The sequence below is a fragment of the Carettochelys insculpta genome, chromosome 7, assembly GCF_033958435.1.
Source record: "Carettochelys insculpta isolate YL-2023 chromosome 7, ASM3395843v1, whole genome shotgun sequence".
Classification (NCBI taxonomy): Eukaryota; Metazoa; Chordata; order Testudines; family Carettochelyidae; genus Carettochelys; species Carettochelys insculpta.
Genome location: NC_134143.1, coordinates 59,353,241 through 59,425,329, shown reverse-complemented (window position 1 = coordinate 59,425,329; position 72,089 = coordinate 59,353,241). Strand labels below are relative to the sequence as shown.

General features: G+C 39.6%; 1 protein-coding gene across 2 annotated transcripts; it reads right to left on the bottom strand.

Annotated features, from left to right (window-relative positions):
• Window positions 1-19,825: 19,825 nt before the first annotated feature.
• On the bottom strand, window positions 19,826-48,306 carry FAM204A (family with sequence similarity 204 member A). 2 transcript variants are annotated; one of them, XM_074999065.1, is made up of 8 exons: window positions 48,255-48,306; window positions 45,934-46,199; window positions 44,883-44,973; window positions 43,747-43,783; window positions 43,080-43,179; window positions 39,779-39,868; window positions 22,505-22,611; window positions 19,826-22,172 (listed from the first exon to the last, which is right to left on the bottom strand). In XM_074999065.1, exons 2-8 carry the CDS (start codon window positions 46,189-46,191, stop codon window positions 22,121-22,123), a joined length of 735 nt encoding a protein of 244 aa, XP_074855166.1. In that variant the 5' UTR covers window positions 46,192-46,199; window positions 48,255-48,306; the 3' UTR covers window positions 19,826-22,120. The 2 variants fall into 2 exon arrangements, with proteins under 2 accessions (XP_074855166.1, XP_074855167.1); XM_074999066.1 differs by lacking the exon at window positions 48,255-48,306 and adding an exon at window positions 48,129-48,201.
• Between the last annotated feature and the right edge of the window lie 23,783 nt (window positions 48,307-72,089).

Sequence of the window (72,089 nt, the reverse complement as noted above, 5' to 3'; positions counted from 1 at the left end):
TCTTTCTATCCAACTTTTTTTAATTTATCCCACAAGAGTTTGGTGCAGAGAGACAATTGTAGGAACTATAATAGAGGCAGCAAATAGTAATTCTCTGACCAATTCCATCGGAAGATCCAAAATTTCAGCCTGTTTAGTTACAGGGATGTCCCCAGTCATATGTGAAATATGCATAGGGCACCCCAAAATTTCGGGCACCACATTTTGGGGTGCCCTCTCTGCAGCCAAGCGTGATTGTCTGTCTGAAGCAGACATTGATCAGCTCTTCTGGTTACTCTCCAGCTTCTCCCCACAGCTACTGAAGGGCTTCTCCCTGCGCCCTATACCACATGCTCCTTTGGGCCAGCCAAGCACATTAGTCTGGTAAGCCATGCTGGGGAGGCGAGGGAAGCAGTGTAGGGGGAGGGCAGGAGGGAAGACCTGAACCACAAGCCCCCAGAAGAAGTTGCATGTGAGGTGGGAAGCCCCAGGCCACTGGCAGAAGCTGTGCCAGGGAGGAGAAAAGAAAAGAACCAGGCCCCCAGCAGGAGCTGCACAGGGGGTAGAAGAGGAGGGGGTCCCTCAGTGACTTAGGGTCCCATAATTTGTAAAGATGGCCCTGCTTACTTATTTACCTGCCTCCCACCAAAGTTGTCATTAAGAGTCTCACAAACACTGAAGAATTTATACTCACTGCTCTTGTGAGTTGGCAAATTATTAGCTACGTTTACAAAGAAGAGAGTGATTAAGTGACTTGCCCATAGTCACAGAAGAAATTTGAGGAAGAGCTGAGAATTGAAACCCAGCTGGCCAGCTCACACACCAGAGCCTCTGCCACCAGGGACACACTTTTCTATTGTAGTCTGTGGAAACATTCCCACACAAATAAATCACATCTCATAGAAGTGGAAGGGACATTGAGAGGTCACCAACTCCAGTCCCCTGCACTCACAGCAGGATGTAGCACCATCCCTGACAAAGATTATTTTAAATCTAACCTGCCTTGGAAGGCCTCCTAAAGGATTGAACTCACAACCCAGGGTTTACAAGGCCAATGCAAGCCAGCTTTTACCATATGCCCCTGCAGATACAGTACCTATGTTACAATGATGCACTCTGCAGGACACCATGGTGACAGCATGACTTTAAAATGTATTGGCATCAGTGAACACCATATCATGACAATTTTTAAAATGCATTCTATGTATCAGGCTAGTTTTCATGGGGCATAGGTACATTTCCCTTGGGGCTGAAGATTGTTTCCTTTGGATTTAACTTAAACATTCCCATGTGGTCAGATGAAGTGGGAGGATCTAGTGAGAGAAGTGCTCTTTTCTCATTTAATTTATTGCCTAATACTTACCAGCCCAAGATTTATAAGACACTGCAGAACTGTCTACATGTTTCCCCTGGTGGCAGATAGCAGATAAGTGTTAATAGACTTGCTTATAAAGTTTATTTAAAAGGAGAAGAACTTAACTGTATTATTTTTCTTGGCAGTCTAAACATTGCTTAAGGAGCTTAAGTGTCCAGGTATAAATATTATCAGATAGGTTCCCAAGGATTCTGGTATGCATTAATAGGAAGCCCAGAAACCAGCTTTCACTGGTATATGTAGATAGGCCATTTTGTAAATAATGCCCTTTCTAACAAAGCTGAGTTCTGGGATTGCTGAACATATAATTAATTCCAAGTATAGTATTAACAAGTAATACACACCCTCCCTAGCCTCGCTCTTTGTCTCCCATCAAATCAATACCAAAGCTACTGTGGTGGAATCCAGGCTCTTCTGCAACTACACCTGACTCCTTCATGGTAAGATTTCTTCAGCCATCCTACTGTGGCACACATTGTTGGCGTACAGAGGTGAAGATGCTGGAGTGGCTTTGAAAAGCCTCATTTTTCACCAGTCAAAATGTTCCCAGACAAATTCAGATACTGAAATGCTCCAAAATGAAACAGAGGTTCCGATGCTGGCGAAGTCTATGGCAAGGATCGCACTGATTGCAAAAGGGGTACGATCAATTGCTGTAAACAATGGTACAAGTCTTTGATCCTACAGACTCTAAAAACACTGTGGGCACCTGCTGATTTCAATGGGAGTCAAAGGTACTCCGCATATCACAATTCTGCTCAGCTCCTTGCAGGACCAAGCCTGAACTGCATACACACACTGCTAGGTTGGAAATGTATTGAAAGGGGTATGTGTTACATGATGCCCAGACTAGCAGGTTTGGGACGGAGAGGTTATTTAAAAGCCCTTACACTAAGAGAACTATTTTAACAAAAATAAAGAAATTTGTGTCGATATGTTATTTTTTTTTATATGCAAGCATTCCTCTAGTGCTTTTCAAACCCAGGTATGTGAGTTCTCACTGAGGGCACCAGATTAATCTTGGAATGTCAGCTAACATCCCCTACAGACCTTCCTTCTGTTTTCATAGGTATATTACGACCCCCATCTCAGCTGGGGGTATGCTGAAGACTATATTATTTGAAAAGGAAAGTGCAACCTAAATAGCTTGCTAACCACTAACTAACATCCTAAAACTCTGCAGTACTGGGATGTCTAATAGGTACCAGAAAAGTAGACAAATGAAAACCTATTTTCATTTCACCAACCAAACTCAAAGGCAGTCAGTGGGGAACAATATATTAGATGTTAAAATTTTGTTTCAGATAATCTTAGGTGTTGTTAATAACCCTGGTATAAAAGGAAAATAGTTTCTTTAAAATACAGGTTCCAACTCCCTCGTCCAGCAACATCCCTTGTCTAGCAGGACAAGGGGTGTTGCTGGGCCACAGAGTAGTGCCCGTGGCTGGGAGCTGGGGGGGGCATGGAGCCCTGCTGGCAGCCCCAGCCATGGGATTCCTGGCAAGAGGGTGTCAGAACTCTGGGAGCCCCGCCGCTGGGAGCCGGATGGGGGCTCAGCACCCCAGCTAGCTCGTAGGTAAAGGGACTTCTGTCAGACAGGAGGTAGGGAGCCCGGCTGGGTCCCCCTCCAGAAAGTTGGCTTGACCTCCCTTCGCCCAGAAAATTCTCTCGTCGTGGACCAATCAGGTCCCAAGGGCGCTGGACAAGGGAAGTACAACCTGCATATTTAATCTGAGAGCTCCTCATTAATTAAGGAGCAATTTAAGTTTTACTGCATCTCTACCTACAAAACATTAGTAAAACATGAAAAAAGCAAAAGAAATCTGTATGTGTTTCAAGTGAGGATGCAAAAAATGACTCTCTCTTTACATTGATAGAAAGTAGTTACACAAACAACAGAGTTAATATTTATTAGAAGTATTAGTTGTTTTTTCCGTTCCCCCATCCCCACAGCATTACTTTAATAAGTACCTGAGAATGCATTATTTTCTAGCTGCCATGGTGAATATTCACTTCCAAGCAAAGAAAGACTGGAGAAATTACTTATATCTTAAACTGCTAATCTAACAGTAATTAAAAGGCCAGTGAATAAGCTTTGATGAATTCCAGTTCCTAGAAAACGACAAATTAAGTTAGGTACAATACGTGGCTGTAACAGAATTACAGTGTCTAAGCCACAGTCGAGTTAGTGAGACAGAGGGGGCCATGCCATATTTCCTGTTCTCACAGCTGCTGTTCAGAAAGAAATGCCAGGGGATGGGGCACTGAGAAAACAGCTGATACATGCTAGCACTCCAGGAGGCATAGCAATAACTTCTGTGAGTGTGGTAAACTCATATTTTCATTTCGAATTTCAGTATTGTGATTAAGGCAACTTTTGAAGCAGCATTTGGGCTTCCTATACGTCCACCCACCTTCATTAAAAGCAACTGAACAATTAATGCCACCCTCCTATGTCAGTTTTGTTCCCCTAAAAGAAAAGCTTCTAGTGATGGAGGACAAATAACGCTGACTTGTTCCTGTACCCATCCTCTCCCCAAAGGGGCAATAATCTTATAGGTCTGGATAGTGCTGTTCTGTAAAAATAAATAAATAGGTAAATAAATAAAAAAGAGAAGCTGGTACTCAGGCAGCTTCCCCCTACCCCTAGCCAATCCCGCAGCTGGGGCGGTGGAGGTTCCAGTACTCAGTATTGGCAAGTACCAGCACAAAGAAAGCACTGGATCTGAACTAGGGTTCCCTGTAAGTTTTGCACTTTTGCAGCCACTCAGGAGAGTCTGACATCCTGCCCAGATGACTAGCAAATTGCCCACAGCTACGTTTTTTGTTTCTACTGGTGATGCACATTGGTACATTCCTTGGTACATATAAAATTTATTCTGCAGCGAGATGGGGAAAAATCCACACATTAGAGGAACACTGGTCTGGACTAAACCCTTCTCCTCCTATATCCATCCTTCCAAATAGTTCTTTCCAGGTATTTTCTTACTCTCAAGCCCTATCCTAAGTGAAGATCCACATTATGGATAAGGGCACCTTGCCCCTGAGTTTGTGTGGCAGATACCAGAAACTTGGGTGGGATGAGCAATGGAAAATACTGCTTCAGTAATAAGAGATTCGTCCAAATTGCCAAAAGTGTCCAGCAGAGCTGCAAATAGAAACCAAATGTCCCGATACTGAGCTGTGTGCTTTAACACCTAGCTGAACCAGACTTGGCATTTTGCAGCATGTCTCTGAAGCCGTATTTTTGCACAAAACCTGGCTTCTTAGTTCTTCTAATTTGAATGGTGGAAAGAATGTAAACAAGGCAAAAGGATGTTTCAGAAAATACCTGGAATATGGTGCAATTTGTGTATTCCACAAGCTATAATATTGTTTAGGAATAATGGACATTTCTGGTCGGGAAGAGTCAGTATAATTCAGAGAGACCAGTTCCAGCAGGGTGGACAAAATCAGCCCAAGCTTTCCTTCATTCATCTCGGGTGAGGAATATTACCAAAGGACAGTGTAATCTCTCCTAGCAAATCAGCAGTTCTAGTTCTTCTCGCCTTTTTGTAACAGGAAGGGGTTCAGTAACATAGGCAACTGCTAAGTGGTTCTTTCTCTTTTACCTCCTTCTTAAACTGATAAAGATGAAGTATTACTTACTTTTAACTTAAGAGAAATCTTTGCCTCAGATGCTTAGTTCTTTCACGTTGAACTATTTAAAGGGGAACATAGGTTTTATTATATGCAAATATGCATCTTTATAGGCATAACATAATTTCATTTTTATGCTCACCATCCAGTGTAACTGCACATTGTCAGCAATCTTTTTTAGACAAAGTTGTCTCTCAGGCTCAGAAGAAATAGCTAGAAGAAGCTGTACTTAAAGGATTATACCTTACAACTTTCATCTACTATGTAATTATTTGCAGTTTGCACTATGCAGCATACCTAAAATAACTCTGTTATAATATGGCAAGCTGTATGTAGTAAAAATATTTGTGGGCATTTGTGTCTATTACAGCTGTGGTTTACAAATACTGTGTAATTAATATCTAAAAGCCTCATAGCTAAAGCCCACAGAAGTCAGAAGGGACCTTAACATTGGGGTCAACGGGCCTTGGTCCAGGTCCTAGATTTGTCAGTTTCTATCACTGTAAAAACAAAAAAAGTGAATAAAATGTGAGGTAAAAACAGCCTTTTCTAATGTCAGGCTATATTTCCCATATCTCCAGTGCATATCAACATAACTGAGAGCTTAGTTGCCTTAATATCAGTGCAAAACTGAAAACCAGAACACGATGTATTTTGGAAACATGACTGAAAGGTATTCTTCCATCTTTTAGTTTTACTCCAGTCCTCTTCAGTCTCCTACGTGGCTACAACTGAGGGAAAAGGTCTTTTATTCTTACCCAAATGAGAGAAGCCAATACTTTCAATTCATGGTAATTTCAAAATTTAAAAAGTTGGGAGATTTGAGATTTATTGTGCATTTGATAGCACTGTTAAATCTCTTCCAAAATACTACTACTACTACTAATAATAATAATAATAATAAATTCAATATGCTTAGGGCTATGAATACTTCCTTCATAACAAAGATGGACTTTTGCACTGTTGCCTTTAAAATATCAATTCATCTTTATTATACACTGTCCATTAAATTCATCGTATGATCCATTATAAGCTTCATCTGCCCTTTTAGCCTTATGCCCTCCTTGAATGTTTACAAAATGGTGGACTAAGACAGATAGCAAACCACTAACTGAAATAGAAAAATAGAGTTAAACCTGCTTACCAGCTGGAACAGAGATGAGGCAAACTGCAGTGAGTTGCAAAATGGCCACTTTAGGGCAGTAACAGCTCAGTTCTGCAAGATTTAAAGGGCCAGCCTGAAAAAGGCATTGTGGAAAAATATCCCGAAAAGAAGACAATTATATGGGGGAAGGACTAAAGAAAGAGCTAGGGCCAGATTTTAAAGCTTTTCAGCAAATTGAATATGCAGAGTGTCGCCTAGTAGTATTTTCGAAGTATCTAGGTACCTAACTCGCACTGAAATCAATCAGTTAGGCACCTAGGGAGAGGTTCATAGTGGCTGCTATACCTAGTGGAATTCACAACACTCAGTTAGGTGTCTAAGCTCCAAGTGCAATGTCTGAAGATAGGGGTCTGACAAAGGGATTCACAAAAACTAAGTGTGATGAACAGGGAACTATCTTAGCTAGCTCATAGGAAATGCAGAGAAGACCATTATCCCTCAAAAGCAATTAGGTGCATAAGTCTGTGACTGACAAAGGTGTTGCTCTCTACTCAAGATTCACTGCCAGGAACACTCTCCTGGAGTCAATCTGCTGCCTATACCTGGCCTATCCTTTCTAAAGAAGATCTGAGGAAGTTACATTCTACTTTCAAAATTCAGCTCAGTGGCTAGGGGGTTCCCCCAGCAGCTAAGAGCTTCAGGTTTGAATCCCCTTTTTGCCCGATGTAGAGGAGAGAATGGCATCTTCTGCCTCAGAGGGAAACACCCCAACTGCTTGTCTGGCGATATTCTAGGGTGAGAGGGTATCTCAGTCTCTGCTATTCTATATAGATATTAACTAGCACAGGGGAACAGAAGCTGAGTTCCCTGACTAGAGAGTGGTTCTCTCACTCTTTTTGCCCCAATGAATACTTAAGTAATTATATACAGGGGAACAGCTTCAGTGGGAGAGCCCTGCCCCCAAATACTCAAAGCACAGCAGTTAGGGCATTCTCCTGAGAAACGGGTGACCCAAACTCCCAACACTACAGTAGGCAGCATGGAGAATTAAACCAAAGCCTCCCAGTTGCTGGCTGAATATTCAAATCACTGAGTTGAAACCTGTATGGAGGTATAATCACTAGCATTTATATAGGGTTAGGCCTGCTCAAAGCACACGGGCCAGCAAGGTAGCCAGGGCACACCAAGCTTGTGAATTTCACAGGTGTCTTGATATGACTCAGGTGCTGAATTGCTGGGCTGCATCAGGATTGGGGAAGCTGTGTGTATGTCCAGTCACTAAAATGCATGAGCACTTCATGGTGAAAATATCAGCACCTGCAGTGTCAGGTAACCGATGGCTTTGTGAATGTCAGTGATGCCTAAATGTTGAATACGGGTATCTGAAGTGGCAAGTCAGTATTTACAGGCATTTCTTCACTACCCACTGGATTGACAGGCAGCAATTGATCCACTGCGGGTTGATTTATCATTACTAGTATATACTATATTGTGATAAATCAACCATTGAGAACTGTCCTGTCAACTCTGGTACTCCACCAAAACAAGAAGAGTAAGCAGTTGCTGGGAGACAATCAGCTGTCAACTTACCCCTGGGAAGATACTATGGTAAGCAGACCAAAGTACTTCAACTTCAGCTATGTTATTGTGTAATTTAGGCATATGGCCCACAGTAATATGGACAATGCCCAAGTCCTACTTTTGAATCTCATCTCTAGGATCTTTTGAAAATGCCACTGGACACTTACATACATCTTTGGGTGCCCAGTTACCATCACAAATCCCTATCAAAGTGCCTTTTCTGAAGTCATACTGGGAATCAGTGACAGAGGTGCATATGGAAATCTGCTCTTCTGCATCCTAATCCATACCTTAACCACGAGACTTTTATTTCTCTCAGTCCACATCAGAAATGTTTCTTTTTTTTTTCAGACTGTTCTTTTTCCTTTTGTGAAGGTGGATTTTATTGTTAACACAGCTGAATTTCTACATGAAGAAAATTCTGCTCTTCACAAGTCTTCCTTGATCTTATTATCACAAACTGTGTTTATATGTTCCTTGAGTGCCATTTGTGTGCTCTCCCACTCTTCAATCAGGGATAAATGAATCAAATGCAGCATGCTGCCTGTTATCGAAAAAGATTCAGGTAGCAGAAGTATTGTAGCACAATCCTGGCTTGAAAAATTGTATTCCCCGAAAAGGACTTTTTCGAGCCTTCTTGGCTAATATACAGAGGAAGTCCATGGTCTAGGGGGAGAAGAAACACTCAGCAGCAGAATGTTTGAACATTCAAATAGGATTAATTACTTTATTTTTCTTTAAGTGCTTGTACTGTTTTTGAAAATGAAGCACTAAGATCTCTGATCTAAGCCAGGCCCAGTAGAGGAAAGAGGTGTACAAGTTTCTCCTATCTTTAGGAATTTCATCATATACTACAAGGACAAAGTAGCCCAAATTCATTCCCTATGATAAACATATGCAACACTATTAATTAACAGATCATTCATTTCAATAGTCATACCAACTTAACCCAGGGGATATGAATTCAGTTAGTCTATTATTAGATGGGCAATATAAAAGAATCTAGATTAAGTGTCATGCAGTCAGTATAATTTGTATTTTCCTAGAATAACTCAAACTGGAATTAAATCTTAAAGGATGCATTTTACTGCAGGAGTAGTGCATTTACATTTGCAAGGCAAATATTTTAGATGCTGATGGAGTTTTCAGATGTGATGTAGCAGGTCATCACCAGAGCTTATTTTAGGAAGCTCTTAAAAGAGCTTATTTTAGGAAGCTTTTTGTCAAACATAGCACACGGAAGGTCTTTGTTTCTCAAATAGGTGTCCACCATGGCTATATGCTGCCACCTTGTAAACTGTACTTTATTTTTATTACAGCTTGAATCTCCCTAAGCTGGAACTCCTTTATCCGGCAGCATTTGTAATCCAGTATGATTTTAGTTAGCCAGATGGTTATTTATCATGGTTGTTGCCAAGTTTACCATGTTCCTATAAAATTTATTTATAGCCACCAATCCTGGCTCTCGGTGTTCTGTGCTGTTATTTAGCTGTAATTTACCCCTAAAAGTCTTCTAAGAGCCCAGTACACAGTGCAAATGTTGGTAGTGTGCTAGAAAATATTGACCCCCCCGATCCTTGGTCCAGTAAATTATCTTGTCAGACACCATTTAGGCCCTGAGGATAAGAGAGGTTCAACGTGTATCTAGTCTAAAAAAATCTCTCTCCATAAATATAGGGTGACCATTTCTCCCTGTCCAAAATACAGGATGGGGAGATATGGGGGGGAGGGGCAGCTCCTCCTGGCTCCACCAAGCCCTAGGGAGCCGGGAAGGAGGTGGCAGCCCCTGGCCTTCCCCAGGCGTGCTGAGGAAGTGGCAGCCACTAGTGCTCCCCAAGTCCCAGGGAAGCAGCAAGGAAGTGGAAGCCGCCCATGCTCCCCCAAAGGCTTGGGGAAATGACTCCCACCAGCAACTGTGCCTGTGCAGCTGCTGGTGGAAAAGGTCAGCAGGAGAGGGCCTAAATACAGGATAATTAGTCCTCTTAAAAAAATAAGCAGAGACGCCTTTTTGGCATGCCTAATATGGGATGGGAGGTCATGCTTCATAAATATTTGGACATGGACACATGCATGTTTGTTTTTCATGAAATCAGTTATGTATTTCAGGAAAAAAATTCAGAGCAGCCACCAGCAAGAGTTGGTGTCCATATTCTGAGGCCATTAGAAATGTCACAAAATTCCTTTTGCATGCACTTTTGGCCCCGCTCAGTCTGCCCATGGGAATCTACAGTGATGGCAAGAGGCATGAGCTGCATCAGCTGGGTCACAGAGGCTCTGGCTGTACCTCCGTCTGAGACACACCTTCAGTATAACAAAAACTGGTGCCAAAATATCCCCTAGAGCCTTGCCAGTGTGGTACCTGAACCTGATGCCTAAAACGGCAGTGAAAACGAGAGCAGGTCTTTGACCAGTTGCAGAGAAAATGTACATCTTTACGTGCTGGCAATCTAAGAGCACTTCCAGTAAAGTGCGACAGGATAGATAGACAACCACAACACATCATGAACCAAGCCCCAGAATGGTGACAATTAAGGAGGATGTGAAGAATCCTGGGACGCACACAGAAGTCACAGCATCTGACTTGTACCTGTGTCCCATAGCATGGGCATGCCAACACACCTGAGGCTCATGTAGCAATGCAGTGTGGATGTTTAAGCTCAGGCCTGAAAAGAAAAGGCTCGCTGGTGGGTCACATGGACCCAGGTTTACTATGCAGTGCAGACATACCCATAAGCTTTGTAGTGCTGAGTAAACCAATGTCCAAATACCTTAACAAATGCCAGGAAACAAAGGCCAAATTTTCAAAGGTCCAGATTCTGTCTTCCTTGCTAATTTCAATGGGACTACTCAGAAGCAAGGGAGTACTACTACTACTACTACTTAACCATTGTACACCGCGTGGAGCATAGGTCATCTACAAGTCTCCTCCACTTCACTCTGTCTCAAGACAAAATTTCTAGCTGGCTCCAGGAGTACCTGTTCTTGTCCTTCAATCTCAGTAGACCTTCTCCACATTGTCTGAGGTCTTCCTGTTTTGCTTTTTCCTTGCCAGTTCCATGTGAGAGCTTGATGGACTATGATGGATTTCTAAGAGTGTGGCCTAGGCATCCCCACTTTCTTCTCTTGATTTCAAATGTCAGTTGGTTATTGTCATGCTCTGTTCCAAAGATCCTCATTTGTGACGAAGTCTTGCCATTTGATGTGAAGGATGTACCTCAGGCATCCATTTCTGAATGTCTGTAGCTTGTGATTTGAAGATTTTTTAGTATGCCAGATCTCACATCCATACAACAGCACACTCTTCACATTTGTGTTGAAGATCCGCAGTTTTGTCTTTGCAGACATTATTTGTGAACTCCATATGGGACGGAAAGTCTTGAATGCAGCTGTTGCTTTCCCTATCCTGGCATTGATATCCTTATCTGTTCCTCCATCTCTGCCCATAATACTCCTCAGGTAGGTAAACTGCTCCACATCTTCCTGTCATCTCTTCCCAGTGTGATGGTGGTGTTGTTGGACTGGTTGATCCTCATTGTTTTGGTCTTTCCCTTGTTAATGCTCAGTCCAGTCATTGAGGCAGTTTTGTCTAGCGTTGTGACCTTTTCTTTCATATTGATGTGAAACGAGGGCAACACCATCAGCAAAATCAATGTCCTCTAGCTGTTTGAAAAGTGTCCCCTGAATGCCTTGTTGATGGCCATCTGTTGTCCTGTTCATAATCCAGTCCATTGTGATCAAGAACAGAAGAAAGGGAATACTCAACATGATTAAGGACAGAAAAATCTGGCACTTAATGATTTCACAAAGGCTAGATTATGGCATCATAGGCACTAGCATGCTGATGTATTCTGGCATCAGAATCCTGGATTTATAGTATCACCTATTGCATTAGACACAAAAAGGTTTTTTTAAAAAACACCAAAACATGTGAAGCATTGGAATGGTCTACCCAAGGAAGTTGTGGAATCTCCATCCCTGGAGGTGTTTAAGTCTCACCATGACAAAGCCCTGGCTGGGTTGATCTGAAGGGTTTGGTCCTGCCTAGGGCAGGGGGCTGGACTTGATGGCTTTTTTAGGTCTCTTCCAGCTCTATTGTTCTACGATTCTATGATTCTATTTTTATGTTATCCAAAGGAATGCCAGTTATTTAGGGTAGGATTTTCAGAAGCATCCAGCACTGGTTTCACTCTGCACTTCCTAAATCAGTGGAAGTTTACTTTAATAAGAGCAGAGTCAACCAACACTAAGCCTTGTTGAAAATCCCATTCATAATACAAAAAAACAGCCAAATAATGGAGTTGAGAAAAACATTTTTAGCCATGTGGTTAAATCTTTTATATAGGCTACCCTTTAAAAACCAAACAGGTAGATAGCACTTCGATTTAAAAATGAAATTTGTCAGGACAAAGTTAATATTCATAGTGAACTAGAAAGGCGGAAGCTGTGTTTTCCCCCTTAACAAACAGCACAGAGGACATTTTATGAACATATTTCCGTGAAGAAAATACGAGTATTCAGATTGGGAACTCCTGTTTTCCAGTTGTGTACTCCTCTAGCATGTAACACAGAGAACACTTGCTAACAAGCTGCTTCTTAACATTCTGCCATTGGCTCTGGGAAAAATGAAAGCTCTGTGCTAAATTATTTAATGGTAATTAAAAACTGAATAATTCAATATCCATTATTCCAATTTCCTGTGGATATTCACAGTTTTGTATGGCTACCTGAACTTATTTCAAGGTTTTCTTGGAACATGTGCCATTATAGAAATAGCAGCTTCAGGAACCAATTTCTTCTTCCTCTTTTTCTGACTAGGTTGAGTCCTTTCTACACATTAGTCCTTCTCTGGATCAGTCTTTTCTAGGCATGCTAGTACAACACTTATTCCACATTCACTCTATCCTCCTGTATGATGTCTATCCATCATTTTTGGCTGTCTTGTTCTTTGCCAGCAAACTCCCCAATAAGATCCCCTCATCAATTCTCCAAACATCAATTCTCCATACCATCTTGGCTTCCTCTTTTGAACCTTCTATCACAGACATTGTTCTCACTCCTGATGACATCATTCCACATGTGGTCCAGCAAAGTCATCCTCTCACTGCCTTGAACATTTTATTTCAACAACTTAAACTCTTTTCAGTTGCTTCTCTTTGGTCTTCCATGTATCTGACCTGTACAAAGTGGTCTTCATTTGTCTTTTATAGTTCTGTCTTAATTTGGAGATCTATTTACCATAAACCACTACATCTATCTTGTACCAGACTTCTCTGATTCAATAGCCTTGCTTTTAGTTCTCTGTTGATCTATCCATTTGCTGCTAACCAGCCCTCAAGATCCTTAAATGCAGAAACCCAATTTAGGCATGGACCCTTGATGTCGATGTTCATTTGTATTGGCTTCTTGCAAGTCATTCACATGATTTCAGTCTTCACTTGCTTTTGAGGCTATAGTTTGTTAGTTCCTTTCTGGGGTTGATAATACACTTGGAAACTCATTGTGAAAAAGGTAATTTAGTTTTGTGATGGAAATAAATATAACGTTCAAATGAATTCTTTGCCTTGGATACAATAGGAATTTTTCAATTCACAAGAGGCATCAGAATGTTGAGTTAGCAACAGACATATTGTTCTCCAAAATCTATCTAAAGTCCTGTTGGGCTCAAATAATCCAACAGGTGGCAAAAATCCTAAAACAACTATGAAAATGTGCCCAAACTCTTAAAACAAAGAACTTTGTTTGTAATGACTTAAAGCAAAAAAGGGGACAATCTGCAGAGGCAACTGTATCCTCCTTACTCAGCTAAGTAGTTCAGAAGGAATCACATGGCTGAGAGTTAGCAGCCAGTGGTTTGCCCTGGCACATCCAGTAAGATTTTGGTGCCAAACATGTCCACACCTCCTTTCTGGATCAGCAACTAGTCCCATATATGAAATGCCTCCTAAACCCTAAGTATATGTACCTTCCAGAATGAGACGTGCCTCAAGATGAGGTTGCCAGATTACTTAACATCTCAGACTGGACCTGCCCTGGGGAGAGCAGGTTTGTGTACAAAATTTGCGTCAGACTGCCAAACCAGAAACATGAAGATTCCTCTCGTTTTTACTAATACACAGAAGACAGTGTTTTTAGTTTTAAGACCTAATAAGAATCAGACAAGTAAGGTTATGTCTATGCTAGATGTAGCAGTTGACTGCTGATATGTACTTTTAGTTAAAATCAACTTATCAGTGGTCAAATGCTATGGCTCCCTACACATTTCTCCAGTTGACCTTCCTTAATCCTTGCCACTTGTGAGGCATTCTGGGGTTGAGTGAGTCTGCTTTCCTGTTAGCGTTTTTCCTCTCTTTCGGGTTATTTCAGTTACTGTCTCAGTTGCAATTGTGTGTCTGGAGACTATACGAGCCTTTGGTTCCTTGACTAACCTCAATCAGCCCTGTGATCACTCCCCCCTAGTGTGATTGATGAGAGACTAAGGCTGACCTTGGTGAGGCCTTAAAAGCCAGAGGCCAAGTGACCAGAGGGAGCTAGCAAACAGGGGAGTTTGAGAAGGAATTGTAATACAACCCATATGGTTAGGAAAGTGCATGTCACCTGCACCTACACTGCTCCTGTCTTCTGCCCCTCTACCCAGACACACCACCTGACCATGTATGCCTCTATACTGCTTCTGGTGTGGTCCTGCACCCGGCATTTCCCACTTACAGAAAACCAGGCTGGGGGGATCATCCAATATGAAATGTGCCTGGTGGCAGAATACCTGAGGAATAGGGGCCTACCAATTTCACAGCCCTGATAAGTGCATCATAGGCCAGGAAATAAGCCCTTCCCATGTAATTTGATGCCCCCTTGTTCCACAAGGAAGAGGAGAAGCTATGTACACCAAAGATTAGGAGATCTACAGCCACCACTCCCAAGGAGAAATATAGTATCGTCATGGTTGGAGACTCTCTTTGGAGGGGGTAGAACCACCCACCTGTCGTCCGGACATGGCAAGGTATGCAGGGAAGTATGCTGCCTGCCAGGGGCCCATAGCTGAGAAGTTAATAAGGGATTGTTGGGGGTCATCTAAGCCCTCTGACTACTAGCCCATGCAACTCACCCATATAGGCACTAATGATACCAGGAAATTTGACCTTGAGCAGATCAGAAGTGACTACAGGGCTCTGGGGGTACAGGTGAAAGAGTCTGGAGCACTGAAAATGAGGCCTAAAATATTAAAAACAACACAAAATGTTAATATGTACCAATTTTGACCTGAGTGCCTCCGAAAGAGACACAGCTGCCTACCTCTCCTGGAACTTGTTTTCTTCTATCATCCTAGGAACATTCCTTTTCAAATTCCAGGTTTTTAAGGCATTTTCAGCTACACAGATTTTCAAAAGCAGAGATGGCTGTTAGGCACTGAACTCCCCATGACCTAAATGCCATTTGTGTCTTTGCAAATCTATCAATGTAATTTGAAAATGAGCAGCGGTATAATCTACTGGTTAGACCACAAGTCTTGGAGCTTGAAGACTTAGGTGCTATTCACTGCTTTTTGGCTTGCTTGCTGTTTGACCTTGTGTAAATCACAATCTCAGTTTGCCTGTTTTCAGTCTCCACATCTATTAATGGAGACAACTTTCTACTTCATAGGGGTGTTTCAGGTTTAATTCTGAGTGATTTGAACATCTTGAACAGAAAGTGCTATGTAAGTACAAAGCATAGTATTAAATAGCAACAGATGCAGAGGTATCTGAAAAACAGTGTATTTATCAATGGGTTACGTATATGTGTGTCATTCCAATTGAGAATATATCCTGATTTTTCTTTGGTTATTCAGGACAGTACACTTTCCATCAAATTAATACTTTTGAATGTGAGGAATGCTTTGAGATTAAGCCATATATTAAAATTTCCTCATCAAATACCAAAAACCCCATAAGTGAATAGGAACTAGATATCAGTAATTACAGTTCATACTTCATCTATTTCAAAATGCCTTGCTTCAAAGAACAAGTATTAACTGGACAGACACTCCTTCACAAATTAGAGGCTGAAAAGGCTTATTACACACCATATTTATCTTTGAAATTTATCCAACACAATCAAACCAAAACACTAGCACTTTTAAATTTGAAAAAAAGATGTTACAGAGTATAGTTGCAGGCAATAACTATTACATCTATGACATCCCTATGGCATTTTTGATCTATCTGTCCCTGCAGCCACTAAATGAGCTTAAGAGCGTGTGAATGTATTGTTCTAAAATATTGCTACCTACATTAGTATGATTTTAAGCTGATAAAGTGCATTCTCTTTGAAGTTGCATTTTATCTCTGAAACAGGGAAACAAAATTTTGTTCCTATTTGTTAGATACCAGACATAATAGAGATGAGATGCATGGGTTTGGACTACTGCCAGGTGTATTTTGGGGGAGAAAATGGGTGGAGGAAAGGCAACGATTCCTAAGGCAATGAGAAACTTACAAGAGTGAGCTATGTGATTAAGAAGCTAATTGCAAAATCTCAATTCATTGGAAGTAAAATAGTTGAAAGGGGGTCACAGGTAGAGGGGTTACCAGATCCCACCTTTAAGGTTAAGATACCCAAAGGTATGAACAAGTGGAAGATTTCTTATCTTGCTGTATAAGCTCTTTGGAGCAGGCATGAGCTATTGTATATCTGTTTGCACGGGGACTAGCACAACAGGGCCTTGATGTATAACTGGATGCCCTGAGGCCTTACTATAGCACTAATAATTGTTCTGCCTTATCTGTGGAAGAGTATTTCCAACTTCAAATCAATCTTTGCTGTTTATGTGAGACAGCCACACTTGAAAATGTAGTTACACATTTTAAAATGACTCTCAGACTGTGTCTACACTAGCCCCCTTTTTCAAAGGGGGCATGGTAATCAGCCTGATTGGAGAATACTAATGAAGTGCTGCAATGAATATGCAGCACCTCATTGGGCTAATTCTGACCACTACAACTTCAAAGTTCCAAACTTCAAAGTGCTGGCATACCATGTAGCTGCAGGCACTTCCAAGTACCTGCACAACATCGAAGTGCACTTACTCCCCAAAATTTTGACCCCTCCATCTGTGACCCCCTTCTAACTATTTTGCTTCCAACATACTGAAATTTTGCAAAATGTTGAGGAGTAAGGGCACTTCAAAGTTGCACAGGAACTTGGAAGTGCCCGCGGCTACACGGCATACAGGCGCTTTGAAGTTGCCATGGGAAGAATTAGCCCAATGAAGTGCTGCATATTCATCACAGCATTTCTTTAGTATTCTCCTATCAGGCTGTTAAAGAGAGTTGAGAGTCACCACTGAAACTCAGGAATATAGGGTTTTGGTAGAAGGAAAAAAAAAGTATAAAATTGGTTGAGGGGCTTTAGTGCTCTGATATGTCTTGTGGTAAATTGATTAGGCAGAATGAGCTTGCTTCCTACATGTTTGCCAGGCCAAGATATTTAGTACCAGTTCCTTTGATTGCCCCTCAAGTATTATCTATTGTTGTCTATTGAACAAAAATGGCACCAATTCAAGATGCGCATATGACTCACTAGTTTAACTAGTGCAAAAGGCAATATGGAGACTTCTTTTTCAGTTTCAGAGCAGCTTATTACATTTTAGATGTTAAATTACAATTTAACGCAAGAGATCTAAGCCAGAGAGAAATAATGTTCCAACAGCTCTTTGCTCCAATTTAACGAGCAGAGTAAAAATTAATACAGTAAACTCCTGTTTATCCAGTATTTAAGTAACCAGCATACTCATAACTTGGCATAACTAAGAGTTGAGGTGCTCTGTTCAGGGGACACGGGGCAGGAGTGCAGAGAGAGCAGAGAAGCCTGTCGGCTACACTCACATGCAGCACAGAGGGATACAGGGCAATGCTCAAAACTGATTTCCTCCACAGCTCTGCACCCCTCCATGTTGCATGTGAGTGCAGCTGGCAGGCTCCTCTCTTCTCTCCGCACTCCTGCCCAATCTCTGCTGAGCAGAGGAGAAGCAGTGCCAGGGCTGGGGTTTCTGTACAAAGCGCAAGCAATGCCCTGCTCCTCAGGGGGCCAGCCTGCTCAGCACTGCGCTGCGTCCCTCTGTGCTGATGAGTGTGCAGCCAGCAGGCTCCTCTGCTCTCCCACCAAGTGAGTACTCTCTATTATCCAGAATATTTGATTATCCAGCAACCTCCCAGTCCTGTGCATACCAGATTTAAGAGTTTACTGTACAAGTTAAACCAGTGGAGCGGTCTTATTTAGATGGGTCATTGGAAGCTACGTTCCAAAGATTGGGAACTCTTCACTTCATGCTGTTTATTAAAAGGTCAGTGGCTATGAAGCTGAACAGCTCATGTTTCTCCAAGTTCCTGACAGATACCCAGGTCAAAGCCAGTCAGAATAAGATCATCTTCTTTCTGCCAGTATGTATATGGATGGTTGGGGCCTTCTATCATTTTTGCAGGACCTAACAACTTTTATTTCCTTGAGAATGGAGTCCTGCTATTCTCAATGAACCATCATAAAAGAAAACTCAAGAAGTTCAACAAGTGATATGTTTTGTGAGCATTTGTTTAGTTGCACTTGATGCAGGAAACATTACACCATTGTGTCAGTCTCTGCACTGATAGCTAATCTGTTTGGTGTACAGTTAAAAGTGTTGGCCATAACTTAAAACTCAGTATTATTTGGGCTCTGATCATTTTAAGTATTTAAATATGATGCCTCATTTCCAGTTTGAATTGGTCTAATTTCAATTTTTTCCTTTGGCTCATGTTATACTTTTCTCTGACAGACTGAATAGCCCATTATTAAACATTTGTTCCCCATTCAGGTACTTTGAGACAATAAGTCACACCTTAACATTCTTTTTTTAAGCTAAGCAGAAGGAGCTCATTCAGTCTATCACAAGGCATGTAATAGCCACGTTTTCCCATGCTTCAGCCACTGGATGCTCATTAGGATGACTGATAAAATGAGGGGCAACAAACTCTTTTTCTGCTAAACTAATTTTTTAATAAATGCTGTTGTACAGGTTTCTTCAGTGTACCCTGTTTATAATATTTGCTATTGTACCATGGGCTGATTGTGACTGAAAGCAAGGATTTCCAAAATGTATAAGCAATAAAATGCTGCTCAAAACTGATTTTATTTGGAAAGGGAAAGGAAAGAAGAGGGAAACTTGTTAACAATTCAGAGGACAGTTTTCCTTGTTTGGCCAAAATACTCAACTCTACTGAATAGGCATAAGGGGGGTGAAATAGTGCTTTTTCTGGACCAGCTTCTTTTGGTGGAAGACAAACTTTCAAGCTCCACAGGACTTGAAAAAGAGCTCTGCATAGCTCAAAAGCTTGCCTCTTCTGCCTACAGAAGTTAGTTCAGTAAAAGATATTGCCACACATGATCTGTCTGTCTCGCTCATATCCTGGGACAAACATAGCTACACCACCATTGGTGGCACTAGTCAATAATGAAAAATGCCTGTGACTCACATCAGTTCTTTAAGACTCCCATTCACACCCCACTCCCAGGAAAAACAAGTTCAACTCCCTGCGTAATAGAGATGTGAGTACATATGAAGCTTTTTCATATTTATTCACTTTGTTAATTACCTCTTTAACATCTTTTGAACTGAGTTTAACTCCCCTAATTTACCGACACTGATAAAAGAAGACTTTAGAAACACCAAAATACTTAAAATGTGATTTTAAGTCATCACACAAGTAAGTTAAAGCAAGTATTCTGCATTCTTCCTAAATAATTATTAATGGTTTAAGATAAAATGAATTAGTTATTTTAAAAGTTAAAAATATTTTAACAGAGATCACTGTTCAGATGAAGGTAAAACAGTGATTTCGTGAACACAAAAACCTTAACTTTTTCACTATTACATTTCCAGATCAAATATCAGGGCTGCTCCTTCTGATTTGATGCACACATCAACAATTTATTAACTAGATCAGTAACTATTAACCTGAAGTTCACAACTTTTTCAGGTGTTAAAACATAGGTAATTTCACAAAGTACCAAAAAGGTGAATCATGTTTACCTGTTTTCAAGACATAGAATAATTGGCATGATTTGGCCTTTTTAGTGTATAGCACGTCCTATTTCCATATCACTTATTTACCATCTGTCAAAAGAAACAAGCAGTACACGGTACAAATAAAATTTTATTTTGAATTTTCAGACAGGTACTTTTGCAGAATTCTGCTACATTTGAAATCCAGAACAAAAATTCTTCACACAGTATTTTTCTAGGTGATTTTTTTTAGGTGTGCCAAGAATCACTAAGGCACTTTCCCATTTTCATAGCCATAATGTCTTAAATGTAATGTATTACATATAGGAAAATAAACATATACACAACTTACATTATGTATGAGTAAGTTAAGGTAAAGTAAATACAAAGTTGCTTCTTTTCACTATGCAAATAGATATTCCCAAAAATGTACATGTTTTGAGTTTTATGATGTTTCAGAAACCTGTTTAGCCACTGATTTACATTCTTGGCAGTTGTATTTAATACTGTCATCATAACTAATTACAGCTAACCCTAAATTACCATATTGCAAACTCTAAACTTTGTGAAAGTACAATGTTCTGTTGGGGAGAGGGGGAAATATGTATCCAACATCCCAAGAGTACCAAACAATGCCCTCTTCCATATTAAGACTACAAACCTCAGCTCATAGAATTGGTGTGGTAAACCTTCAAATTACTATTCTCTGGCAAGTTGTTTTAGCCTGAAGTACTTAAACAGTAAATCATCGTTATATGTTAATACCAAACCTTTGGCTTGACACATATTAATCTTATTTAACAACAGCTAAAGTATACATTCCCCAATTCATTTCAGACATTTTAGTGACTAAACATATATGCAAAAGCTTCAGGATAAAAAGTTATTACTAGTCTTGAACATGTCCTTACTTTTCACTGTGAATGATTTTGAGAAACATTAACAACAATTCTTGTTATTTAAAACTTAAGCATTCAAAGCATAATTCTTTTGTGAAATGTCTGGCACTGAATAAAATTTGCATTTTATACCCAAAAGTAGTTGATAAACTCCAGAACACAACCGATTTTAGATATTTTCAAGATTTGTATTTCCACACTGCCTCATGGAAAAGAGTTTTTAAATCTCTAACACGTGAAAGAAGTGAGGAAGGATAAACTGGAAGTGTCTTTTACAGCATAGCTCCAGGACATGGAGCATATTAGATCCACCCAATGAATCTAAGCATTGAGCTTTTTGGACTCTCAGAATAAAGTTTTCTACTGAATGTCATCCAGCACAGATAGAGCTATCCTGCCTATAGGATGGTTCAAGGGTGGCCACTCTAGGCCCCATGCTTCAGAGGGCCCCACAGCAGCCACGTCAGCATGGGGTGGCAGCACGAGTCTTCCCCACCCCCATCCACCACGGTGGTGGGAGCAGGAGCAGGCATGGAGCAGAGCTGGGGGTAGAGGATTGCGAGGGGCCCGGCAACTAGGGCACTGGGGGTGTGTGCACTGGTTTCCACATCCCCATAGGGAGGGCCCTGAGCACAGGGGTGGGAAACCCATGGCTTGCAGGCCACACACAGCTCCTCAGGGTAAGCCTCTGCTGGGCAGCCAGACAGGCTGTTCACATGAGATCTACCAACAGGAACTGTGGGAAGCAGCACGGGCTGCAGGAATTTGCTGCCTGCTGGAAACGGTGAACTGTGGCCAATGGTAGCTGCCAGCAGACACACCTGCGAATGCAAGGTAAGCAACCTGTATGGCAGTCTGCCAGCAGCTTACCTTGATGAGGTATATGTGGCCCATGGACCACAGGGTGCCTACCACTGATCTACATAATTAAAGTAATTTTAAACTAAGCTGTTCTCTAGGTAAGTATTTTTTACACTGAATGTAACTAAACAAGAGAAGCATTGGGTAATATTCTGCAGTCATATTATGGCATACCTTTGACTCAGTCAATTGCTCTTGTATCCAAATGATTCAAACAGCAACCTCAAAACAATGCTGTGATTAAATCTGTACTGTTTAGTAGATCAGATGCATAACTGATAGGATATTCCTTACTACACCAAATATTCGGTCCAGATTTTTGAGAATCTTGGCCAAGACTCCAAAAATGCTTCTGACCTAAGATGTGTTACACAGATTCTTTCCCCTAACTGGGAAACATGAGGGGAATGCTAAGTTTGTGTGCACTGAAAATAATAAAATATCCTTTCCCACTACACTTTAAACAGATTTCAACATCTTGTTTCAAATTCTTGATACCATTATGAGACAAACAGCTTTTGCTTAGTTTTGTTGAAAAAACAACCAACCTTGCTTCAACCTTCAGATTTAGCTATGCAAGTAAAAAAAAAAAAGACAGCACATTCTGTATTAGACTCCCTATACTTATATTTTAAACAGCTTTGCTTGCAGAGGCGATCAAGACAGAACTACATATATCCCATGTTGCTTTTTGTTTCCCATCTTTTCTTAGGTTCAAATCTGAAAGGAAATACAAAAACATATTAGGGGCCACTACAGCCATGTTTGGGAGTTTTAAACAGAAAGCAATAATAATTCACTTCAGTGAAAAAATTGTTTTTTAATATCCAACTAACTAACGAGCTATAAAGCATTGGAATAACTTATTAGTTATAACAACATCTCTATATTTTGTCTAATTCATTATGCAGGAAAAAAATCAGGTCAAAACTAAACAAATAAGGATCAACACAAGCCTATTTGAAGCAACGAAACATTTATCTGAGATTCTATTGAATCCATTTAGTGCTAACAAAACCACAAATACTTAATACTGTACTCAAGGAACGCACCCCCAGGCAAGCTTCTTTTTCTTTCGAGCTTCTTGGGAAGCCTCCATATCTTGTTTGGCTTTTACAAAGTTGCGGCAAGCAACAGCTTTAGCAATTTTCACGCCAAGCTAAGAAAGGGTAAGAAGGAACAGAAAGAAAAGTCAACACAAGCAAAGGATTTATATCAAACATGAGGCCTATTTCTGAGTTATTTCATTTTTAGATGCCTTCCCATGGGCTAACGTGAGTTTTGACAGCTTTTGGGGGGGGAAAAAAAAAGATGGACAGATATACCCACAGGACTGAACAGGACCAGTTATTCCCCTGAAAGTATAATGTGAGAGACAGATGATCCATTTTACCCTGCATCCTTTGGTCCAAGAAAAGGAGCTAGAACTGAAAAAGTAATTATTCAGATCTGTTCCCATCTCACTACCCTCTTCAGCCAGAAAGATGGCAGAAATCTGTAGCATCTGGTTCTGAAGGCTCTGAGTAATCCCACCCACTCAAAGTATACTTGTAAATTCAATAAATTATTAATATTTCCCTACATTAGTACCTTTCATCTATGGAATTTATGTACTTCAGAATTGGTGATGGCTGGATTTTAATTGGCTATTCTCAATAAAGTGAGACAAGTGCAAGAGGAAACAACTTGTGTGGTGCATTACTAGAGCATCAGCTACCCACTAGTACTAGTTTTTTGTTTAATACATCTGGTTAAAGAATGAAAATTATTTATATAAACAGAGGAATTAAGAGGACAAGAAAGTTTTAGATGTGTATATTTTGTAGCCAACCAACTTAGGGTTGTTTTTTTTTTTTATTAACATAAGAGAAACTTGGTATTTTAGTCACGGCTTTGGAGTGTTTCAATACTCAGTAAATGTGAGGATTCCTGTGTCACCTGAAAGACTAACAGATTTATTTGGGCTTAAGCTTTTGTTGGCAAAGCCCCACTTTATCAGATGCACCTGATGAAATGGGTTTTTGCCCATGAAAGCTGATGGTGAATAAACGTGCTATTCTTAAAGGTAACGTGGGACTTTTCATTGTTTTTGCAGATGCAGACTAACATTGACACACCTCTAATACTTTCCAGTAATCAGTGTATATTTCAAACTAAGGGCCAAATTCAGTACGTGATGGAAGCGCCAGAGACATTTTAGATACAAAGGGGCTATGTCTATACTTGAAACATCTATCTTCTACAGAAATTACTGTTGGAAGACGTGTTCCAACAAAACTTCAGTCAACTGATTATGTCTACACATAAAAGTAGATCGATCATTTGAGCTGATCTGTTAACAAAAGGGCCCCCTGGAATAGTATTTTTGTTGACAGTTTCCATTGACAAAATGCATTTTGCATGTAGATACTCAGTGAGTTTTGTGAACAAAACCCCAGTTCTGTCTACAATACTCTCTTGTGTAGACATAGCCAGGATGATCAGGAAACAATGAACAGGGTTCGTATCCTACAGACACCATATTCTATCCTGATATAAACATGCCCAATTCCCAGTGACTCAATGGGAATTATTTCTTCTAATCCTGGGGATCAACTTGGCTCAAGTGGCATTTAGGAAGGCACAGGTGAAAGAGAAGGAAAAGAAATGCTTTATTTTAAAACCAGAAGTGGTAGAAGAATAAGAACTGCATTCCATGATAATCTGGAACTATGTTGAATAATTTGAGTTTAGATCAAGAAAGCCAGATTTCTGGTTTATGTCTCTACCTTTCTTGCCTACTGTAGACCTCAGGAGCCTTATGCTTGAAATAAATAACCAGTACTTTTTGATGAAAAATGTTTTAAAGTGTTCCGAACAACTCAATTTCATCTTGTTAGTTGCTTCCGTGACATTGTCTGAGTCAGTAAAGACAACACAAAACTGCTTCCAGTCAACATTTTGCATTGTGCAGCTCACAATTATCAGAATGCATAGTATTGTGGAACTCAACACCAGGAAAAGTTAAAATGTGTAATTTGATATTCAACAGATTTTTCAGAACCAAACAATTTATTCTCATAACACCTCAAACTGATCTCAGATGAACAGTATCAGGCCATACCAATATCAAAACAGAAGACCTCCAGGGAAAACCCAACATGTTGCAGGAAGCAATGGTGATAGGTTTCAGTAATCTGAAACACAATCTTAAAAACACTACTGAACCAATGCCCCAAGTATTGCTGTAAGGGGCAGGAAGACATCTTTCAAATGAAAGAAAACTGAAGATTTGACCATATGTGGAGATTAGAAATTTCCAAAGAACTTTTTGCAGGTAATAAGTCAATGGGGGTATTATCAGGTTCCTGACCAAAATATTAATTTAGAACATTACATTCCATCCACCTACAGATCCAACTGAAGTGTTCCACACTTCCATCCTAAATTACCTGGAGCTACTGCATGCTGTTAAAGGGTTATCACATTCTACAGAGACAATGACTGAAACTATGTATTTAGAAATCATTTGCAATATGGTAAGATGATCTTCACCTTATCAGGCTCTAGATTGTCATTATTTGAACAACATATATGGTTTTTATATAAACAAGCTTTTGACAATATGTAAGTTAGGTGCCATTTTATTTATTTACCAACTTTTTCAAGGGCATTCAACTGATACCACAGGACACATAAGAGAAAAGAAAGGATAGAATAATGCCAGATAATTTTGAAATCATCATTTTCAAAGATTATTTCCATTACTGAATATTACTAACTTTCTGCTCATTTTAATTGAATTTTGTGATATGTATGAATAATGTTAAATAATGCCCGCAAAAACAGAAGTCAGAAGAATTTCTTCTCAAAATTACTCTTATTCTTCCTCATGACCAATAGAACAAATTTCACCTTCTTGTGGCAAGAACTCAATTAGGGATGTTAACGGTTAACCACTAAGCCTCAAACTAAATGGATGAGGTTTCCCAGTTATGGTAAACAGTAGGGGCTGCTCTCTCCAGCCCTCTTCCACGGCGAGCCCATGAAAACCACAGGTGGCAGCAGGGCAGAGCACTCCAGTGAGGCCAAAGGCTACCATGGACTGGGACTGCTCTAGCAGGCTAGAGCAAGCCCTGTCCACAGCGAGGTGTGTGTGTGGGAGCTGCAGCAACACCTGCTCCCCCATTTAATTGGTTAAAATTAACACTTAACTGGTAAACGAATTAAATGGGATTCTACATTCCTAAACTCAATCCTGGCACTATGCAAACCCCATTCAACTCAATGTGCATCTTTCCAGATGGACACTGCCTTACACAATTCAGACTGTAAACAAAAGCAATAAAAGATACCACTGCATAAGGCTCATGTAACACAACATAGTCTCAGGCTACTGAAAACATGCCTGGAAATTAATTATGACAACACATATAAAGGGTCTGTTGTCCCTAAGCAGGTAGAGCTGAAATTCACTTCTATGAAAATTGTAGTGAAGTCCACAGATGAAGCCCACAGAATACAGCATTTTTAAATGTAAGCTGAACAGAAGGCTGAATGTGGCACGCTGATTTTGTTTCACCGGTGAAATACTGGTATCTCTATGTTATAAAGACTGCACACAAAACACTACTAGCTGGTAACAGCTAGACAGCTTGTAATTTGAACCTACTCCCTATAACTCAAGATGTTGTTTATTCTTATCTTAACTCCTACTTTTGCACCTGCCTATTTTTCCTGTTTCACTTACCCACCTTTTTTGTCTTCAGATTAAACTAAATGGTGAGCTCTTTAAGGTATGGGCTGCTTGGCTGTTTTGTTTGCACAGCACCTAGCACAAGTGGCATTCCTGATCATTGATTGAGACCCTAGGCATTGCTACAATATAAATAATAAACAACTAAAAACTAAGCACTAATTATTATACTCATTCCTTACAAAGGCTAAAATTAAGCATTTCTCTAATGTAGGTTTTGAACCGTTTAAGGATCACAACCTTATGGAGGCCTCCTAAAGCAGCAAAAAGCAATCATGTGATTAGTTAATATTGGTAGGTTTCATATCATTACCCATATGATGCTTTGATTAACAAAAATGAGCAATCAAGTAATTCTGACATCTGAACTATAAAATGTGAAGATAGTCTCAAAGCATATCACACACATAAGCCACAGTATAACATTGTTACTGACAGACATTTAACTGTCCCTATAAGCATTAACATTTTTGCTCTAAAAATTACATAACATAAAATCCCAGAAACATTTGTAAATAATCCAGATTTAATTAATCTACAAATTCCTGAAGTTACAGTAGAAACTTAAAGGAATACAAGGATTTTAAGGCGCTAAATGAATACATGTGGCACAGTCCATTTTTATTATCCTAATAGAGCAATCAGAGGATCTAGTGGACAACAAATGGCTTTAAATACTTTTTCAATGAATTTTATATTCTAGTATGAAGACTTGTTATTCCTTAACAAGTATGCACTTAAAATTTATTCTACCAGACCTATTTAGCATAAACATACATGCAATCTCAGATAATTGAAGTCTATACAATATATTTTAAAAAAATCTTTTAGTGTATTTGGGAGGCCAGAATGAAACAAAATGGGACATCATCATCCTCTGTAGTCTATGTGGAAATAGATGTTCAGTGACATTAATGCTATCAGTTTAGGGTTACATTAAGTGTAGTCTGCAAAACAAATATGTTGTGTTTAAACACATACAAATGTTTTAGTCACACTAAGCATCTTCAGAGCCCATCCACACATCTTCAGTTCCCCTCCCAGAAGAAATCCTTAAAAGCTTAGTCAATGTATTTTACATTTACAAACAAAAACAAAGCAAAAAGCAAAAATCCAAACCACAAAACACATTTTGGGTCATCAGATAGCTCAACAAAATGCAATGTTGTAAGAAGAAAGAAAACATGAATAAAAATGTATACAACAATTTCTTGTGTAGTCAAAGTATCAGCATTTGCCATATAGAACATCCAATATTTTGCTGCATTTTAATTAAGGTGTCTAAACATTATCACAAAGAACTGCAAATTGGTCAGAGCACGCAGTAAGGAAAATTAAGCTCTAAAGGCTTTTTATCACCATATTTCAGGAACCAAGGGTGTAAAATGTTCTAATTTGGGATATATTAAAAGCCATAAAAGGTCTTTCAAAAAGATTAATGGTACTTTGCTTGGATTTAAGATAAGGGCTTTAGCTGGTTGGAAAAGCAGGGCCCTGGCTAGACCCTTGAGGCATTCATCTTTACAGCCACTTGGAAGATTTGTAAAAGCGTCTGCATAACCTCAAGCAAACGCACTGCGACATTTTTTAAAAAAAAATTCCTTTCAATTTTAAAGGTTTAAAGTGTGTAAATCATGTTGGGTAGTAAAGCAGATATAATGGCTCTTCCTTGTAACATAGTACAGATTTTTTTAAAGACAAACTTTAATCAACTCACTTTCCATGAGGTAATCTTTCCATACTAAAGTTTACCAATAATCATTTCAAATATCTTACTCTATCAGCTTAACACAGCATATAAATGGAAACTTCTTATCCATCATTTTTCATAAAATATTTACTTTCATGAAATTGTTACCTTGTAACAAATTTCCAAAGCCTCTGCTCTTTTTGAATTGTTTCAAGGAACTTATTTAAAAATACCAATTATCATCCTTTAACTTTGTATGGAATAACAGGTTTCCATGAAAAATATTTATGCCATTCTCTTTTGTTCTTTAATTAAATGAAAACAGATGTTTTCTGAAGTAAAGCGGAACCATTACTGGAGTGCTTAAAGTGTTAAGGTCTTTAATTTTTATATCAGTTTGGTCTACAATTCCTGATTGTCTTTACTCAAGCTCAACATTAATGTCAAGCAAGTTACCTAGGAGACGAAAGAGATCAAAGAGACAAAAAACCCTCAAATGTCTGATTAATCAAGCCTGCAAACAGCTTATTTCTTTTAGCCTGCATGCAAGTATGAAAATGAGATTCTGGGAGCCGTACATTGTGCAGATTTGTTCATTCTTATCAGAACAAAGCCAGCGGCAGCTTATTTCATGGATCATTGGCACTGTCATCAGTGCTACACAGAACGGGTGACAGCTCCTCATTTTGAGGCTTGAACAAAATTAGCAAAAAGTCGGCACAAATTAGCCTCTCATCTTTTTAGTAATATGACATTATTCATTTACTTTTTATCCAATTTTTAATTTTTTCCTTGTCAGCTATCCCTTTCTAGTGTTTCTTGCACAGCATCACAAAACACTTTTAAAACAAGCAAAGAAATGGTGAAGTTGAAATCGTATGTAAAGTTCAGGCAGCAAGGCAGAAAACATGTTGCCTGAGTTGCAACAGACATTTACTGTAACTTACAGAAAAGTTCCCAGAAAAATCTTGAGATATTTAATTGGAAATATTGCGCACAGAGACTATTCATTAAATTAGAAGTCATGTTTAAATACAAACACTCTATGATAAGAATAATGAGATAGATTCAAGAACTCCTCCAGAAGTGTCATACTGAGGTATGATCTACAAAATGCTAAACCCACAGAGGGTTTTACAAAACATCTTTATTCAAACAGGTCCTGAAGCATCCTATGGTCATACCAGAGAAGCCAAACAGCCTTTTAATATAGTATTACAGTTTCACATCAAATATGAATCTAGTTATTTCAGGCTTTGCCTTTAGCAATGATTTTCTCCTTTTATGTTACGGAATGTTATCCATTGCTGACGTATATAAAATATATAAAGCAAACAAGAATACTGAGTCAATTTTGCAGTGAAAATTGTCTTCCTTCAAGGATGGGTTCTCAACTTTCACTGTAAAACAGTAATACCTTTGTTGTTTTTTATAATAGATATCAAAACATTGAATTATATTCAGATGACAATAACATAGCAAGGACAGAAAAATCTTCTAATATTTGTGCTCTCTTTTAGATTTAAACACTTTTATGTAAGTAATTTCTTCCATTCATGGAAAAACAGCATTAAAATTAACTGTAAGCTGTTAGATGCTTTACATAGTTCCCCTTCTAAGAAAGGCAATTTAAAAAAAACTGTAGTACTGTTTTCAGCAATTTCTTTATCTCTGTTCTTCTAAGTAAGAAAGCTTATTAACAAGCTTTGAACTTAAAATCACATTTACAGTAATGTGCCATCAACAGTTTTATAAGCTAATTAGAAAAAAAGATTAATTAATGACTGGCTGCTAATAAAATGGCAATCATGAAGAAAGAAACCAAGGGTGCTAAGCTTCAACTACCACCAATTAAGAGCTAATTACAAACAAATTATATATGTGTTTTGCTGTGGGCTTTAATTTACTAAAATGGTTTTAATTAAAAGAGAAAACATGCTGATTAATTGAACTGCAGAAAAAATCTACAGTATAAACTCGGCTTTGTCTGTCTCTTTAATTAGACTTGTAACATCTGAAATCTTTTTTTAAGGTTTGTTAACGGAAAGATATACATAATTAGAGGAGCATAAGAATGTACTTCTAGGTGATAACCCTGTCACATAGCAAAGGTTAAAAGAAAACCTTAATGAAGAAAGATATTTGGAAGCACCTCCACTAAATTCTTAGAAACACCCATCACCTAGACAAAATAAAACCTACTCTTCTTTTCCCCAGGTCTTTTACTATAAAAAAGCCCAAGTTAACCAGTGGGCAGTTAGTCTTAAAATGTACTGCAATCACTTTGAGTACCTATACATATCACAGTAAATTTTGAATGGCGTACAATAAATTTAGAACTACACCTCTCGTCATAGTAGTGGTAGCAGAGTAGCCATTTCCCCATGCAATTAATTTACTCTGTGTATATCTAATAGAGGGCCATTTGTATGACTTGGCAACCAAAAGCAGTATAGTATTTCTTTAACAATAGATCAAGTTTTAAAAACTGGTTTTAGAAACCCAGCTCATGTGTTCCTCGATTATCATCATAGAATTTGTTTCCAAATGAGGACAATTCCATCAACTATTATTAGCAATTAGTCAAAATATTATATAACACAAGCAAAAAGACGCAAAAAAGTTCAACAGACTAGCTCTGTTGGGAGACATGAATGGTATCCCAATAACTTGTTAATTCATTTTAATGTATAGGTTTCTTTTAAGCTTTATTACAATAATAGAGTTTACTTGTAAATTACAGCTTTTGAAACTTCAACAAAATGCCAAAAGCCTCCAAGCTAAACACACAGGAACAGTGCTGTCAAAATCGGTTATTTAAAGACTGACAACTGCTTCAGTAATTTAGTACTCTAAATTACATAATTTTTTAGTTTCTTTAGACAGGTAAATCGAATGCGGTCAAGATAATGTTATTGTGTTCAAGTTACTGCCCTCCGGTTAATGCACTCTTAGACAACGTGGCACCTATGCGGCAATAACAGCTACACAATAATCACAAGTGAAACGAAAAGTTTGAATTTTAGCTAGAATAATTCTCAGGACTATTAGAGACATACAGAAATCTGCATTCAGTTTCCAGAGACCGAACAAAATATTTGAGCATGACAACATTAAAGAAAAAAATGTTTCATTTGAAGACAATGTAAAGTATTTTCAGGGTGAAATATTGAAAAGATCTTTCTTCAGGTTACAAAAAAATCTATTTTATAATAAGTCTATAAAGATTTTAATAGCCAGAGACCTACATAAATATTCCCATCCCAACATATATTAGGCTAAAAGGGAGATGTGAAGAGCTTTTTTTGTCTGATTATGTTGTTTACACTGATGTGGTATTACTCAGTAATCTGAATCATAACTTTTACATCTGCATTTACTACTATGCAGAGTCAATATAGTGCTTTAATTTCCCAGTATTAAAATATTTAAAGGATTGCCTAAAAAGTACAGTAAGTGAACCATTCACACTGCAATGTAGGGTAATGGTCTATATTAGAATTAAGTCTACTTCATTAAAATTTGTCTCTTGGTTAGATGGATTCTCAGTTATATTAGGTACATGTCCACAGCTTGCTACCAACACAAGCTTGGTTAGTATATTCCAAAACACTACATAATATGTTTTATAAAATCCAGGGAATCACTATACAAACACTTCAAAACTAACTATGCTTAGTTGAACAATACCCTAAAGATTCAAGGCCCCCCTGAGATAACACCTATATAGATGCTCAATATTTTTCTTGATAACCTTCAAGTTAAATAAGTTATCATTAACAGAAGATGTTGCAACCATGGTCTCAGATACTCATTTCTACATTCAAGCAACAGAGCTTTAAGACATGCAGCACTTTGCTAATGCTTACAGTCTTAGATCAATATGTTATGAAGACAGCACTTTGATTATAATAAAATACACTTTATCTTGGACTATTTATATTGTGAACATTAAGAAAATTAAAACTATCCATTTTAATGTAATTATAATATAATTATTAAAGCAAGCTTCTTGAAGATACATATTTTGCAGAAATGTTTTCCAGTGCTGCACAGAGTGTTTAAAAGCCCTAGGTAAACCGTGTTGGGTTTTTTAGGTTTAAAGGTATATAATGTGCATAGAGGAGCATAAGCACCTGCAGTTTACTTCATAAAAAGGAATTCTTTCACAATGCAAGTCATTCAGTTGTAAAGAATCTATCCAAGAACCACTGAACCACAAGAGATTCATGGTGTGCAAAAAAATCGGAAAGGGAACTTGCTGAATGTAGGGTCCAGAGATTCGACTCTTAGGGTATGTCTAAACTTCCGGGAAGATCGACCCTGACTGGGTCAATCTTCCGGGGTTTGATTTTGCACATTTGGTAAAGACGCAGCAAAATCAATCTCTTTGGGGTCAGTAATCGACCCCTGTACTCCACACTATCATGTGATGTAAGGGAGGTTGACAGGAGGATACAGAGACTAGATCTATACTAGGAAGATAAGTCAATTCTAGCTATGCAAATTGCGTATTTAAAAATGACTTATATTCCTAGTAGAGGTTTAGCATTACAGATAAAAAACTAGCCTACAAACTCCCAAAGGATGTGCAAAGAAACTGCTATCACTATTCCAGCCTAAAAAGTGGAATAATGACCATTAAATGGGTTTGTTCATTATTCCAAACCATACTGTTTCTTTGTAAAAACCTTATCCAGGGGTTGGGGTGAATTTCACCATCTATATATGTACTAAATTTCTGTTAATAATGAATTTCATGTAGCTGCCTCAAAAGGGTAGTTGTACATTGTAGTCCACAATCTTACAATCAGATCCATGCACAGTCACTTGTGAAAGAACATCCATGGATCTGTCCATGAGGTGATGTACTTAAGTCTGAGTTTCTATGTAAAGGTCCACCTGAACACACTAAGTGCTAAACTGGAGTTAAAGTGGGCACTTCCATACTTCTTCCCTATGCATACTTTTTTAAAAAAAAGTATTTTAAATTAATTTTTAGTAAGAGTTAGACATACAATTTCACTTTCCTAATACATGCACTAGCATACTGAACTGCAAGCTCAGAAATACATCACCTTGTTAACATGATTCACACTATAGTCACCATAATACATATGCTAATGTTGATTAAGAAAAAAAACTCTTGTCATGCACGCTGTAGAGAAGAGGTGGGGAACCCGAGTTTCATGGTCTGGATCTGGACTGTGGCTTGCTTGGATCCACCCTCTGCTGCCCCCCTGAAGCTTAGGGCTCTCATCCACAGCATCTAGCACGTGGGCAGTCAGGCAAGCTAGGGCCAGATACTGCCCCTGGGCTCTGCTTGGTAGGGGAAGGAAGTGGATCCATCACTCCTCCTCCTCCTCCTGCGGCTGGGGAGAGTGGCAGCATAACGCTGTCTAGAGAGTCTTCTCCTACCACTCTGATTGGCTGGAATTCCAGGCAACCATTGAAGTGGGGGTGGGGACAGTGCCTGTGAGCATTGGAAAAAAGCGGCTCCAGGGAGCTTTTCTCTGCTGCTGTTTCCCCAGCTGGGGGAAGAGGCTGACAACAGTGATGGTGGCATACGGAGGTAAGCGCCCCCCACGGCCTGACTCCAAACCTCCACTCTATTCCTGCACCACTCTCCTACCGAAACCCTACCCTCAGCCTGTTGATGCACCCTCCATGCCACCCAGACCCTCCCCCAGCCTGCTCCTGCACCCTCCATCCTGGACCCTTCTCCCCCAGCCCACATATGTACCCTCACCTCCCACCTGGATCACCTAACCCCAAACCACTCCTGCACCCCACCTTCCATCCAAACCCCAACAGCTACCCCAGCCTGCTCTTGAACCCTCTATCCCACCCAGACCCCAAACCTGCTCCGTAGCAGCCTCCTCCCCCACACTGAACCGCCCCATTTTTGGTCCAACCCCAGGCCCACCAGAACAGTTAACCTGGCTTGGGGGAAGCCCTGAACCTCAGTTCTACACCTGCCATCTCCACCTCCCTCCCCTTGCAGCTGAAGCGTGAGGGGTCTCAGTCACGAGCCACATCAGTGAAGGTTTTTGGTTCAGGGCTTTTTCCCCCCCTCTTCTTTCTCACTTTTATGTGGCCCACAGCCCAAAAAAGGTTCCCGAGACTTTGTGTAGAACTAAAAGAAAATAACTGTTGAGGAAGCAAACAAATCTACATTTTAGATCTGAAAACTACAATGAAAAAGGTCCATGCTGTCTTGGAAAATAATTTAATCTGTTTTGACTTCATGATAGTAACAAAGATCCTGAAGAACCTTGCCCCAAGATTAAAGCAATCAGACTGTTATACAGTCATTCATTTGCCAGCCCACAACAATCTGGCAAACAGAAGAGAAATCTGTGTGCACAGAGTTATGAGGAAAAAAAACCTTCAAACAGCAAGCCATTTCTTGACAGGTGTATTTTCGTCAAAGAAATATGGACAACATCCAGCTTACAAACTCACTCTTCATTCTAAAATATGACAATGTATGACGCCAAATATCTTGTAACAAGTGTTGCATAGCAATAAAAATCTTGCTATAGTATCATTTTGGCTTCAGGGATGTGAATTTCAGTGAGCCACTCTCCAGATTATGCACATTCTGTAAGTTATCACTCTGATTCTAAGGGAATCAGATTTCACAAAAATCATCCCTCACTGTATCATAATACCACATTGACAGCACAATTTTGGCATTCCCTAGCTTTTTTTATGGCCTGTTTTGCTTGCCTGTTCCCAGCATTCTGTTTATTTTTGGCTTAACTTTTCTAAATATTGATGCTGCCATATCAGTTTCACAGACTTATAAATGTTATACATCAAAAATTAGCTTCACTTATTAAGGCAGGAAACAGCTTTAAGAACTCTGGGATCTGTGCCTCAAAGCAAAGGCTTTATCAGCAGGTTCCAGTCACTGCTTCTTGGGAAAGAAAATGGTGCTGATTAAAAATCTGTACACCTGATTTCCACCCACTCAACACACACTCAATAGGGCTGCAAGGGGGATGTACCCCAAAGAGAACCAGCTTATTTTTCATATCCCTATACAACACGACTCATGAATAATAATTAACAAAAATCAAATGTAAGGTTACACAGTTTGTATATTAAAAACAGCAACTTTGCCCATTTTTGCATACCTTCATGGATGCTATGTTATACAGGTCATACTTCCTAAAACCAGCACTCTCTGGTTGAGCAGCATCCATCATCTGGCAGGACCAGGGATGTTCCAGGACCGCGGAGCCAGGAAAGAGGGCAAGCTGCAGTCCATCTCCTCTGGCTTTCCTGGGGTGGGAGGGCTGGAGCCAACTGTGGCAGCCCCAAGCTGCTAGGCAGGAGCCCATGTCCCCCAGCAACCCCATGGAGGGGCAGTTGTGCGGGTCCCTGGCCAGAGCCATGTCCCAGCAGCCCCATGGGGCTGGGAGTAGCCACACAGGGATAGAGCTGAGTCCTTGGCAACCCCAGGGGGTCAGAGCCAGCACTGGATTTTCTTAGCAGCTCCACAGTACTGGGGCAGCTGGACAGAGCCACAGCTGCAGTCCTGCAGGGCCAGAGCCAGGTTCCCCTGGCAGATCTGCAGGGCCAGAGCCAGGAACAGGAACAGCCATGAGGGGCCATCCTGGAGTTGGCTTCTCCTGGCAGCCTTGTGGGGCCACAGGCAGCCGCATGGAGCTGAAGCTGTATCCCCAGCAGCCCTGCCAGACCAGAGCTGGAGCTGATGTTGTACAGCAATAACAGTAGGAGCAGAGGAGCCCCAGCAGCAGCCTAGACCAGGGCACCCACACAGCAGTGGATAGGTGAGCAGCCTGGTGGGGGGGGGGGGCAGGAAGAAGAGGGGCAGAAGAGGTAGTGGGTTAGGCGCCAGTGAAATGGTACCTCCCCAGTCTGGCAAATTCTCTTGTCTGGAACCAGTCGGCTCCTGACCATGCTGGACCAAGGAGGTAGAACTTGTACACAGTAAATATTTTTCACTGCACTGGACTGTAACCAAGTCCAGATATTTACAACATTAGGAGATGAAAAGAAAACATCAATGAATTAAATTGTATACACTGAAAATAGGTCAGATTTTTTAGAATTCGCTTTCTACAAAAAAGTATTTCACAAAAACAAAGACTTCTTTTTTTAAAAAGAAGTTCAAAATGGGATGGGAAGGTCATATGAATGTTTGCATCATTAATAAAACAAAAACTGATTTCACATTTTTAAACAGTTTGCATCTGGTCTATGAGACAATGATGTTCTGACTCAGAGACTCCCATAACTGCACACTTTGATTCTTTATGCAATCAGTTGTTCTGTTCAAATCTTTCATGTAGTAAAAGACAGTACTTCCACTCACCTCCCACAATTAGAGAGAGACACTTGAACCCATGCAGATTTTTTAAGTCACGAAAGAACCACCAATCTTGCAGTGAGTTTTGTATGAACAAGACCCTGCTCCTGTGTCAAGACCTACTGAACTTAGTGAGAGGCTGCCTGAATAAAATCCATTGTGAAAATCAGGGCCACAGTCATTTGACCATTCCTTGTCTCACACAACCTATTTTTTATTCAGACTCACTCCTTCAACCAATATGAAGTTAAGATTGTGAATACTAAAATTGTTTCAAACATACTATTGTTTTACAACTTGCTAATATTTCAAAGTCAGAATTTGGAGCTAAGATTCCACAAATTATGTTGTACAGTCCCATGTCTACCCCATTCATATATGTATCATATTCCTTCTTGTCATTTTCCAATTTGGGGACAATTTTTACAGCCTTCTTCCAAAACTCAACACTGCATGCCAGGCTTTCATACAGATTGATATCTCTGAGGTCTACTGATGCCTGGCTCACATACTGAATCTTTGGTCAACCCATTTAGTTTTCTGTCATCCAGCTGACATAACTCTCAGGTCTCCCCTGGATATGCCCATATCAGCAGAGCCTAGCCTCCATCAACTTGGCTTCGATTACAGCAATCTGCATTAGGCCCTTTACAACATGATTTCATTTCCTGTCATGGAACGTTCAACTATTTGACCACCTCAATATCTTCATTTCTGTGATGGACAGCATACTTGTTTTCTTTGTTATTAGTCCAGGCTCTAGTCCATAATTTAAGATGGGCACAATTACAGCATCTTTTCACCACACAGAACTGGAGTTGACTCTAACCATTTTCAACAAGCAGCTTTAGTATTATGCTCAGCATTACTCTCAGGCCACCATCAACAACATTCACTATAGGTATTTAAATTATTGCTAAGCTCTCTGCCTTATATAAAGAGTTCTCATCCCTCAGTGATCTTAGCCTTGGTCTTACCAACTTTATTCTAAATTCCCTCTGCTCAAAACTACCCTGCCATTGTTCAAAACTGGTTGCAGGGCCTCACAATCTTCCACGCTTACCACTCTGTCATCAGTGAACAGCATGTTCCAAGTTGGCTCCCTTCAAATATTCTCACTTACCAAATCCACGACAGGCAGAAACAAGAAGGAGCTCAACTGATGCTGACCTTGAGCCTACCCAATATTTACCTGAAATTCTCTACTGTGGTCCCATTTAGTTTGACTCAGCAGTCATGCTCCATATTCTGGCCTCACATATCTTGAGATTTCTTCCAGTCATTATTCTTATGTTCCAACTTGAACACCTTAGATTACACACTCACTTCTTTAACTTCAGTGCCCCCTGCCCAGTTACAGAAGTTATCCAATTCAGATGATAGTACACCATAATAATAACTAAAACTAGTAACTATTCATATTAATTTGCATTTATAGACAAACAGTTAAAAGAAATCTCAGTATGTTTTATAGATTGTGGTACTCTCACCAATTTATTGTAACTGAGAAAAAAGTGCATTTCAGGTCTGGTTTTTGGAGTTATATTAAGGGTTTTAATATATAGTTATATTAAACTGTATATAATATAGTTATTTCAAGTTTTACACTGTACTTGAACAGATAGGTGAGATGTTAGCATATTTCACTCTGAGCATCTGGATGATATCAAACAGGTGGACATATGGCCAATAGCAGAAGTTCTTAGGTTTGTAATTCTATTAAGTGATGGTTTTGCAATCGCTGGTGCAAATGTAGATCATGTATAGTAGTTAGTTATATAATACCTTCAGTGGCTGAGAAAAGCAGTTTCCAGTGAATAGGTGGGGAACAGGTACAAAACATGATCAGAAGTTAAGTACAAGATTTCCTAGCCCCCAACACTCTGCTTTCTAATGAGTATATTGTAAGGATACATTGTACCATGTTAAATTTCACTGATAAGCAACTGCAGCTTTAACTGCATTTTTTAAAATGTATTGAAGGAAATTTTAAAGTACTTAAAAAAATTGTGATATCTGGAGTGTGGTGTTTTCCTTCTCCATTTTTAAACTTCCAAAACTTTTCTATTCTAGTGGTTTAGCAACAGACCTCAAATTTCCATCCTGTGAGAGAGAATGGGAAGATACACGGGACATAGGAGATATGTTCTACCAGGAAAATGGAAAACCCTGTGGCTATGTTTACACAGCATTCCTCTGGTGAGCAAGGAATGCAAAATGTGGGAACCCAACATTGCAAATGAAGTGTTGATTTACAAATTTCGTGCTTAATTTGCACAATCTCACACAATCACACTAGTGGGAGAAACGTGGGTGGAAAAAAAAAACCAGACATGTAGATGGGGTTCTGTCAGAGAAAACCCCCTTCGCCAACAGACCCTTATCCCTGAAAAAAAAAAAAAAAAAGAGGGATAAGGACCTGTCAACAAAGGGGGGTTTTGCTGACAGAACCCCTTCTACACTGCTGTTTTTTTTTTTTCGCCCAAATCTCTCCCGGCAGTGCAATTGTGCAAGATTATGCAAATGAAATGCAAGATTTGTAAATCAGCGCTTCATTTGCAATGTTGGGTTCCTTCATTTCCATTCCTCTTGTGAGAGGAATGCTGTGTAGATGTTGCCTGTAGGTATAAATAAGTGAAATACACAAACCATTCCCTCTTTTAATTCAAAGACATATGAGTGTTCTTTCTTCCCTGGCTTCTGAGCTGTTCTCCATTATTTTCACCAAGCCAAGCTGCCTAGGATGGACTCCAGAGATCAATTGCTAATCCCATATGCACATCTTTGTGTGCTTTCTCATTCTAAATCCTGTTCATACAGGCATCTAATAGGTTAACTACCAAGCTTCAAAATTCTGTCAGCATTTGCAAACCTTTTGAAGAATCAGTGTTTCACAAGTTAGTTCTACAAATAGCAACCCACTTGCTGTACAGCTACTCAGCCAAACTAGCTATCACTGTATTACCAATGTAATAAAAGATATGAAGCGCCTGGATCAATCTAATTTTGAGATATGTTCTTAAACAAAAATTACAATTATTCCCAAAGCAAAAAACATTTTCATTGTATAAATATATCCCTGAGCTCACCCATCCAGTTTGCTAGACGATTTTGATGAGGCAGGAAAGAGGCAAAGTCTGAGATACGGCTTATTGACAAGAAGTCTATTTGCCTTCTGAAATTTCTTGAGAAACTGATGTGGAAGAAAGTCCAAATTTTAGGATTATTATGGAAAGCCATTTATAGTCATAACTATGTAGCTCACAATAATTTGTTTTTCTGAGATCAATCCTTTTAAGGACTTGTGTTTTCAGGTCTTCCAGTGATAGATATTACTAGCACTGTTAAAAATAAAGGAAAAAAAATTGTCCATCCAGTCCTACAGAAATATCTGAGGCTATAATGGGTCGTGGCTGAAAGAAGTCTACGTAAGCAGCAACAAAATGAAACAATGCCAGGAATAATCTTTGAACAGTACTTGGTTAAATAATAACAACTTACGACAAGATACACAAAGCTAAAAAGATTCAAATAGGCAGTATTTAATTAGGTCAACTTACCTCGCGAGTGGCTAATCTATTACTCAGCTCCTCAGCTCTTTCAATATCCCCTTCAGCCAAAGACTTGTCTATGCTGACTTCAAGGCCACACTGGAAAAAAAAAAATGGCAAACATCTTCAGGCCTAAATGAATGGGAAAATAGGATTTATAGAGAAATCTCTTCTTTTACATTTTAAACATCTGTTTAACAGAATTATATTATTTCACACAGCTGTAATTTCCATGTAAAACAAATCATATTTGTCTAACCATTGTAATGGATGGTATCATAAAGTAGTGGCTGAGCACAAATCATTGTACTAGCTCCACCTTATGCACGGGGTAAATATCATAGTTAAGTATCAGACAGGTAGCCTTGTTAGTCTGTAGCTTCGAGAACAACAAGAAGTCTTGTGGCACCTTATAGACTAACTGATATTTTGGACCATAAGCTTTCGTGGGCAAAGACCCACTTCATCAGATGAAGCACACACCTGATGAAGTGGGTCTTTGCCCACGAAAGCTTGTGCTCCAAAATATCTGTTAGTCTATAAGGTGCCACAAGACTTCTTGCTGTTATCATAGTTAAAAAAAATATTACATAGACTAGTTTCTACATATCATAATAAAGTTTCCTCTACACATATGGCTTACCTATTCCATCCCTGGAGCTTTCCTAAATAAAATGTGAAGTGTATATGTCAGGTAACATGAAGAATGGCAATTACTATTGTATCTTTGCAGTTCTTAGATCTTTATCCCAAAACTGTATTCTGGCACCACGTCACTTCCCTGTACTACTAAATCCAGGTCTTCAAATAATCATGGCATGAAAGGAAAAAAAGTGTTTTACATTTTTAAAATAACTGAATAGAAGAAAAAAGTGTCCCTGTAACAGAGGCAAATTCTAACTTGCTTAATATTAATATTTGCAAATTAAGGATGACTAATAAAAGAAAAAAATATTTGTGCTCTTTAAAAAATTCTAGGTTTGTCTTTGTTGGAGATTCCAATTGTAATATTTCTGAAGGAATACTAGAGTAAAACTAATGGGCTGAGCAGGAATTTTGTGCAATATTTTATATGTAGTGTGTGCGCATACCTCAGTCTCCCCTATGTACTGTACTGCTGACTAGGTGTCAGGAGAAGGTTGTTTATTCTATGCAGAAAGGCAGAGATTCAGGTGTGACTGACACCTAGCTCTTTGGGATAAGGGTCACATGTCCATAGGCAGTCCAAGGAGACAATGGCCACTCCAACTGCCAGGACATTTGGTACCTAGCAACCAGCAACCATGGATGGCCTATCCCTTCACAAGAAACCAGCCATATTTTCCCAGGGAATTAAGGAAAAATGACTGAGGAATGGCCAGGTGGAGAGTTGCAGAGAATTGGCTGCTGGAAGCACGATACTCTCTTGAACTGGGACAAAAGAACGTCACAGGGCTCCGGAGTGTCTGAGACCATGCTGTAACTTTGTTCTCTGCACTGACCAAGGTCTTTCTATGCTGTGCTCCAGACATCTAATAAACCCTACTGGCTTTACAAAGCTATTTGAGAGTCAATGCAGATGCTAAAAGTTGGGATGCAGTGCTTCTCTTCAGCTGTATAAGTCTCTCTCAAATTTCCAGCTCAGGCAGTCCAATGGAAAGCAGCTCAGGGTGTGAAAGCAGAGGTGCTGAAGGCTCTGAGGTTCAGCTTAAGAAGGCAATAAAGCCAAACAGTTTACCCTACATGAAGGATTCAGTCCTTAATTAGCAGGTCTGGCCCACCTAAGAGTCATCCATGGGATTTTCCAGAGCATCAGATCTGTGGATTGTAACAGATAGCCACAAGAAGATTTTATTTAAAAACCTCACTGAAAAATGCTAATTTTCCAATGAAAAAGGAAACTTCCATTTCTTGACTGGATTTCAATATTGTTCAAGTACAATAACGTATCACAGTGATGGCCAACTAACCTACATTAACTATGTAAAGCTAAATAAGAATTTAACCTTTGATATTACTACTACTGAGGTATATAAAGAGAACTTTCCATTTTCATATACAGAATATGTAAGTCAAAGAATAAAAATGTAATAAAATAATTCAAAATTGTGAGGAATCATTTCCATTTGTTGCCTTAAGAAATTAACAGATTAAAATTAACACTTTGCCAGCACTAATAAGTATAATTCACCTAATATCTCAGCTGGAGAGCTTCCCTATTTTGCTGGATGATGCCCTTCCATTATTCAGGTCTAACACGAGGAGTTCACTACAAGATTGTGGCTTCAGTTAAGGTGAAATATAAGCACTTTTGCCTAAGACAAGGACTCAAAACAGTAGTCAGTGTAACTTTGCTTGCCACATGTAACCTAGAAAATGTTATGTGGTTTGATAAAAGTTACTTAAGCATTGGAAAGAAACATCACTGCCCAAATAACGCCTTAATGCAGTTTTCAGTCTGGGATACATGTACTCCCAGGGATACAAAGAGATCTTCCAGGGAGTACATCAACCCACCTAGATATGTGTCTGGTTTTACAACAGGCAACATAAAAAAAGAGATGTGTCACAGCATACTATTATTGAAAGAGTACAAAATCATTGTCTAAACGAAATTTTAGTTTGTAATGACTTTGCTAGTGCTTTTTATACCTGATTTTGTAAGCAAGTAATTTTTAAAGCAAAAGTGGAACTTGAGGGTATGCAAGACAAAATCAGACTCCTGAAATGGGTAAAGCAATATGGAAAGATAGCAACCCATAGAGAACATAACTTATAAAGATAAACGCGCTTGAAAATGAGGAACTGTTGACAATCACTAATAATTATTACTAGACGTGGCTACGAGAACTATTGGCCTTAATAAAGTTTAACGAATGTATTAATAATCCAAACGACTACTTCAGAAGACTTTTGGATAATTAATGCCTATACCTCAAAACAATCCCATTGTTTTCAAGCAAAAGTATCAGCTGAAGGATTTTGAAATTAAAAAAAATTCACCCTAGACACATCAGACATGTACATCGCCCTATGTGTATCACAGAGCAAGAAAAAACAAACAAACAAAAACAACCAGAAAGGTGATTGTTAGGAATATTGCAACACAGAAATTGTGTGTGATATGTAATTAGCAGATATATAAATAACATTATTACATAAACAACAAGAAGTCCTGTGGCACCTTATAGTCTAAGTGGTACACAGAAGTCTCTCTCAAACTACGATTATTTGCTCACATTCAAGCAACCTTCTGGCTTATTCTTATTTCAGTCATAGCCGGATTTTAATTGTGTCATCATATTTCTAAAAAGCTATGAAAAGCAATCACCTTTTGAGTGCCCCTGTTGCTCACACATGATTCAAACCTGTCATTGATTCCAAAGTACTGTGTGAGTTCCTTCCATTGACCTTCATTTGTAGACTGTGGACTGAAAAAACAAACAAATCCAACTTTGTTCTAAGCACACGCAGAGTAAATTCAACAATTAATGCGAGTAGCAGTTAACACTATTAGCTACATATTTTTAACTTTCCATTATTTTACCAAATGGGAGAACAAGGATATGGAAAAATTATCCCTTATTCAACTTTCTAATGACAGCAGAATTAACAGTTACTTTTGTTTATTTCACAAACAAGTGTGTTTGATTAATGTACAGTTCCAATCCTGCAGTCAATTTCACATGTAACACCACAAACAAGTAGTGCAACTGAGGGCAAGTCTTCAGAGCTGTGGGTTAAGCAATAATAAGCTAAGTCTCTCCTATTTTAATTGCTACCTAAATAATTTTTTTTGTTAAATCAAGACATTTCTCCAAATAATTTTAAGGGTCAAATTTACCCATTGATTGCATGAGGCTCTGACTGACTTGGAAACTGCCTATTAACAGCTGAAGAAAGAATGGGTACAAAACTTGATTAAGCTTTAGAGCCATATTCTTTCTGATATCATTCCTTTACAGACACACTTCAGATAATTATATTGACTTTAATACCTCTCAACCACTTCTTTTTGGTTCTTTTTCGTTTTTTCTGAAAAGAAAACAAAATAAAGCTATCAAATATTATTTTAAAGACATTCAAAAACTTTTGGGAACAATAATTACAAGATGAGTTCAAGATTAATACCCTACACATCAGACTACGTCTAGACTGCTCTTCTATCTCAAAATAATTTATGCAATTTGTGCAATGCAAACTGCTTAAATTATTTCAAGATACATTATTTCAATCTCAGTGCTATCAAAACAGCACTGAAATTCAAAATCAGGGCTTATTCTGAAGGTCCCATTACCCCTCTCATGATGACAAGTAGCTGAACCGGAAAACCATGCTTCTGCAAAATGCTGCCAAATTGCTATTTTGGGATACATTTGTTTCCCAAAATAGGAACAGCAGCCTGGACATAGCCTTATTAAGTAATCTTTCCTGAAGTCCAAGAGATCCTCACATAGAAAATTCCAGAGTCAATGAAATTCCACATAGGCAGTCCTCCTTAGCAGGCTTGGGGTCATATGGCTTACTTTCTAAAATATTTTTCAAGCAACAGGATTATGTTCAGCAATAAGAATTTTCATAAGAACTTTGTACAGTGTAGAGACTTTTATTTAGAGAACTAAATAAAAATAATAAAACAAGGTAGCAGAAATGTAGCACTTTGAAGCTTAAAAAAACTATTTACTTGGTGATGAGCTTTCATAGGTCCACAGTGGGTCTGTCCCATGAAAGTTCATCACTGAATAAATAATTTTGTTAGTCTTTAAAGTGCTACATTTCTGCTGCTTTGTTTTGTTAGAGTACAGACTAACATGGCTACTTCCCTGTTACTAAATAAAAGTAAATAATTGGATTACTGAAATATATCTTGGCTAACTGGTAATCTTGATAAGTTAACATTAATTGAAGAATGTTTACAAGCTTAATTTCTTTGTAGGTAGCACAAATAAATCTGTATTACTTCCATCACCTAGTCACACAAAAAAGTCTCTAGGTCATAGACACAGAATGGTGGCATCAATGATGCCCTCCAGCCCAATCTTTCACTGTAATTCTTGAAAAAGTACATTTTCTTCCTATTCATTTTAGTAGATCACAGTGCATCTGGTCTTAATTTGATATTTATATGAAATACCTTTTCTGTAACGTTTTCTCTTTTGTCCCCTACTTCCCTGTTTTGTTTGGATTTTCATGTCATAGTTTTTCTTCTGCAGCTCCTGAAATTTCTACAGGAGAACAAAAAAGAAAACAACTTTTTAAAGCCAAAAATGTATACGGAAAACATTTCCCGAAATTCTTATGTACTATTCAGAGGTTCTTGCCAAATACCGGCAGAACTGAACTTTCACTAAGTTTCAAAAACAACACAGAACAGATTCAAAGACAATATTATGTGATATGAAGATCAGACTTTGGCAGCACCCCTTCTTTTAGTCTATAATTCTCCACAGCTGCACTTCCATCATTATACGATACACAGCTAATTTGAAACACATTAAGGGAGCCGCGTTGAGCATGTTCATAAAGCCTTCTGACATCAGTTTAGATGATGCGTGCTTCTACGTCAAGAGATAAACACTTTTTTTTTTTTTAAAACCCTTATTCAGACTTTGTGGCCCATCATGAATTCACACCAATGAGCTGACCAATCTTTTCTCTCCTCATATGAAATCTGTACAATGAAAAGAAAGTAAATAAGATTTTGTAAGCCACCTTGATAACAAATAGCAAGCCTTACATGAAACTTCTGCAGGATGCTTTATATGTTGACAAGATCTTAAGTATTCAGCAAATTGGAAAATATCCTTAGTTACAAATCTTTTACAATGCAGAAACCCAGCTGCAAAGAAGTTCAGGGCAAGGCTCAGGCCCTGAAGTTAAACAGAAAACTTTGTATGTGGGAGTATTTGTGCCTACATTACTTTTTCCCCTGAGATTTAAGTTCCTGACTGAAAGAAAGCAGAAGTCAAATTAACTTGAAAGAAAAATAAAATAAAAAACCCACCTCTTTAGAAGCTTGTTAGGTTAAAATTGGTTCCAGTGAGTCAGGAGTCACTACATTTTATTCAGAGTGCCTTTACTTTATCCGACATATTGCATGCCCTTTTACAAATAAAATTAGGCACACAACATTGAAAATGTTACACTTGTACACTGGTCATTTGCAGACAACTAATACTACTCACATTCCACATTTTTAAAGAAACTCCGGAAGGGCATTCTTGACATTTATTTTCTCCATCTGTCACTGCTACAGGAACGGATATGCTTTCAGTGACTCTCTCACATCTATTTGACTGAAAATCAGAAACCCGAACTCCTTTGACATCCTCCTCTTTATCATCCTTGGAAAAAGATGCAGGACCATCCACTAGATCTCCATCATCAGAACTCAAGTCAATATCACTTTCATTCACATCAGGAGGTAACAGTCCACTCCACATCTTCCATTCTAAAAGCCAGACCAAAAGCCTTTGTGAAACACACTTCATATGAATTTACTCAGATTCTATTTTTTTCTTTCAATGCAGAGAATAAGAAATAATGAAATGCAACATTATAAATATTTTAAATGCTCTCAAGAGGAAAAAGAAAAAAAATCTTGTTTCCATTAGATGGTTTAAGTAGTTTAGAAAAGCTTATTAGAATTAATGCAGAATGTCTTAACATCTGTACAGAGAGCAATTTACATACTGATCCTTTTGCCCTCCTATCATTTTAAAACTCATTTTTTAATATAAAGGATTCAAAATATGTAATTCAATACCTTATTTTAAAACACATTAAGTCATATTGCCTGCATCTAGAGAACACAGTTATCAAAGGGTTGTGGAAGTGCATGAATGGTATTTAAAGAAAAAAAGACGGAGACACACATTAGGGGCTAGGTGCTTTTGAAGTACATACAGTCAGATTTCTGTGTATCCTGGAACTGCAGGATGAGTGTCCCCAAAAGTGCTTGCTTGGTTTTCCACACATATTTTTGAAAATTTGGTTCTAAGTGTTTCACTGAATTATGCAACACAAACATAGACCATGAGTGATACAAAATCAGAGTCTATTTTGTTTCACACTGTAAATCTTGACAACAATGAAGTAGCTTCAGAATCATACTAGAGTAACTTTTGAGCAAAAACCAACAAGACACTTCCAAATTTACCTTAAAACTATTAAAGCTAATCAAACTACTTCTTCCTAACTGAGAGGTTTGATTAAAAAAAGTGGGGGGTGGGGGTTAAGAGGGAAAAAACTGTGCCTATTACTGGATTAGAAATGGACAATGCTGACAAATGGCCAAAGTGGACCCATTCCCAAAGGCAGTGAATTTGAAAGTTTATCATAGGCAGATATTACCTATTTCTAGGGTGCCTGTGATTTGTGATTAATATATTAGCTTTTTAAACTTAGTTTGGCAACACTTACACAGCTTATGTCAGCAAACTCCCATTGTATCAGACAAAGTACAACATGCTGTTTTCATTTGACTGAAAAGATGTAACTCAAAAAAATCCCCCCAAGTGGATATTTATTGACACAAGTTTGTATGCTTTCCCTACTCTCTGAATGACACCTATGATAAGCTTGCATCTGATGAAGCAGGTCTTTGCCCACAAAAGCTTATGCTCCAAGATATCTGTTAGTATAAGGTGCCACAGGACTTTGTTTAATGACAAGCTTATTGCTCTCAGCCTCCCAGAGAACTTCTATCTCCTCTTGCAAGTGCTACCCTCTAAATCAGATCTGAACAGCTATTGGGGTTGAAGTCTCAAACCTTCACTTTGGAAAAGGCAAGCAAACAAAGAAAGAGGAGAGAAGCCTTCTTTTTTCTGCAACTGATTTTAATCAGGTTTCCCTTCCATGAGGAGAAGAGTGCTCATGCATCTCTTGACATCTGCCACATTGAGAGGGTCCTAACAATCTGATATCCAATCATGAACCTCACATCTAGGACTACAAGAAGCCTGATCCCTGCTCTTGCCTCCTCTCCCCACCTACCTAAACAGCTCTACTCAATCAAATACACAGATCTTCTCCCGTCCCTCTCCCCAACAGCCCTCCTTCACCCCGCTTTTGAGAACCTCCATCCTCCCAGAATGGAAGAAAACCCCCACCCTACCCTTTCCCCCAACTACGAACGCCCTTTTAACCCCACAGGCCTCGCTCACAGCTACCCCGCTCCTGCCCCTCACCCAGCAGGCCACTCCATCCCCCTGCCCCAACCCAGAGGCTATTAGCCCTCTTCTTTCCCGCCCCGCCCCCATCACCTGCTTCACCCACCCCCACTGCCTTCCCCACTCTGCCTCCATGGCCCCCCTCCCTCACCCAGCGTCTCCCGTCCCCGTTCAAGTAGCTCCCGGCCCAGCGCCCCCTCTCTACCTACCTGCCGTGTCCCGCCCCCGCTACCACTTTCTGAACCTCTCCTCCGCCAGCAGCTGACGCACCCGCCCCCTGCGGCCGCCTTCCGTGCTGCCCCTTCGCCCCCAGCAGCTACCGCAGAATCACTCACCGGCCGTGTTTACCTAGACGCCATCATGAAGCTTTATTACCACCTCTTTCTGCTATTGGGCACCTTTGACCTTTCCTCAGCCAATCAGCAGCCGCTTTGCTCCTGGCCTGCCCCGCCTACTCGCCGGGCTCTGGTTTCCATGACAACCGGTTGGAGCATGGTTTTCTTGGGGCTGAAAAAAACAAGCGACGAGAGGCCGACCACAGTTCCGGAAAGGGAAGGGAGATTCTGCTCTCATGAGCAGACACCCCAATGCCGGGTGGAGAGAGTAGGCGAAATCGCTCTACCACTGTAGTTGCTAACTCTCCCGTCTGAACGAACCGGTCGCCATTCGCTGCAATGGTGTCCGGTCCATCCGGTCAGGGAGACTTGGTAACTTACTTGAGTCATTCCCGTTGGGGAGGAGGGTGTTTCACTGCTACCTTTAGTGAAGTGGGGGCGGGTGAAGACATAACTTCATGGCTGGGGGCAGGGAGTGGCGGAGATGAGAAGCTTCCCATTTGGGAAGTCTGTGTTATGATGATGAGTGGGTCTCACCTACAAAAGGTCATTCGCTAATACATGTGTTAGTCTTTAAGGCGCTACAGGACTGCTTGTTTTTTGTAAAGCTGCAGACTAACATGGCTGCCCCTCTGAGACTATTTATGATGATGCATGTCCATCATTCACGTGATGATACGGAAGATCCCTGCAGCAAAGCATCCTAACAGTTGGAACTATTGTCTGCTCCGGGGGAGCACAAAGTAGGTGTGTTACCAGGGAGCATGGTTGGTACATTATGGGGAGATGTGTATTGTGAAGATATTGGCATCACCCCTTGCATCACCCCTGGAAAGGTTTCAGGGTGTTTTAATGCCATGCTGAAATCACCACTCTCTAGGCAAAAATATCCAAGTGACATCGGTTACTGTGGCCAAACACTAAACAGGCACCCATCCCAAAGACAGGATGTCTTCCCATTAATTAAAATTGCACAAACTCAAAATAATCAAATATTTCCACGAGGAAATATCTGCCTAATTAAATTAATGGAAAAGGGAGGGGGGAAAAAACGTTTGAAAACATCAGGAAGTAGCCACCAGCAACCAGTTATGCAGAAAAAAAAGGAAATCTCAAAGAAATTAGGCCCGAACCTTGTAATGTGGTCAGCATAGAACAGGTTGCAATGTCAGAGCCTCAGTTTTCCCTTGATAGGTCAGAAAAAAGTCTGTAGAAATGATCTGTTTGAAGGAACAAGTCTAGGATTCTGATCCTGGAAACTGAATCTCTGAATCTGACAGATATTTAAGAGATAAACAATAAAAGATATGTGACTGCACATGGAATTCAGTAATGCACATACTAATTTTGGAAGTTCTATTGCTTTGGAGGGATATGAATATAGCATGATGAAGAGATTTAGGCACGGCATTGATTCTGAAGGGAGCAGTATGGAAGGGGGCAAAAAGGGAGGAAGAGATGAAAGGATTATTGTGTCTGGCATCAGTGTTGGAACAATGTAGCTCAAAGATGGAAATGTGATGTGGCTGAAGTGACATGAGAAGACATGGCAGCAATATTTTCTACAGGTTGGATGGTTGCACACTTGATATGAAATTGACCAATTGCTGTAGTGAGGGCAGATCCAAAAAGGTTTTTAGATTCCTAACATCCAGTGAAATTCTAACAGAGAGGTAGTCATGTTAGTTTGCATTCTAACAATACACAACAGCAGTCCTGTAGCACTTTAAAGACTAACAAAATGATTTATTAGGGGATGAGTTTCTTTGAGACAGACCCACTTCTTCAGATCTATACTTCAGATCCGAAGAAGTGGGTCTGTCACAAAAGCTCATCACCTAATAAATGATTAGTCTTTAAAGTGCTACATGACTGCTGTTTTGTTTTACCCAGTGAGACTGACGTTTCAGTGGATGTTAGGAGGCTAAGTATTGTATTTAAAATCTACATGGAGATAAGAATGAACATTTAAAAGAAAATGTGATCAAAAGACCTTTTGATGCCAAATGCCAGAGGGTACATGAGTGCATGAGGATTACAGGGACTAATTGGGTGTTATATTCTAGTTTGCCAACAGTGTCATGTTGGGTTTTTCTTGAAGCCTGTGTCACAATCATCATCATAATCTTTGTGAATATATATGTGGATAACATGTAAGGAGATACATGTGTATTGGAAATTATATTCCTAAGGCCTCATAGTTAAAAGTAGGTCAATCAGAGGTACCATGTCTTAAAATCAAATTCCACCAAACAGAAGATGGGAGATGGTTTATCTCCCTGGTTCACTATTGTGTATTCTGTCTTACTATGGGAGAGTATTTGCATACTGAGACAAATACTAGGACATTAAGGATGTCAAAAGCAAATTAACAGGAGAAGGTAAGTGGGGGGTGGGATTCTGTGTTAGAGGTGAAGAACAAAGGACAGGTCTGCTATGTCAGAGTGTGCAGAAAGATGCCTTCACATCCTTCATCCTGGTTTAAAAGCACTGTGAGAAGGCTGAGGGGGAAGCAACAATATATTAGACAAGACAGCATCTTGTTAGTCAAGTTTAAGCTCCAGAATGTGTGTTGTGATTTGATTTCATTTGTATCCTTATTATATAATCCAATATTTCTGCTTGGTATCATATCGATGTTTGTTAAATAAACTTATACTTACATGCTCTATAAACATGAATGCTGTGTGTTAAGCAGTGTTGGGTTCTAAACTGTTACTAGTAAGCTGCAGGGCACAAAACTGGTAAATCTGCAAATGACCAGTGGATAAAAAACTGGACACTGTAGGGGTATGCTCTGAGAACTCCGAAATTGGAGTGTGCCGATTGCAAATCTACACAAGGATGAGTAGAGCCATGTAGGCTGAGAATGAGTGTTTGTATTGCCCATGGCTGAAAGACTCAGGGCACGTACAAATACAGTTTCTTCACACGAAGGATAGGTGGTAGCAAAGTGACTCACAAGTCTGGGTAACCCTGGGCATGCTGTCCCCTGGGGCTCCCTCTGCAGCCTGTGGCCTCCCTGGTTACCACCCTCCTCCACGTCTCTTGTGCACTGGGGCACTAGAGCCCTTCACTGCCTATGCTTTGCCCCTCCCACTCAGCACTTTCTGAGCACTGCAAATCACCTGTGTTGTGCTCCGTTCCCACTTCTGCCCCTCTCTTCCAGAGCTGGAATGGTACAAATCAGATGTTTGTGGCATTCCAGCTCTGGGAAGGAGTGGGAGGAGAGGGAAATGGAACAAGAATCACAGAGACCCTAAGGGAGTTAGACAAAGGGTCAATGGGCACAAAACAGACATCAAAACACTCCAGATCCACAAACCACTTAGTCAACATTTTAATGGAATGGGGCATTCTGTCAATGACCTAAAGGTATGTGTGTTACTGAAAAGGAATTATCGCACCGTTTTGGAAAGAGAAGCAGCCGAGATGGCTTTTATATTCAAATTCGGCACATTAACACATGGTTTAAATCATGATGGGAACTTTCTGAGTCACTATAGGGGCTCGTCTGCATACTTGGCTCAAGCTAATTCTTGACCTTCCCCTCCACCCCTCCACTCTCTGATTTGCTCACCTTGATTATCTTTTTCTGATTTTTCTGATTTGTCCTCCTTGGTTACTGTTTTTGGTTCTCTGTGCCTTAAATATTGAGTCTGTTCTGGTCTGGCTATGGTCTGAAGAAGTTGGTCTGTCCCACGAAAGCTCACCTAATAAATTATTTTGCTAGTCTTTAAAGTGCTACTTGACTGCTTTTTTGTTTTGATAGTGTATAGACTAGCATGGCTTCCTCTCTGTTAATATACTAAGTGGTGAGCTTTCGTGGGACAGAACCACTTCTTCAGATCTGGAAAATTCTGATAAATGTTTATTTTGTGGTTTATCTTGTGGTTGCAAATTGATTTTATCTACAAATAAGAAAGCCAAAATTCAGGCTAACTTTAAAGGTACCTTTCCCTTAATGGAAGAAGTCCAGGCCGCTTCTTACAGCTGCTTGTAAGAGAACTGTCATAACTAGGTAGATTGCAAATACTGCATGTTAGTGTAGCTATTAACTATCTTTACCCTCCACAACTTGCAGAGTTTATGTTTCACAGGTCAGTGACTGTGGAAGAGGATGCAGAATGATTCCTTTCTAGGCTACTTCATGGGTCCTGTAAGTTATTTCTGCCCTTCTTCTGATACAGCAAAACCATACCATAATATGTGCCACATTAATATTGGTATTGTATATCTGTTTGTGTTTATCTTAGTTTAAATCTAAGTGGGCTGATGTTTGATCTAAAACGTTTTTCAGACTCCAGTTCCTCTGACATTTTCTCTCATACCATTTTCCTTGTCCATGTCAACCAAATGTTCAAGTCATCTGTTTTATTTCCTTTTAGTCAACTGATCTAACTTCCTTTGTCACTTAAATTCCTGTCCTGGAGACCTGCCAAACAACACCTTTCATGAATGAAACAGTCATGCCTGTGAGATTCCCCTGGAACATAAAACTACTAAAACAGCAGTAATTAAACTGTAGGCTAAACAATTTTTGATGCTATTGTTTGAAAAATTAATCTAATGAACTGCAGAATGAAGGTCTAGAGCAATTGCAATGTGTTGCATAATGCATAATTTCAGTCATTTCAGGCCCTGCATTTAAATTTGCAGGTGTCAGGGCAACTCCTCTTCATCTTTTTTTCTCTTTGTGTTCGTTACCTACTGGTGGTGATATTTTCAGATGTAATCTATATTCTGAGAACCAGTTGGGATAATTTAATAATCTTATAAATAAGGGATTATTTTTCCATTGTAGAAAATACTGCTATGTAATACAATTAATATGAGATTCATTATATAAGAAACTGTAATGATAAAAGAAAAAAACATGTACAGAAGATAGGATCATTGGCTTTATTTTATAAAGTCAAACCAGTTTATGATGGCAGCCTGTGGTTGGCAGTTTTTGTTGGATTACTGAGCTATGTAGTCCAGTGTAATATAGATAGTCCACCCTGTTATTTTGATAGGTTAAAGTGGTCTCACAACTTTTACTAGATTGCTTGACAATATGACTGCTGTTGCTCGACTGCATACTGCACTCAGCTTTTGGATTCCAACTGCATCCTGCCAGGATGGATTATTCAGATAGATGTCCAATTTGTCATTCAAATGTTCTTTGTGGTGTTTAGGTAGAATGACATGCAAGGTCTATAGTTGTGAACATGTGTTCAAGAAGGAGAAGTATATAAGGCTGTGAGCACAATAGCCCCCCCTTTAGGAAGAGGCATGTTAATGAGGCAGTTCTGAAGATGCTAATGAGGCACTGACATGAATATGCAGTGCCTCATTAGCACAATGGTATCTGCGCACGATTCGAAAATGCCGCTTTCGGAACACATGCCGCCCATGTAGTTGGGGGTCTTTCGAAAGGACCCCCTGACTTCAAAAGCCCCTTCTTCACAAAACCAAATAACATGTCCCTTCCGAAAGGGAGGGGTAGTGTGGCCATTGAGTGGTTTTATTTCTCATTGCTCAGGTCTGGACAGAGGTTTCGCCTCCAAATTCTGTGTTTTTCCTGGCGACCAGTTTTTCTGTTAAACTAATTTGATTATTCTACTTCATTTAACTTTCTGTTTATCAGGAGAGACTTAATGTTGTTAATTACAGATATCAGAGAAGTTAATCTTTTGAAGTTAATAGAAGAAAATATCTATGGAGTTATTGAAGATCTTGGTATAAATTGAGGGTGGGTCTAAACTAGGGGGGAAAGTTAACCTAAGATATGCAACTGCAGCTATGAGAATTGTGTAGCAGGAGTTGACGTACTTTAGGTTGAATTTCTCTGCTGTCCCACAAAATGAATTGGGAGTAAGGGAATTTCAAAGCTGGGTTCAAAGTGCCCGTGTCTAGACTGCCTGTCAGCAGCTTCAAAATTTGTGCAGCTGCCATTATGCTAATGAAGTGTTGAATATGCATGGCAGCACCTTACTGATATTCCCTGATCTGTGTCATTTCCATGCCCCCTTCAAAGAAGGGGGCTAGTTTAGACAAGGCCAAATAGTGTTGGGGTGGTGATTTCTCACTTCCATAAATTACCTCGGTATTTGATGAGTGTGAGATGGATGATGCTCATTTTGGACTAGACAAAAGTAATGCTTATTGGATCCTGAGAGAATAGCAGGAATTTTATTGAGTGATCTCTGTGATGCTGTGCCCTGCTGTAACTGCCCACAGTGAAATACAAATCCAGTACAATATTGTTTTAAAGATACTGTGTGGGACACCAATATCTGCCACACTTTTATCTTAAACATTTGCTCAGAACAGTGGTTACATGATAAAAGAATTTAATTAGCACTGGGGCAATATTATTTGAAAAATTCTTAAAAAGTCCATATACAGGAAAATATTTTTATGGTCACAGTCTTATAGTTGTTTTGATTGTTTTACAAAAGTTGTGTAGAGTCATATGGAAGTATATGTTCCTGATTGATCATTGATCATATATATATATATATATATATATATATATATATATATATATATATATAAGATCAATCAGTATATATATACTTATTTCTACAAAAGATACCAAATTTTATATAAAATTTGGTATCTTTTGTCAAAATAAGTGTGTGTATATATATGTGTATATACAACAAATTGCATATTACTAGTTGTTGTTGACGATAGGAAATGGGACTTAAGAAACTTTTCACAAATATAGAAACATAGTACATTTTCTCCTTTGTCATAGGTGTTTTGGACATAAGCTGAAATAATCAAGAACTGAATTCTTGTTTAAGCATATTTGTGAGGAGACTATTTTATTGGTAGATTACAGTCATTATGTGAGTATAATATTTACCTTGTATTAATTTTTGCTTACTTAATGGAAAATTTTCAAACATGATTATGCTTTAATGCAATAAAATCCTGTGACAAGGGATAGTTTTTACAAAAAGATGCAAAGACAGTGAAAAGACTTCTAATTTTTTCTGCACTTTTCCCACATACACACCTTTTAAATTTTTTTTAATTAATTCTTTAAAATACTGTAATTACACTCAAACAACCAAAGGACTGAAAAGGGCTTACAGGATTTTTCACATACAGAGCTATGTAAGAAACAAATTCATTTCTTGCTAAACAAAGACCTAGGAACCATCATAGGGACAGTAAATGGAAATCTCTTAAGAACATTATCTAGGGCAGTACATGAAAGTAAATATTGGATAATATATTTTGTAATAGTAATGATGTCTTGTAATGGGAGTCCTCTCTACAGCACTGTCAGTAAGGCTTTGATCCTGCAAGCCCTTCTTGGTCTGAAGCCTAGTGAAGTCAATGGAAAGACTCTACTAGTTTTCAGTGAGTTTTGGAGTAGACCCCTATGCTACATCTACACTACAGCAATCTGTCAACAGTAGTCACTGTTGGAGGACATCTTCCAACAAAATTTCTGTTAACAGATCACGTCCATGCAGCAAAGCAGATCCCTGTTGATCTGCTCTGTTGACAGAGTACAGCTAGACTGCCTGGCTGCTTTCCTGACAGAATGGCCCCGAGAACCGTGTCACACAAGGTCACATGGCCAGCAAGCCTGTCCAGGAGCCCTGGAAAGATGCCCCTTTAAAAGGACCCCCTAAGGACAGCCATTCCCTTCCCATGCTGAGATTTGCCTACGTCATTGAGGGACAGCATGTTTACTGCAGGGCTCACACACTGTCTGTGAATGTTTGTGCTTTTCAGATAGCCATAGTGCCAGAGCAGCCCCCAGGCTTGTACTGGACCCATTCCCAGTTGCTTGAGCTCCTGCTCACCCTGATCATGGCCACCCTCCACCTGCTCTGGGAGGATGTGCCTGCCACCAGTATTGAGGAGCATGTCTTCAGTGCCCCAGGGCCCCACCTGCACTTGCCTTCCTGAGTGATCAGGTGGGTCTGGAGACACAGGACCAATTCCAAATGATGGAACCACTTGTCATGGGTCAATGGGATGACCAGCAGTGGCTCCACAACTTCAGAGTGATACAGGAGACCTTCCTAGAGTTCTGCGCCTGGCTAACCTCCACCCTCCACCGATTGGATACCCTTATGCGGCCTGCCATCCCCCTGGAGAAGTGGGTCGCCATCGCTGTATGGAAGCTCACCACCCCAGACAGCTACCATTCCATCAGAACCAGTCTGGCATGCGGAAGTCCACCATTGGAGCCATCCTCATGCAGGGAGGTGAGGTCCCACCCAAGGGGCACCCTATGGGAGCATAGTCAGTAGTGTGAGGGAGGTTTCCCCTCCCATTTCCTCACACACACACCCAAGCTCTATGGGCACCCCCTGGGAGGCTGTCCCCTCTCCAGCAGCAGGGCTGTGTGAGGAGGTCCTGGAGCTCAAGTCCAATCCAGGAGGGTGCTCTGTGTTTTGTGCCATGCAGGTGCTCCTGGGACCCCTCTGACAGCTCCCTGGAAGGCCCTGGGGGGTCATGGGGCTGCTGGCTTTCGGCCCTGAGATGCCAATGCACTCTGGGGAGTGGCTGTGAAGCGTGGGCAGAAGCAGCATGTTTCTGCCGTGCTCTCAGCTTCCTGGGGCTGAAGGCAGGGAGCACAGAGCTATGATTGCTGTAGACAGGGCATCTCCCAGGGGCAGCTGGTCAGAGTCATGGAGGACTTATCTGTTGACAGAAGGCCATCCGGAGCATCTGCACTGGCTTTCTGTTGACAGATTCTGTCAAGAAAAGCGTTCTGCCTCATGGAGGAACAGCAGACATCTGATGACAGAAATGCTGCATTCCGTTGATTTACTGTTGACAGATCACATTTATAGGATGGACGCTCCATGAGTTTTGTCGACAAAATGCCAGTTTTGTTAACAAAACTCTCTAGGGTAGACATAGCCATAGTCTTCAGCACTGAACACAAGCTTGCTACCTACCAGCACAAGCATGTGTCAAGATTACATGTTGTTACAATTAAATTATACATTAGACACAGTCTTTTGCACTGAACAAAAATAAGTTAATGTAAATCACCTTACGTATATACTCCCATTTCCTCAAAGACTTAGAAATGGGGGAGATACAACAGAGAGCACGCATTCTGGGAACACATGGGTTTAAATATGATCCCCAGGATACAGCATGAGATGCTTTGCTACGTGCTTTTATCTCTTAGGAGACATGGATCAATGTTTATGTTACATGCCCCATCAGTACCCAGTCCAGGCTGGAGAAGCTAATGATCTAACCAATGCACCAAATTCTGAGTTAAATCCTAGTCATGTGCCATCTCAGGCATGTTGCGCATATGCTTAGAAAAAGCCCTTACTCTCACCACTAGGCAAGAGTAACTCTGGCCATTTATTGGGTCTGTATTATTATTTATTCAGGGTCTCTCTATTATTTCACCAGGAGGGTGGTGTATCACTGGAATGTGTTACCTAGAGAAGTGGTCAATCTCCATCCCTAGAGGTTTTTAAATCCTGGCTTGACAAGGTCCTAGCTGGGATAATTTAGTTAAGGTTGGCCCGGCTTTGGGCAGGGGGCTAGACTCCATGACCTTCTGAGGTCTGTCTTTTCCAGCCCTAGGATTCTATGACTGTGATTCTGTAATGCTGAATCAGGTTGGCTTATGCACTCTGTTTTGCTAATCACTTTCTAGCTTCCGCTTATTCTAAGAGCTCTCTTCAACTGAGCTGTACAGAACCAATCCTTCAATCTTTTGCTGAGAAGATTATCCATATCTTCATTTAATATTTACTGGTTCCTCAGAAACTTGTATTTTATTGTTCATTCCTTCCATATCATCTGTGTTTTTAAGAAGCAGCACTTGAGTAAGATTGGTTTATTTAGTCCTGAATAATCAGGCCTCTCAAAAGTATCAACAAGCTATTCGCATCCAGCAAGGAAGAATGGTTTTCTGATGAACACTGGATTGGGACAGCATCTACACAACAACACTGGGTGCACTAGAAACAGAAATTATGAGTAAAAATAATAATATAATTAAGTTAGTTAAACTTACTGGGACTTATGGGCTACTTTTCCAAATACTTAGATGTTTCAAGTTGCAGATAGATATCTTGGTAGCTTTCCAAAGGGATCTCTGTATGTTAGTCATGTAACTCCTATGACTTTCAATGGGAGTTAGGTGCCTGGCTTGCAAAGGCCTTTTTGTAAAGTCCACTTGGCATGCATTGGCATCTTTGATGAAAAACTGGCACTGTGACACTAACTGTGAGAATGTTCAGCTCTAGTAAGACCAAACATTTCAAATATTGCATTAAAAATCTTAAGTGTGGATCCAACAATTGATATGTTAATTGTTACAGCTTTGAATCCATTGACCCAGTTTGGTTCTTGGGCCCTCTTTTGTCCACTCTTGCAATAGAAGGTAAGTTGGCTGCTAGCAGTAGCCAACTACATCACTATACAAAACAATCATAACCTTAGATCATTTTACAGAGGAAGAGACAGATAATCAGCATAGTTTAGAGGGACTGGCAGCAAAGAATTCCTGGACCAGAGACTGATGATGTGGGAATCGGGCAAGTCACTTAACCTCTCCCTGTTTCAGATCATGGAACAAATAACACTATTTTAACTAACTTCCAATTGTATTATATGAAATTACTAGGTGTTTCTACTGCACTTTGAAAATACAGGGAGTGTTATAGTGGAAAGCATTATTGCTAGAAATTTGAACCTGTTAGAATTATTTCTGTGCATTCAATTTTTGGGTCAAGTTATAAAGAACCTCAAAAATGTGTTGCTGTGATTTCACTTGTACAAAAAAGAGTGGCTTTTTCAAGATATTATGATGAACCTGTTTAGTCTCTCTGTGTACCAATGTCTTCCACTGGCTGGAAGACAGCTGAGATCTTGTTCTGCTCATTCTTTTTTAGTAAGGAAAGCCATAAAAGCAGATTATTGTCCTTTAGAAAGAGGAGCAGGAGTTCTATCCCTATCACAGTATGAATTTCCCAGTTGCCAAGCTACAAGCACACTAGTTTGGCACGCTTGGGACCTGACCAGTGCCAAACAAGAGAATTTGCCAGATCATGGGAAGTCAATATTATCTAGCAGCATTACCAGCATTTCCACTGCTTGCTGGGCTCTTAGAAGACAATTGGAGGTAAATAAGAGCTAAATAACAGCAAGAACACTGAGAGCCAAGATTAGTAGTTTTAAATAAACTTCATGGGACCATGGGAAACTTGGTCACACTCCTGATAAATGGCTATCTGGCTAACTAGAGTCATGTTGGATTACAGATGTTGCCAGATAAGAGAATGACGGTTTGGAGAAGTTCAACCTCTATAAGCAACCTGATATCCAGATGTTGTCACGGATGAGTTACAACATAGAGTGTTACATCTGATTCATTTTTTGTTCTTCTGTGTGCAGTGTCTGTGTTACGTATACAGGAACATTGGTCCATAGACATTTGCCTTCAGAGAAAGGATACATACCTGTAAGAACTAAGTGCAAAACAATGTGTAAGTGTTCAGTTAGTCCAGCCTCATCTCCTTTAGGAGCCTGCTTGCTCTAACTGCTTGGTTTAGGGCCTACCTCAAAAGGGAATGAGTAGTTATGTGACAGGGTGTGGTATAAATAACCTTTGAGGCACACAAGATGCAGAGCTAATGAAGTGCCTGAAAGAAAAAGTCTTAACTATCAAGCTATGAATCCACTCTTTGGCTGCCACAAACCAGAGGTCATATAACTTAGGAATGTGTAGTGAAAGATAATACTACCTTCAGAGAACTCTACTTACAGGTAAGTAACTCTCTTTTAAAGCAGGTATCTTTGTGTGGCAGACTGTTTATGGGAGCAATTTGAATTGAACTTTAAATGAAAAAGGCATATCTCTGTAAGTGGTAATAATTTTAGTCATCTTGCTGTGGCTAGGGGTTGTGGAATTCATTAGCACAGATTAACATATAAAGTGGGTGAGATATCTAATAGCAAACGTAGAGGTTTAGGGACCTTAATTCATCACTGAATGAACAGCGTGTACAGTATTAGGGACTATGAAATTTTTAATTTACACAAAGTGTCCAAGAATATAGGGAATAAATTTAAACCCAAAATAGATAATGGAGCTGTGCCCTGCCTAGCTGGCAAGTTGAATTGTTTTTACACTGAGTGAAGAAAGCTAATTATCCCAAGCACAAGAATACTGCTAAAAATAATAAGATTATAAAGAATAATTTGCTGATATAATTACAACAAAATTGGGTACACACAATCGTCAGATACATGTATTGCTTGACCTGGGCGAGAAAGTGAAATAAATCCTTCCTCTATAGCCTTCGTAAATTTGTTTTTATCATCTCCAAGTGGTGTTTGCACAGGCAGCACAATTTGCATGTGTAATGTGACTGTACAAATTGACAACAAGTAAATTATTCAAGGAAATAGGCTGGTCGTGGGTCTGAACTATCTTGCAAAGCCTATTCATTTTGAAGAATCACTGAGACGTGAAGCTCATACATCAACCATTTTCTGACAATCCTCAGACTTATTGTCTCCTAAAATGTCATTATGGCTATTATTTATGAAGCTAATTCATTTATTAATATATATTTAACTCTGACTTGTCATGCACCTTAACAGGCATTCTGTGCACTGCATATTTTTGAATAGATGAAAGAGTTTTGCCTGCTTTAATGACTACTGTAAGCTGCTATAGATTTATAGAATGCAGCTTTATTATCTACTTGCATTAATACCTTTTTATAACTTTTTTTCCTTAAGGCCATCAAATATAAATGGCAAATGACATATCCTAAAGATTGTATAAAAAGAGATTATCTTGGTGTTTGTTGAATTTTAGAACAAAATAGGTTAGCAAACTGTTATAGACTAATTCATTTTTAAGAGTATATAACAATTATGTTGTATTTTTGTGTATTTTCCTTAAAAATTATAGAATACAAAGTAACCACATAGACATGTATTAAACTCTTCCCCTGTGTACAGGTGGCTGTCCTTTTCATTATACCTACAGAAAGAATGCAGTTTTATAGTGGCCAGCAGCAGATGAAAGACAGACCTACTCTGCTACAAACTACAGTAGAATGTGTGTAATTTTTCTAAGAAGATAAGAATGACCATACTGGGTCAGACCAGTGGTCCATCTAACCCAGTATCCGGTCTTCCAATAACAGCCAGTTCCAGATGCATCAAAAGGAATCACAGAACACGGCAATCATCAAGGCTACGTCTACACGTGCACCCAACTTCGAAATAGCTTATTTCGATGTTGCGACATCGAAATAGGCTATTTCGATGAATAACGTCTACACGTCCTCCAGGGCTGGCAACGTCGATGTTCAACTTCGACGTTGCTCAGCCCAACATCAAAATAGGCACAGCGAGGGAATGTCTACACGCCAAAGTAGCACACATCGAAATAAGGGAGCCAGGCACAGCTGCAGACAGGGTCACGGGGCGGACTCAACAGCAAGTCGCTCCCTTAAAGGGCCCCTCCCAGACACACTTTCATTAAACAGTGCAAGATACACAGAGCCAACAACTAGTTGCAGACCCTGTATATGCAGCACGGACCCCCAGCTGCAGCAGCAGCAGCCAGAAGCCCTGGGCTAAGGGCTGCTGCCCACGGTGACCACAGAGCCCCGCAAGGGCTGGAGAGAGAGTATCTCTCAACCCCCCAGCTGATGGCCGCCATGGAGGACCCCGCTATTTCGATGTTGCGGGACGCGGATCGTCTACACGTCCCTACTTCGATGTTGAACGTCGAAGTAGGGCGCTATTCCCATCCGCTCATGGGGTTAGCGACTTCGACGTCTCGCCGCCTAACGTCGATTTCAACTTCGAAATAGCGCCCAACACGTGTAGACGTGACTGGCGCTATTTCGAAGTTACTGCCGCTACTTCGAAGTAGCGTGCACGTGTAGACGCAGCCCAAGTGAGCCAACCCCTATTGTCTAGTCCCAGCATCTGGCAATCAGATACTTAGAGACATCCAGAGCTCAGGGTTGTATCCCTGACTATCTCGGCTAACAGTCATTGATGGGCCATGAGACAGTCCATATGAAATTAGTAGCACTGAAGGTACAGACAATAAGCCAGCCCAAATATTTTCTCTTACCCATCACATTTTCTCCTCTCCCTTATCACTTACATATAGAAAGGAATAGATATTGGGGTAAACCTTCTTGGACTCCTACAAAGTGTCAAGAAATTAAAATTGTTCATTTGCTGTGAGAAATTATAGTTTTCTATTTTTTGTTACACACGTACCTGGCTAGATAAGTTGACATGCATTTGTGATCACAAATTGTCTAATTTGCATGGAGAATTTTAAAATTATATGGATAAAACAGGTAACTGCATGCACAAATGATCAGATTCTGAATCTTGGGAGAGAGTGTAACGTTAGTATGTAGCTATTTGCTGTTTAGAGTTCAGATATCTTAATGAAAAAAGTGGAAGCAAAATGTAAGTTAGAGTGTTTAAGTTTGAAAAATGTTACTAAGAATGGGAACAGAATGTTTTCTTCATGTTGATTACATATCCAGAGAATGCAGCTGTTCTTCTGATGCATAAAGAGCACAAAAATTTTGAAACTTCAGGCATTTTCAAAGGCATAATAAGCAGACAGCTTCTTAACTCCTATTGAAAGTTAATAGCAGCTGGGCACTCAGCTCCCATGTATGCCTTTTAAAAATACCGCTTTACTTCATTAAAATAGTTTGAATAACTGTGAACAATAGTTTCTTCCTTAGCACTTCTGAAAAATCAGGCAGCTTATTTATCTACCCAATAAAGGTGCAGGTACCTAAGTTTAGATGCGCCGATTTTAAAATGTTGGCCTTATATTTTTTGTGACATTGTAGCAGGACATAAGATATGAAATATTTAATCAGTATGAATGTGATACAGATATAAAAGAATCATCCTGTTCCTAGCTTCACGGACTCTTTAAGAAGGCAAATCTGTTGGAGGAGGGGAAATAAAGTTTTATTTCTGTATAAGGAATATATTTGGATGATTTCACTTTTTGAGAATTAGCAAATTCCTGAAGAGATAGTGAATATCAAGAATCTGTGTATGTAATTAAATGCTTGGGTTACACCACGTAAGTTAAAAGAAAAAAATGTAACTCCTTGATCTTGGAAAGAAGCTGTGAACTTTTGCAGTAATAATTACAAAGGGAAAAGAAAAAGAATAAACATATCTTACAGCTGTGAATAAATGCAGTCTAATGTATTTCATGTTAACTTATGGGTGAGACTGTTCAGATATCATAGGGATAGTATAAATACTACCGTCTGCACTATATACTGATTTTGAAGTACATAATTATATCCTTGTGGTCACCATCAATATTGTGTATATAGTAATAGGGGAATAACTTATATATATATATATGTTATCCACTTATTCTGTAACTTGCAGTTCTGGAACAGCTAGAGAGAGTAAAACATGTATCATAGAGTTGGACTAAACTGGGAACATATTTCTACAGAATTTTTGTATGTGGCTGTGCCATGAAGCCTCAGAATGTTCAAAAAGGGAAGTGCCCAAGCAGAAGCTGCCACCACAGCTCTTGCTGCTTCTGATGGCACTAATCCATATTCCACTTCTAAGTTGGCTGCTACTCAGGGATATGCTGCTGCTTCAACCACTTTTACTGCTGATCCTGCCTTACATTTGGAACAATCCAGAAACTTTCTTTTTACCCTTCTATAAACAGGAGGAGTAAACACAATCTCCTTTCATAAAACAAAAATGCTGAAACATGTCTTTGCATCCTAGAATCTCCAGCTGTACCATCTTGTGTTGTGTTTACATACGGGTTGCAATCCTACATCTTGCTGTGACATCTTTGTACAAAGGAGCCATATGTAGGGCTTAAATCAGGGGAGAGCAAACTTTTTACATCATGCCCCACTTTTTACTCCTTCAGTTAGCATCCCTCCACAACCTGACTAACGTAATCCAAACCAACAGAAATTTGGAAACAACAAGAAGTCCAGTGGCACCTTATAGACTAACAGATATTTTTGAACATAAGCTTTCATGGGCAAAGACCCGCTTCATCAGATGCATGAGTGGGGGCGTTTCAGAGGAGGATTTAAAGAGGAGGTCTCAATAAAGGGGAGGGCCAGAGCTGACAAGATCTATTCAGTCAGGGTGGAAATGGCCCATTATCGACAGTTAATGTGGAGTTGTGAATATCAAGAGAGGAGAAATCACATCAGTTCATTGGGGGGATGTAGCCCATTGTCAGATGCTAATGTGCAGGTGTGAACATCAAGAGCAGAGAAACTGCTTTTGTAATGGGCCAACCACTCCCAGTCTCTGTTCAGTCCTTGGTTGATGGAGTCAAATTTGCAAATGAATTGCAGCTCAGAAATTTCTCTTCCCATTTTATTTTTGAAATTTTTTTGCTGTAGGACTGCTACTTATCTGTTACTGAGTCTCCAGGGAGACTGAAGTGTTCTCCTACAGGTTTTTGTATGTTACCATTCCAGATGTCTGATTTATGTCCATTTATTCTTTTACATAGAGATCGTCCAGTTTGGCCAATGTAAGTTGCAGTGGGGCATTGTTGGCACATGATGGCATATCTTATATTAGTAAATGTGCAGATGAAAGAGCCCCTGATAGTATGGTTGATGTTAGGTCCTGTGATAACATCGCTGGTGTAGATATGTGAGAAGAGTTGGCAGCGAGGTTTGTTGCAGGGATTGGTTCCAGGTTTAGAGTTATTGTTTTGTGGTCTATAGTTGCTGGTGAGAATTTGTTTAAGATTGGCAGGCTGTCGGTAGGTGCGGACAGGCCTGCCTCCCAAGGTCTGTGGGAGTGAAGGATTGTTGTCCAGGATGGGTTGCAGATCACTGATGATGCACTGGAGAGGCTTTAGCTGTGGGCTGTATGTGATGGCCTGTGGTGTTCTCTTGTTTTCCTTGTTGGGCCTGTCTTGTAGCAGGTGGCTTCTAGGTACACATATGGCTCTGTCAATTTGGCTTATGTTCAGATGAAAAATAAACCTTTTTGTCATGTATAAGAAAATAAGTATGTAGAGTTTTTAAAAATTTTAATCAGTATATAAATATGAATGCACATACATAAGAACAGTAACATATTTCAACATTTTTTGAGGTGGATGAGCCTGAAACCCAGCACTCAGTCATGCTGCACCCCACCTTACAAAATTTCACACACACTCCAAAAAGCCCACCCACAGTTTTGCTCTCCCCTGGCTTCACTAGCTAACTGGAGATTTCCTTAGCATAGGGAAATCACTGAATGGCATAGCTAGCCCTGCACCAATTCCCTTTTAGACCCCATCAGGGGGAGCATGTCAAGTCATTTAGGAGGCATGACTAGCGCATCATCCCCAGCAGATAGATGATCCTCTTGGGGCTAATGCATTGAGGACATCATTTGGAGCAATTTCAGTGCTGTTCCAACTATGCTGCTGCTGAACCAGGCCTGTACTACCCTCAGGACTGGGGAGCAACAACCGGTTCTTTTGAGGTTCCCCCAGTTTTACTGCACCTTGTGGATACTGTGTGCCCCAGTGGACTTGTCAAGAGTCGGTTTTATGTCAGCACTTGTACAGGAGACCAAAGAACTGAAGGAAATAGTATTGATAGTTCACTATGTGGCATTTTTCACTCTGAGTCAGTACTGATCTAGGGAAGTATTATTCTCCTGAAGGACACTGGCCATTGAAGAGTCCCTGGTAATGTTAGAAATAAGGATAGGTGTGTTAAACTCATTGCCCTGCCAAAATTCCAATTTAAGTGTTCACACTTTGCTTACCTTTATTCTCCTTGATGTTTCATCAGCTCATTGATTCTTCAATCATCCAAAAGCCTTGATTACTATGTGCAGTGTGACCTCAACACACTCACAGCCCTGGACTTTCCACCAAAATTGGTCTTCTCCGTTGCCCAACTCTCACTTGTATAGATCAGAAATATTAGGTCTATTGGATTAGCTTTGATTAAAGAATGAAATGAGTTTATTTAACTACAAGCAGATAGGTTTTAAGTGAGTGTAAGTAATAAGGCATTGAAATCAGAAAGGGGTACAAGAAAAATAAAGCTGGAATGCTTTCTTGTACTAAACTTAAACTTGATTCAAAATGAAATTCTTCATAAAACATTTCCAGTAGCATTGCTAATCAAGTTTCAGGTTAGGATCTGCTCCCAAGGTCCAACAATTTTTCTCTTCTTAGGTGGAAAAAGAGATATGGATAGAGAGAGAAACTGGGGTCCTTTTGCCTTATACTTTCATCCTTTGAAAAAGCATTTTTCTGATTTTGACCCCAAGGTAAAGTTCTTCCCAGCTGAGAACAAGTATACATGGAGTCTGGTGGAGGAAGGAGACTTCATGCTTTTGCTTCACTCCAGGATCACATGCACTGAATGCCATGGGCAGGAGGGGCCAGGGCCCAGCCAGCAGCTGCAGGGAGACTAATGGTAGGGAGGGCCTGGCATCCACAGCAGAGGTGTAGCACCCCCCGCCCACCCCACCACAACCACTGACAGTAGCAGGGAAGTGAAGCAAGGTGTTCCCAGCTCATTCTGCTCTCCCAGTGCACCATGCTACCCTTCAGGAAGTGGAGCAACATGGCCAGGGAGAGAAGCAAGTGGGAGCTGCATTGCTCTGCTTCCCCTGCTGCTGATAGTGAGTGGGGGCTGGGTGGAAGGACAGATCCTTGCTGCCAGTACTTCTGGCCCCTCTAGTCCCCCCGGGTCCCTTGGTTGGGGGAAGAGGTGGGACAGAGAAAAGGTGGGGAGAGACAAAGCCTGGTGCCAGAGGGGGATGGTTATCTTAGTCCTTTCCAGAGCTGGGGATGGTGATGTGGCAGGCAGTCTCCTAGATTTCCCCTCACCAGTTGCCTTTGTATATGCTAAAATGAAAACTTTCTTTGTCTTCTTTCTTACCCTCTTGCTATCTGAGGACTCTGTTTACAGCTTATGTGCAAACTAAGGGAAACACACATCCTTTACTTTTCATTTAAGATGGGTTTACTTGCCCAGTTCTCTCTAATGGAGGTTACAGTGAGTCCGAACATGTGCCTTTGACATTATATAGGAGAGATTTTGTAACTTTACATGTAATGCTCCTATGAACATTTCACCATATTATTGACTAGTGAGTGGTTAGTTTTCAGATACCACCTACAAGGCATATTTTGTACAAAGATTATCATGATAGTGTGTAGGGAGTGAATGCCCAGTTCATTCAACCACAATGTCCTGAGCACTGTGAGACATTTAAAAACCAATCTGGTGAGCAAGTTTGCCTTTAATAAAAGTATACAAAGCGGAGCAGCCTAGAAAACTGCAACACAGAAATTAAAAATGGGAGAAAGTTAAAACCCCTTACACTAAAGCAAAAGAGAATATAAAAAACAACAGTGTGCAAAATGCCACTTCATGAACACAGCTACATAGTGGGAATATTTCAATATAACTCGTTCCAATCTTTTGGAGCCTGATCAAAAACTCATTGAGCTTGGACCAGGTCCTTGATATCAGAAGTCCTTTGGCTCTTATGCGTACTGAAGTTAATTGGGCTATAGGTTGGGGGCCCCAGTTTTAGTTCATAGCTCTGGGTCAAAAGAGCAGTATTCTTTCCCAACCACGCTGAAAACAGACACCTGTTCTTAATTGCAGCACAAAACTCAGTAAATTAAAATGTTGTTTCTTAACTGTGCTATGGATTTCCTCTTTCACTGAACAGTATATTCTGCAGATGGCTGGCTCAGCAGCAACATACATACAGCTGTGTATATTTGACAGACAGGTGTATGATTTTTGTATTTGCTAGTCAACCCTCAGCAGCAGACAGATTTTGGTTGCAATGATCCATAGTCTTTGAAGCGAAAGAGAGATGCAGGGATAAGCTGGGGAAAAGGGCCCAGTTGTTCAGTACTCTGGCTAGATTTGCTATTTTCACTCCTCTGTCCACACCCTAAGTTCTGGCCCAGTATCAGATTCTATTTCACATTAGAAAGCCTGATATGCAGCTTAAACAACCAAATAATAAAGAATGATAACAATGCTTGGTATTCATGAGAATGTAGGATATAATGATATTGAGGGCCTTTATATGCAGGGATAGGTTATCCAGTACAAAATAATAACAGCCAACGTGATTTTACCTAAAGCTCTAATGAACCATTTTTGTGGAATTTAGAGAATTTCTCTTGATTTACTTAATTATTTTTCATTTATTAACACCTGTTTAGTTACTAGCTTTGATCAGGATTGAAAGCCAAAGGACCAAACTGCCAAGGGCCACAATCTGTCCAGTCTTTTTGCAGTCACATAGTGTACAGGGAGGATATAGACCACAGAAAGGTATAGCAGTGTGCCTGTCCTCTCTGAACACTGGAGTGATCCTCACTGCCTCTCAGTCCTGCCCCTGGGGTTGTGGAACACCACCTCTTGCTACAGCCTGCACCATAAAAGGGAAAATATTACTCCAGAAGAAGCAATCTTGTTTTTGAAAAGGATATTGGGTCCCTGGGCAGTTTAAAAAACAAAATAAAACAACTCTGTGACTCTTCACTTCCAAAGGACATTCAGGCTTAAGAGACTGATATACATATTTGGTTTTCCTGAGTACAAATGAAGGAAAATTTGGCCCACAAGGAGCACTGGGAATTTGACTCAGATAATATAGTTGTAGCATCTCATCTTTACAGTAGAAAATGCTTTCAGTATTTCATAATCATGATATACGTATTTAAGTTCATAAATAAATTAATTAATTGGTCATTTAAAAACCCCACAAGCTGGGCCCAGAAACTGTATTCATGTCTCCTTCCAAATCAGTCCTCTCTTTTGCCAGCCATGCATGCAATATTTATTATTCAACTGATTCCAAATGTGTTTTCCTAAGAGAGTGATGTCATTAACATAGTATCATAAAGAAAGAGTGTTGAGAGGTACACTCAGCATTCTTTTCTGAATGAATAATACGGTCACCTTTACCATATACTTGATGTTCAGTGATTCAGAAAGGAAACATGGAAGGGATGGCTAAACTCACACCCTCCCCATGAGCCTGCAAAACTATTGCATCAGTCTACAATTTGGAAATCAAAACTCTCTCTCTTCCTCTCTCTCTAAACTTCAGAGAGTCATGTTACTTAGTGTTTGTGGTGTAGATCCCATAGGATTATCTAAATCTGACATTTATCTGGGTAAAAGCTAACACAAAGTGTCATGGCTAATCACATGGGTTTTATATTATTGGTTGTAAAAGAAAAAGTAGTGAAAGTGACACACCAATGATATATAATCTTTATATGTGAGGCAGTCTTTACTGCTTTGTCACTTCTTGGATATGCTTCAGGAACCCAGAACAACTGTTAGATTGTGAAGATCATATTCATTTTAAGTAGCACATGAAATAAACAAATAATAATTCAAGCCTTCATTAGTATTGATTTCAATTAGACTCATAAGGATTGAAAGTCTGGACTCTAATTTATATATTGTGTGACTTACAATAGAGATTCATAGCTAACCTCTGTTCTTACTGCCATGAAAACATGGAAGTTAATTCTGATTTACCCTAAGTTATGTCTACACTAGGCTAAGAAAGTTGACCACAGATTTACAATTCTAGCTACGTCAATTGCATACATGACATGTATCTGCACTTGGCTAACTTGGCTGTCTACACAGGGGAAGGCTGATGGGAGAGTTTTTCCTGTCAAACTCCCTTACTCCTCACATCTCATCAGGAGTAAAGGGGTCAACTGCAACTGTGATTGCAAAAGGGGTCATTTCTACTAGATGTGCGAAATTGAACCCCAGAAGATCTTCTATGGTAGTATAGACCTGCCCTAATGTAACAGAACAGAGTCTTGCTCCTATTTTTAATTTTTACTGTAACCATTTCTCATGGACCCACCCTCAAACTTAGAAGGTTCAGATAAAATACAGCCAGAAAGCAAACTATCCCTAGCTTTGTTGTTGCCAAGCCAAAATCAAAACATGGCCTCTTCAGCCAGTCTGTGATAAGAATAGAGGAAAGATAATCTCTTTTATCACTAAAAATGAAATCAGATTCTTCAGGTGAAAGGAAAAGGATTAAATTTATGGAAGAAAAAAATCAAAGATGAACAAAAAATACATATTCAGAGATGTCTCAGCATTTTGTACAATATTTCTACACAGGATACATATGACTTTGAAAAAATAAAATTAAATACAGAGTTTGATGATAGACATGGTTGCTTGTGCAATTGAGCAAAGCATTCTCAATGTTGCAAGATTATCTTGCTCCCTAATAGAATCATCGGACACTAGGACTGTAAGGGACCTTGAGAGGTCATCAAGTCCAATTCCCTGCCCTCTCAGCAGGATCAAGCACCATCTAGACCGTCCCCAATCTGTGTCTATTTAACCAGTGATGGAGATTCCACAACCTCCCTAGGTAATTTATTCCAGTGTTTAATCAGCCTGACAGTTAGGAAGTTTTTCCTAATGTCTAATCTAAACCTTCCTTGCTGCAGTTTAAACCCACTGCTCCTTGTCCTACCCTCAATATGAGTTAAAGTAACCATTACCATGCTTGTGTTTGTAGAATTCCTACTACACATGCTATTACTGTATAGCTATCATAGAAATAAATTAGCCAGTCTTCAGTTTCAGGTTAATCTTCAATTTCATAATTGCATCGGTAATTACTATAAGTTAACATAATTAGGTGCTAACACTTAATTGAGAATTATTTATTCAGGAATCTTAACTATTGCAGAATTTTTTACAGCTCCAAACCATTCTGTGCCATGCTACAGCCAGCTTAACCAGAAATTGAATGGACATTATTTAGGCTCCTGCAGTTTTAACAGTTTTCTTTAGTTCATGTTTATTGTTATGGCTTCTGTGAAAACACAAAAAAAAACAAGTTTTTGACACATTTTGTAATTCTGCCCCTGTTGTTCTTTCTGCAGTGCCACCAGAACACTATCAGAGAGCTAATCCAGAACACACTGAATTCCACAGCAAGACACCTGCTGACTTCAGAGGACATTATATTAGGCCCCAAAAGGTGACACCATCAATGAGTTGAACTACTTTGAAAAGCAATAATTAAAATGCATATACAGGAGCCTGCACTGTATTTGTGGACATTGGTTTCTCCCTCTCCTTCAACTAAACACAAATGAGTAATCTGCTCAGTTCAATCTCTAGGAAAGAAAATTATTCGGTGTGATAATTTTGGCCTCAGCTCTAGGTATGGATGGTTAAGCATAAAGGCTAGAGCTACTGAAAACAGAATGATACAATGAGAAAGGACCTTGATCCCCTGGAAGAGAGGTGCAGGATGAGGTCCCAGTGTGAGGCGTGCTAACTGCATGTAAAGTCAGTGGAAGTTGTGCTATTTGATTTCCCTTTGCCCCTATGAAATAAGTCCCTAAAAGAATGATGATAGAAGGCCAGAGCCATTCTGGTAATTTTAGCACCAGGAAAAATATTAAAATACATATAATGCCTGTTTGTCTTTTTTCCTGAAATATAAATTAATTGTGATTACATAAAACCTTTTACCATCGCTAATTAATCAAAATCTCTTCATAAACTATGTGTCGACAGCACTGTATGTCTAATTATCTTTTTCATTTCAGGATTGGGCTGTGGAATAATGAAGAAAACATTACCTGATGAATTCTTTTATTTTATGGTGTTATCTCCAGAGACAGAAAAGACAGAGAGAGGCTTAAATGCCATCTTATATTACATCTTGGCCTTGGCAAGCTTTCAGCTGGTTTTGATTTGCATGGAAACCACTTTTTGAAAGAGTTATATTCTCTGAAAAACAGATCTTAAAGCTATAACT

Excerpts from the sequence above, each read along its gene's own strand:
- FAM204A (XM_074999065.1), bottom strand. The coding sequence starts at position 46,191 with ATGTGGAGTGGACTGTTACCTCCTGATGTGAATGAAAGTGATATTGAC. Across the intron at positions 43,784-44,882 it reads GAGAAAACGTTACAGAAAAG|AAAAAACGAAAAAGAACCAA; the intron begins GTATTTCATATA and ends TTTTCTTTTCAG. Across the intron at positions 39,869-43,079 it reads GCAACAGGGGCACTCAAAAG|TGTGGCCTTGAAGTCAGCAT; the intron begins GTGATTGCTTTT and ends TTTTTTTTCCAG.